This window comes from Triturus cristatus, chromosome 2_2, assembly GCF_964204655.1.
Source record: "Triturus cristatus chromosome 2_2, aTriCri1.1, whole genome shotgun sequence".
Taxonomy (NCBI): Eukaryota; Metazoa; Chordata; class Amphibia; order Caudata; family Salamandridae; genus Triturus; species Triturus cristatus.
The window spans coordinates 161,247,286-161,319,374 of NC_140582.1; positions in this window are offsets into that span (position 1 = coordinate 161,247,286).

The following is a 72,089-nucleotide window of genomic DNA, read 5'->3' on the forward strand; positions in this document are numbered from 1 at the left end:
TACGAAAGCTACATACAAATGACCTTTCCTAATATGCACGTACTTCCAGATCAAACAACAGAATCTGAATATTTGATCTATGGTACTAGTCTTGCTCCTAAAGCCAGCTTGAAATTTAGAGATTATTTTTGAGTCCTCCAGCCAATCATTAATCCGAAACAGTAAGTGTTTGGCATATAGTTTTTGCAGGGTGTCCATTAGACTAATTGGTCTATAGTTTGAGGGTACCAATCTGTTCCCCTTTTTAAAGATTAACACAACTTCCGCTGCACGCCAACTATCTGGAAAGCGACAGCTTGTAGACAGAACATTAAACAAACGATTTACATAAGGAGCCCATACTTCGATGTCGTGTTTATATAGATCCCCCGGTATTTTATCAGGGCCTGGTGCTTTACTATTTTTTAGTTCATTAATCGCCCTTGTTGTTTCCTCCAGTGTGAAGTCAAGGGGTTCAATAAGAGGGGGGGACCATGATATCTTGTTGTCATCACCATCATATTGTTTATAAAGGGATGTGAAATGGGTCACCCATGTCATTTCATCCAAAAACGTGTCTTTTACAGCTCTGCCTGCATGCCCCCCATTTGCCACCAACCTCCAAAACCCAACATTATCATTAGTTTTTGCAGCAACTAGCATTTCTGACCAAATCGACTCTTCCCATAGTTTTTTTGATGTTTTTTGGGCACACTTATATACCTCCCTTGCAAGTTTGACTCCTTCTTTTGATTTGCTTTTAATAGCAAGCAAGAGGTTTCTCTTGGCCAGCCTGCATGAATGATCGTACCATAGTTTTCCGTGACTTCCCACTCTTATATTTTGTTGCTTTTTCCTTGGCATTTTTGACAAGCAAGTTTTTAGTTCACTGAAGAAAACATTGTGTAGTTCGATAAAGTGATCAAAGTGGACAGGTAGAAAAGATTGTCCAGCTATAGGTCCGAACATTTCCCCAAAGAGAGAGTACACCGATGCTAGGGCCTTGCCATCAGACAAAATATAGGGCCATTTTACTGCACGTCTATTATTATTTATGTGTACATCCTCACACATTTTGCCATTGGTGGTCTCAGATGATAGAGTAACTAGGTTGGTAGTAATATCACTAAACATTTGCACATCAATGTAAAGTTCTAAAGGGTAGTGATCACTTTCCTCCCTACTTGTCACTTTTAAATCAATCAAATAATGCCAAAGGTTAAGTGAGACAAGTATGAAATCTAGATTACTATTGGATTTCGCAAAAGTTGGTTGTTTTGTCAAGTCCGAAGGGAGGCGGCCGTTACATGCTCTAAGACCATGATCTGCCGTTAGCCTAAGCAATTGAACGGCCAAAGTGGAGCACTTAACAAAGTTTGAGGTTTCAAGCTGGGGAATTTTGTACACCTGGTCCTCATCCTCAAAGACGTCATTAATACCAGAAACCGGTTCGAAATTACAGTTTAGGTCGCCTCCCAGAATTACCGGAGTATCTCCAACCACCTTTTTCAAAAAGAGATCCAGTGTTTCCAGAGTAGCTGAGACCTTGGAATGGGCAAGTGGTCTATTATAGACGTTGACAATGTAACATACATTTCCATTTGAGGGTACAATTTTTAGGGCCAGAATATCGGGTGTTCCTGTATCTATAATTTCACCCCTCATAACCAAGGTGATTTTAAGCCATATGATCAACCCCCCTGACGGTCTCCCCCTATCAGACTGAACTGCCTCAGTGCCATAGGTTTTGTATCCGACTCTATGCGGAACATCTAATGCCCATGTTTCTTGCAATAAACAAAGGTCACTAGTATCAACATAATCAGCCCATTCAGGATCCTTAAGATTTTTACCAACGCCAGCAATGTTCCAAGACAAAATGAGAAAACGTGGGGTCAGTCTATTACTGGAACAGGTTTGGTCATCAAAAGCCGGCATAAGTACCGGCTGGTGATGAACATTACCTAACTGTATATCGGCAGTTTGATTCTCTGTCTCAATGACCACATCTCTTACTATAGTATTGGTTCCCCCATCTAAACAGCCCACATCCAGATCGTGACATACTTTATCAGCTGCTAGAGACCTTTCCTTGCTCTGGTGGTGATAAGACGTATTACCTAGTATACAGTAAGTGTCATATAACTTGGGAATACAATCTGGCATAGTCCCAAGTCAATCGACAGCATCTAGACAACTGAACCTGTTAAAGGTGGGAATACCAGACCACATATTTCGATCTGCCTGTCTAGCCAAGTTGGGTACATAACCGTGATACTGTTTGACAGTGTTCCAATTGGACCCATAATATATGGGCCTAGGTGGGGGGTAAAAAAACGATAGGGGCCTAGCTTCAATGGGTGGTGTGTCTCCATATGATTTCCATTTGCAAATCTGTTCAGCACTATGGGGTTCCTCAAAAGAAATGACTATGCAGTCACCTATGATTGTTTACATACATACATACATTTAGCCATGGGTCCTACCCACGGCACCCTACGAACCATAAGGATTTTACTTTTCATGTGATTCGGAATGGGTTTATTCGAATTTAACCAATAGATCACTTTATTTTTTAGAGATTGAAAGTTCTCCTCATATTGGTTTTCTAATTCAGGTACCCCTGTAAGAACAATTACAAATGGGCTTGCGTCAGGTGGTAAATCTATATACCCTCCTTTAAAGTTGTTATAAGCATGGCCAGATTGATAGTTTGGCTTATTAGGAACATTGACAAAAGATCTATCAGTCAAGGGTTTATTACTAGCAGGTAGATTAGATGTGGATTTCTGTGGAACAGGGGTGTTGGGGATAGGAGAATGGGTAGTAGCAACATTTGGTAATTGAGGCGTTTTGCTTTGAACATGACCCTTCAGCAAAGATTTATTAGAGGTATTTACAGATGACGAGGTCGAGGGAATTGGATTTGATGTGGCTGATGTATTTGTTATCGATTTTATATTTGTACTTTTTACTATTCCCTCTTTTTGCTGCTGTATGCTAGTTGGATTTTTATTCAGAGGTATCACAGGAGCAGTAGCTGGTGCTTGCATAGACACTATGGGTACATCAGTGCAATTGAGACTTAAGCTAGATAGTGTAATAACACTTTTTTCTACCTCAAGCAACTGATTCTCAATGCCAGTTAACCTCACTTCTAGTGGCCTGAGTAGTTTCTTAAGCGTCTCCCATACCAGTTTTAAAAAGTCTTCCCTTCCCCCTTCCTGTTCTACCATGTTCAAAGAATTTCTCTGGCCCTCATTGACAGAGTGGTCAGCCATTATGACCGAGTTTTGCTCATCTGTGCTATCATTGACGCTTTGAACAATTAGAGGCGCTTGGTCAGACATATTATTAGCAATACTTACATTGGGTGATTGCGGGGCCCCCCCTATAATGTTTTGACTAAAGGCTACCTTCGCCTTTTTTCTAGCATACGCAGATATATGTTTCCGTTTTCTCTTATGTTTTAGTGATGTCTTAACAGGCACCTGGCTTTTGGTCGGGTCTGTTTCCACCAATACCTTTTGCTTCTCACCATTTTTACTACCCACGATATTCCCTATCAGTGGATCCGAAGATGGAAAACTTTCAGATACAACACTGACAGAGGGGCCCGAGGGAACAAAGTCTTGATTAATAGAGGGAGTTGTTTCCTCAGCAGTAGAGTGAACCTCGACCAAGGTGATAATTGGTGTGGGGCCAGTAGTGCGCTCAGGGGTTTTTGAGAAGGCAATACTACCTAGAGAGGATTTTTTCCTTAATACTAGTTCGGTAGAGAGCCTCCTTGCAGACTCCAGCTCCAAGGATACTCTGTGCTGGAGTTTAGTAATCTCATTATCAATTGAAAGGCTAGTCCTTGTGATAAAATCATCCAGGGTACCTGTAGCCTTTTTCACGAATTTGGTAGACTTACTCCTAGTTTCACGGACAGACATTATTTGAACTATAGGTTGTTTAGAATTAAAACACAAGCGCAACTAGACAACTCACGTAAAAAAATAAAATAATAAATAAATAAAAACCAAGAGGGATGTCCCGGTCCGGTCTTAATCGGTCTATAACGGCCTAAAACGGCCCTGTCTTTGCCCAGTCTTAGCCCCGGCCTTTGCCCCGCGCGCGTCCCGCGTGCGCGTTGCTGTCACTGATTATCAGGGAGAAGAACAGGTGGAGGGGGCGGGAAGAGGACCAGCTGCGGCCGATCAGCGCCGCTGAGCACGCTGGTCCTCGCAGTCCCGCCTCTGTCCTTGGTGTCAGCTGTAATGTCCCTGAAGGCGCGTTGGTGCTCCAATGCACGAGTGGAAACCCAAGGGCTGGATCCCCAACAAGGTCTCTTGCCTGCGAGCGGCTCCCGCGAAGCGGGGGCCGCGAGGCGTGGCGAAGTGGCCAGAAAACGGACAGGCAAACAGGAGCAGCACTCCCAGCAAGGTCAGTGAAGTAACCCAAGCAGCTCTTACTCCGCGGTGATTTTAACGGGTGGAGGGGGCGGGAAGAGGACCAGCTGCGGCCGATCAGCGCCGCTGAGCACGCTGGTCCTCGCAGTCCCGCCTCTGTCCTTGGTGTCAGCTGTAATGTCCCTGAAGGTGCGTTGGTGCTCCAATGCACGAGTGGAAACCCAAGGGCTGGATCCCCAACAAGGTCTCTTGCCTGCGAGCGGCTCCCGCGAAGCGGGGGCCGCGAGGCGTGGCGAAGTGGCCAGAAAACGGACAGGCAAACAGGAGCAGCACTCCCAGCAAGGTCAGTGAAGTAACCCAAGCAGCTCTTACTCCGCGGTGATTTTAACGGGTGGAGGGGGCGGGAAGAGGACCAGCTGCGGCCGATCAGCGCCGCTGAGCACGCTGGTCCTCGCAGTCCCGCCTCTGTCCTTGGTGTCAGCTGTAATGTCCCTGAAGGCGCGTTGGTGCTCCAATGCACGAGTGGAAACCCAAGGGCTGGATCCCCAACAAGGTCTCTTGGCTGCGAGCGGCTCCCGCGAAGCGGGGGCCGCGAGGCGTGGCGAAGTGGCTAGAAAACGGACAGGCAAACAGGAGCAGCACTCCCAGCAAGGTCAGTGAAGTAACACAAGCAGCTCTTACTCCGCGGTGATTTTAACGGGTGGAGGGGGCGGGAAGAGGACCAGCTGCGGCCGATCAGCGCCGCTGAGCACGCTGGTCCTCGCAGTCCTGCCTCTGTCCTTGGTGTCAGCTGTAATGTCCCTGAAGGCGCGTTGGTGCTCCAATGCACGAGTGGAAACCCAAGGGCTGGATCCCCAACAAGGTCTCTTGCCTGCGAGCGGCTCCCGCGAAGCGGGGGCCGCGAGGCATGGCGAAGTGGCCAGAAAACGGACAGGCAAACAGGAGCAGCACTCCCAGCAAGGTCAGTGAAGTAACCCAAGCAGCTCTTACTCCGCGGTGATTTTAACGGGTGGAGGGGGCGGGAAGAGGACCAGCTGCGGCCGATCAGCGCCGCTGAGCACGCTGGTCCTCGCAGTCCCGCCTCTGTCCTTGGTGTCAGCTGTAATGTCCCTGAAGGCGCGTTGGTGCTCCAATGCACGAGTGGAAACCCAAGGGCTGGATCCCCAACAAGGTATCTTGCCTGCGAGCGGCTCCCGCGAAGGGGGGGCCGCGAGGCGTGGCGAAGTGGCCAGAAAACGGACAGGCAAACAGGAGCAGCACTCCCAGCAAGGTCAGTGAAGTAACCCAAGCAGCTCTTACTCCGCGGTGATTTTAACGGGTGGAGGGGGCGGGAAGAGGACCAGCTGCGGCCGATCAGCGCCGCTGAGCACGCTGGTCCTCGCAGTCCCGCCTCTGTCCTTGGTGTCAGCTGTAATGTCCCTGAAGGCGCGTTGGTGCTCCAATGCACGAGTGGAAACCCAAGGGCTGGATCCCCAACAAGGTCTCTTGGCTGCGAGCGGCTCCCGCGAAGCGGGGGCCGCGAGGCGTGGCGAAGTGGCTAGAAAACGGACAGGCAAACAGGAGCAGCACTCCCAGCAAGGTCAGTGAAGTAACACAAGCAGCTCTTACTCCGCGGTGATTTTAACGGGTGGAGGGGGCGGGAAGAGGACCAGCTGCGGCCGATCAGCGCCGCTGAGCACGCTGGTCCTCGCAGTCCCGCCTCTGTCCTTGGTGTCAGCTGTAATGTCCCTGAAGGCGCGTTGGTGCTCCAATGTACGAGTGGAAACCCAAGGGCTGGATCCCCAACAAGGTCTCTTACCTGCGAGCGGCTCCCGCGAAGCGGGGGCCGCGAGGCGTGGCGAAGTGGCCAGAAAACGGACAGGCAAACAGGAGCAGCACTCCCAGCAAGGTCAGTGAAGTAACCCCAAGCAAGGTCAGTGATTTCTGATTAAGCTTTAAACATCTATATCTCTGGGTCCCATAATTAGATTTTAATTATTTTTATGTTATTCGTCTAACTTTTTTTTCTTAACTAATTGAAATTGGTTGTAGAATTTTTATTGCCTGGTGTTTCAACTTTTTGACTGTTTTAGTGTTGCTAACTACTTGACACAGTTTCATAATTTAAGCATGTCTGCTTTATCCCATAGCTACAAGGGTTGTACCCAGGTTTAAATTAATGAAACAATGTTATTGGCCTACATGATTTTATTGCTTATTATTGTAATAGGTCTCACATTCTTCCCAATTTATAATCCACATTCTAACTGAGAGAAAGTATATTATTAGTTGTGGTGGATGAGAGTCCACTCCAGGTAGTAAAGTCACTATTCTTGTTAGGTCAACTAAATATTTCAATATTACAGGCCTGAGGTTTCAATAATACAGACCTGAGCTCAACTCCTGGCACCTCTAGTATGGAACAGACAGGCTTAACTCAGGAAAATATATAAACCATTTAAAAGTGCCAGAACAGTTTAAAAGTTGAAAACACAATGCAATTAAAAAATCCACATCAATATATAACAATTTCTTTCAATAGAGAATATTTTAGTGAACAAAAAGAGACTAAAATGACAAGAATGTAATAAGGGAAAACAAAGCTTTTTTTAAATTTTATATTGAGCGTGAATAGCAAACATGATAACCAAGGTTAATTTCTTTATAATTATTCGAGAGAATGCATATAATCTGCCTGAAGCTTAACCAGAGATCACAGCTCTGGGGTTCGAATTGTGCTACAAAAGCTTCCCACGTTATCAAATTATTGCCATTGTAAAAGTCACCTAGCTTGCGAAAGCCTAGTATATTAGATGACTACTTCCCTGTTAGTGAGAGTTGAAGACCCCATAGCTCACAGTCTTGAAGAGAGGAATATACATGGCATGTTGGGAAATTGTAAATCTTATTGAACTGCTGTATGAGATTTAGAAATATATGCACAACCATGTATCTTGTCTTTTTTGGCAATTTTGAAGTGCGGCGGAATGCTGGTAACTAAGGGGGTCATTAGGATGGCCGAAGGACCACCACCGCCGGCCCGGTGGTGGTGGCTCTTCTGCCAACACACAGGATATTCCCACCACCGAATTAGGATGGCGATGGGAATCCCAATCTGTCCCCGGCGAACGGAAAGTCCTTCCGCCACAGTTCCGCAAGGCGGTCCTTTCCCGCCTACCTTGCAGAACCAAAACACAGGCCAGCATTGCAGCGGTGCCTTGCAGGCACCACCGTAGGGATTAGGAAATCCCTTTCCTCCTGTCTTTTTATGATGGTCATCCCACTGCGAAAACATAGGGAGAGGCTGGATTTGTGGGTCCGTTGTGGGCCCCTTCTTTGTTGGGGGTGCACTCATTTCCCTGCACTGCGTGGCAGGCACCACATGGTGCCTGTCATGTAGTGCAGGGAAATACACAGCATGGCATTTTAGCATTGCGTATGGTGCTGCAGTCAGCAGCACAGTCTGCAATATTAAATGCCCTGGATACGCTGATTAGTATGGCGGGTGCATCCTAATTGCAGTGGTGGGACCACCGCAAGTCTGTCAGGCGGTCCCAGCACCGCAACGATGGCGGGTGGACTGATGTCTGCCCGCCATCATAATGAGCCCCTTAGTTGTACTTTCAGTTAGCATGAGACTAAATAAAAAATTAGCGAAATTCGAGGAAGGGGTGGCTAGCTGCGCTCTTAAACTAAATAGCGCAGCTTGATAGTAGGTAGATAAATGAGGTAGTGCAAACCCTCCCTGCTCTACATCCAATTGTGGGCATGGTTGGAGGCTTCTTAGGAGGAATGATTACTCATTGCAGATGGTTGGGGGTTAGTCCCTCTGCAGACATCTTAGGGTGCAGGTCAGATTGGACTCCTCTGCAGAGCATTGCTAATAAAGCTTGTTTGTATTCTCTACTGTCTGACTGACTCTTCATTCTTGGAAAGGCATAGCAGGTGGTTGTAAGTAACCCGGGTGGACCCTAAAGGCCACTTCCTTCAGTCGGCACCTGAACAGGGACCCCGCAAGGTGATCCAACTTGCCCGGAATCGGGTTGCAGGGTCCAGGGTGTGTCTGATTGGTCAGGCGGATCTGGGTACACCACATGATTGAGCTTGGTTCTTGCAGCTGCCCCACCCGTCTGATCGGGCGTCTCCTTGTCTAGTGGTCACTGGCTGGGGTCCTGAGAAAGCGAAAGAGTCGGCAGTGGAGAATAACTTGACTCGACCTGTCTGCACCAGGTGTGTGAATTGACTCTTGGAAAAATGGCGTCATTCTTAAACGGCATGAGCCTACGGGCTGTGTCTTGGTATAGTCTCTGAACTGTCTTGGTGCAGTTTTCGGACTGCCTTGCTTGAACGGGCTGTGCCTTGGTACGGTCTTTGGGCTGTCTTGGTTTGAACTTGGTGGGTTTGCGGACCCTTTTAAAAGACACAAAGTGTTTGTGAACAGTCTTCCAGGACAACTGGAATTTTGGCCCACCCTTAAAAAGGTCTGGGACTGTTTGCGAACAATCTTCCAGGCCAACTGGAAATTTGGTCTGCGCTTGAAATGGTCTGGGATTAGAGCCTGTCTTCTTGAACTTGGTACAGTCTCCGGACTGTCTTCTTTAACTTGGCACAGTCTTCGGACTGTAGGGAGCGGTTTTTGGATCATATTGGTTTGCTTCTTGAACAATGTTTTATTATTTATCTTTTCTTGTCTTACTGTTGTTGATATTATACTTGTTCGTTGGGGACAGAGCGTGTGTCTTACATTAAGATGCCTTATCTAAGTATACTGGGGTGTTTTGGATGTCGGTGTTGTTCTACTGAGGCTCAACTGGAAGAGAGCCAGCCTGCACCTCTGGAGGGTACCCCACATTTTGATGTATATGTCAAGCATGGTATTGGCCCTATTATGTTTAGCACATTGTGGAATAAATATACGAGGACAATGCTGAGTGACAATGGCCACTTACTAGCTCATTTGATGAACAAAAATTGAATTTATTGCAGGACAAATTGTTCGCCAAAAAGAGCAGGCAGTCGATGTTTGATTCTCTAAGTGTATGGCAGAAGGAAGCAAAGCAATGGCATATTAGAGCATTGAAAGAGGCCCGAAAGAGACAGACGCAAACAATAACACAGAAAGCAGTGGCCTATGAAAGGGAAAAAATAGAGAAAGGCATAGAATGTGCAGATAGAAAGTTTTGATTGCAGACTGATAAATGCTATGTTAGTAGAGAGGAGGGAGATGTTTTTGTTGAAGAGCTATTAGATTCTCGCCCTCCTCCACCTTATGCTCCTGAGCGAATATACCCCTAGGCTCCAACATCTCAGACCCCGGCCCCTGGTGCCGCTCTCCCTAGTAAATATGCCTCTAGCCAAACTGCTTCGGCCTCAGCCCTGCCTGCTTCCTCTCTGCTCACGCCAGTAACAGGAGCGGGAGCCGTTAGCTTGCCTGTTCTGTCTACTGACTCCGATTCTTCCGCTACACCCCCTTTCACTCCTACAACACTGTCTCCTTTCATGATGATGCCAGTCTCCTCGTCTGCTCTTTCTCCGTCGAGTATGACATCCCAAGCCATGCGGAATGGCGAGACCCCTGTACGTGGGGTATATGAAGGGAATTGGGCGACAGCATGAGACTGCATGGAGAAAGTGTTGGTGCGTTCCGCTGTCGGTGATGAGGAAAAGAAAATGGTAGCGAATCAAGCAGCTCAGTGGGCACAGAATGTGATCTATTGTGTGGAGTGTGATGGAAGATTATGAGCCCTTCATAGAGCAGCATGCTCTTAAGCACATGTCGACCACGCTAATAGGACTGTGGCAGCAGTGTTTTCATGCTGTTGCACTGCAGATCATCTATGACATATGGGACAGGGTATATGCTACAGGTATGGCTCCCAATGAGGTTTTTAGCAATGTAACAACATTGGTGGGTTACCAGGAAGGATTGCTCCAAAAGGTTCCAACAATGGTGACCCAGTGCCCCTTGAGGGAGGTCCATCCCATTTACCATCCTGAAATACCAGAACTGCGCGACTCCATGAATACTGTAATTAGGCCACGAGTCAACGCTCGGTTTCAGGAACAGTGAATTTATACTCCTTGGAAGAGGAGTGAGGTAATATCCCTTACAGGCCAGTTGCCAGACCCTCGGAAAAACCTGACAGCATACTACAAAAAGTTGATAGAGGCGGCCTCCTCCACGGTGAGGACGTTAGCTGATATTGAGTTGTTCTTTGGTCTGTTGGTACCGGTGGATATATGGAGGCAAGTGCATACACAGTATCATGTAGTGAAATTGGGAGTAACATGGGATCAGGTCATGGGATAAGGAACGCATGCCCGGAGAAAAGCCGAAGGCCGAGTTATTGGCTATACCGGGTCGCTTTGTCACATTTATGCATTCCCTTATCCCGCCGAGACGGGTGGATTGGGACAAGTTGACTGCATGTCGTCAGAAGAAGGAAGAGAGTGTGTCTGATTTCTTTACTAGGTTTGAAGGGGTGTTTCTCGACTTTAGTGGTCAGGACCTGTTATTGGAAGGTGGTGTCAGGTTGTTTGTCAGCAGATCTGTTAATAACTTGCTTCCTGAGATTGTGACTAGGTTACAGGCTTCAGAAAGTACTTGGGGCACCTCCATCTCATCAGTAATACTGAGTATGGCACAGTACTACGAGCATAGAGAAAATGAAGAAAAGGAGAAAGTGGAAAAAAGTCAAAAGAGTTGAAAATGAGGGTGTTGATGCAGAAAGTTGCAAGGGGAAATGCAAGAGGAAGAGGAAGAGGTTTGGCCCAGCAGCTGCCCCGGTCTAGCAGAGGTGGTACTTTGAGTACACCCATTGGTCTTAACCAATGTGCTTATTGCAAGCTGGAGGGACATTGGTGGAATGAGTGTCTGGAATTATTGCAGGAAGGTGAGGCCCCGAGAGGTAGGGGGTTTAGAGGACGTGAAGAGGTGCAGGAGGCTGTGGGGAGATACAATCAGAGAATACATTGTCAAATAGACAGAGCGGAAACTATTTTGATGACCCCAGAGGGAGGCAATACTATCATGATGACTATGACATAGACGAAGTGACGGGGATGTCTCACAGCTAGAATAGCCAGGGACAGGGCAAAGGACCAGTTCCGGTGCCTGTAGATCAGTGTGGACCCTAAGTCACTGCGGATTTACAAGGTACGACCGAGAAATTTCTAGTTTCTTTTACAGGGGCTATGAATAGCTCTGTTTCCTGTTCACTGGTCCCGGGGGCAGCTCTGTCTGGCCATAACAATGCTTCGGTGGGTTTCTCAGGTGTGCCAGTTCTGAGCGCTTAATTTCCAAGCCCCCTGCTCTCACTATTGGCCCCTTTCCGGCTGATTCACCATTTTTATTATTGTCAAATTGTGGGGAGAATTTGTTGGGATTGGATTTGTTAAAAAGGTTAGATACAACAATTTTTTGTTCTCCAGACGGTGTTTACCTGACCATTGGACCACAAGTGGCCCATGCTAAACAATGCCACGCAAAGGATGCCCCCCTCCCTGCTGAGTTTAAAGATGTGTCACGCACACTGTGGGCTACAGGAGACACAGATGTGGGGTTTCTCCAGATCCTACTGGCCTCTATACATATTAAGGACAATGCTGTATTGCCACGTATTCCCCAGTACAAGATATCCCAGGCAGGAGAAAAGGCCTTATTGCAAATAATAAAGCATTTGATCAAGTCTAGTGTGGTTGAGGAGACAGTGGCGAATGTGTGTAATAGCCCTAGTATGCCCATTCTTAAAAAGACATCACTGGATTCTTCTGATGCTTACCCTGATGTTTACCGTTTCGTAATTGACCTTAGAGAAGTTAACGAAATAGTGCTTCTCCAGTTCCCTGTGGTTCCAGACATTACCATGATCTTGACAATGATTCCCCCGTCAGCAAAATTCTGTTCTGTGATCGATTTGAAGATTGCTTTCTTCGGCATTCCATTCTATACAGATAGCAGATATCTGTTTGGATTTGCAATTGCCGGAAGGAGCTTTAGATTCTGCCGTGCTCCACAAGGCTATACAGAAAATCCCAGTATCTATAGCCAAGCTTTGAAAGCTCAATTGGATTCTTTGGAACTTCCCCCTGGTAATGTGCTTTTGCAGTACGTTGACGTCCTCCTTGTTGCTTCGGACACTGAAGATGGTTGTTAAGAGGCCCAGCTTAGATTACTGTGGCATTTGGCACGACACAGACACAAGGTCTCACTTTCAAAATGTCAATATTGTTGACCGGGGGTCACCTATTTAGGTCATCTACTGTCGAAGGAGGGTCGCAGACTAAAACCTGAATGCAAACCTGCTATTACTAATATGCCTGTTGCTAAGACCTAGCACGAGGTGCATGCCTTCATTGATATAACTTTGTATTGTCGTCACTGGATCCCTAATTATTCCTTACTAACAAAACCCCTCCTTTACCTCACCACCAAAGAAGTGCATGAACCCTTGCCTTGGACATCTGCATCCCAGCAAGCTTTTGAGCAATTAAAGGTTGCACTTTGCTCCGTTCTTGTGCTTGGTACTCCTGATTACCAGAAGCCTTTTGTGCTCTACGTACACGAGGCGGATGGTTGCGCACTTTCTGTTCTGACACAGGGTTTCGGTGGTAAGCAGAGACCCTGCGCTTATTTCGCTGCTATTCTTGATAACGTCGCCAGAGCTCTCCCAAGCTACCAGAGAGCTGCCGCGGCGGTGGCAGTTTCTATCAGACAATTGGCAGGGCTCATCCTTTTTTTTTAAATTTGTTTATTCAGGTTAGCAAGTCAATGACATTACAGTTGTGTACATTCATATTTCCATCCAAAAAAAAAGTATAGTCTAATCAAACCAGACACTGTAAAACAGTATGTAGACGAATATTGATTTTCTTTTACACCCAAATCCACTTTTGTAAAAACATAAACAAAACGAACGATGGTACAAAAGGAAAGCATCAGACAAAAAACTCATTGCTCTAGTAATGGAGGAGCAAAACCTACGAAGGAAGCATCACGTATTTAGTATTAGTATACAGCAGCAAAAAATACACATATAGATCTGGCTGTGGTACGGTGCAATAGACGCAGGACTACACATTGTAATGTACGGACTCCGGGATAGGCATTTCGTGGCAATACACCCTCTAGACAACGAGGCTCGATCTCAATCCCACCACCCACAGAAGTCATCAATGAAATTTGAAAGTGCACAGAGCCCAGCAGTACAGGTGAACGCATTCTCCCGCCAGACAGTGTCAACCCATATCATCAGAGACCTCTCCAGACAGCGAATGTGTGGAATTAGGGGAGCTTGCTCTTTCTCGCGACCACTGTAGGAAAGGCTCCCAGATGTCTCTGGGCCGGGAAGCAGTCGGCATCGTTTCCCAATAGCGTTCGAGTTGCGTGTTACCATATGTCACATCCTTCACCCACTCAGTAAATTTTGGCAGTGATCTACGACCCCAGCGCACCGCCACCTGTCTCTTGGCATAAAGGAGCAATAGCGCATGTAGTTTCCTATTCTTTGGTATAGTATCTTGAACATATCCCAGCAACCCGCGGTGTGGAGATGGCGTATCGGCTCTGAGTAAGATTTGGTTAATAGCAATAAAAATGTTTGACCAGTATTCTTCTAGCCTCGGGCAGCTCCATGCCACGTGTATAAAAGAAGCATTTTCGGATCCGCATTTCCAGCACGTATCGTCCTCCCTAAGACCCATGCAGTGTAACGACTTTGGTGTACGATAGTACCTATGTAAAAACTTGAAATGCACCAGTCGCAACCTATAGTTAGGCGATATTTCCGTTAGCTATCTGCAGCAGAAGGCCCACTGGTCTTCGGACAAGGGATCTTCCAATTCCGCATTCCATGCATGCATGGAAGAAGGTACAATGACAGGGGACTGTTCCTGCATACAGTTGTATAACCTGGACACAAGTTTTTTAGAAGATGCTTTCGAGAGCAAGTTTTGTAGCGCCTGGAGCTGCGGGGGTTCTTCTGGAAATTGAGGCCACAGTGCCTTACAGGATTCTTTGAGCTTGTGGTAAGTGAAGAGGTCAGAGAAGGGCTCAGGTGGGTCAGCCTCTCCAGAACCGGGATCCCTGAAGGTGCCATTGGGGTAGATGTCGGCAAATGTATGCAGGGGTTCCCCCCTAATAGTGACGTCACCCCCTCTATCTTGTAGGCAGGGCATCATTGGATTGCCTCGCAGGGGAATGGCTGGCGCATAAAGAAGTGGGAGTTTTGCCCTCTTCTGTAATTCCCGCCATGTCCACCGGAGCATGTCCACTGTGTCCACGTCTTTTGATGGACAAGGCACCTTCCCGTATAGTGCTACGCTCAGTGGCGAGGGGGCAGCGACAGCCAATTCTACCGCAACATGTGGCTGACAAGGAGTGGGAAAAACCCAAAAGTGTAGAAATTGTGCTTGCGCACATAACGAGTATAGTTTCATATCAGGGGCCCCCAGTCCGCCCTGCCTCAATGGGAGTGTAAGTAGCGCCCAAGATGACCTTGCCTGACCACCAGCCCAGACCAGCGTCAACAGTAGTGATCTTACTCGAGCGTGAAAGTGTGCAGTCAGGGGTATTGGGAGGTTTACGAATAGATATAAGAATTTTGGAAGGACCACCATGTTTGCTAGGGCTATTCTCGCGACCAAAGACAGGGGGAGCTTGTTCCAGATTTCTATCTTCCCTTCCAGCCAGTCCACCGCTCTGCCAAAATTCAGAGTCCACAAATCTTTCAGGTTGCGACTGATCCAAACCCCCAAGTATTTGACTGAGTCAGTTTCCCAGCGTAGGGGATAATCAGATAACACTTCCGATGTGGTATCTGTCAAGGGGAATGCGACAGATTTGGACCAGTTGATGGATACCCCTGCCAGACCCTCGAAGCGGACGAACTCCCTCAACAGTGGGTTTAAGTTCTCAGCGGGGTTGGTGACATACAGCGTGACATCGTCCGCATATAGGGAAATCAGCATGCTGCGAGAGCTGAATCCTATACCTCTCGCTGTGTGATGTTGTCTGACTCTAGCCACAAGAGGCTCCATGGCTATAGCAAAGAGTAATGGAGATAGGGGGCACCCCTGCCTAGTCCCACGGGAGATGTCAAATGGCTGGGATACAAGTCCGTTTACACGCACTCTTGCCCTGGGAGCGTCGTATAACAATCTTATCAAGTTTATGAAGAGGGGGCTAAAACTCATCCTTCCGAGGATCCTAAAAAGGTAGGGCCATTCCAGCGAATCAAACGCTTTTGTAGCATCTAAGAAAATGACCGCCGCCTGTATGGAAGGATGTAAATAGTGTAAGACTGAAAATATCGTTCTGAGGTTGTGCGATGTGGCCCGGTCAGGGATAAACCCAGATTGATCAGGCAGTGCCACCATTGGTAACAAGGGCTGTAGCCTGTCCGCGATGATTTTAGCGTAGATTTTAACATCCACGTTAATTAGGGATAAGGGACGGTACGAGTCTAATACTTGGCAATCCTTGTCCGTCTTTAGCAGCGTTATTATTAATGCTTCGCGCATCGAGTCGGGCACGGATTCGGTCTCCAGGGCCTCGGCAAAGACAGAGTGGAGTCTGGGGGCCAATTCTCCGACATAGGCCTTGTAGAAGGCTGTCGTCAGACCATCTGGGCCCGGGGCCTTGTTTGCGGGCATACTTTTTATTACCTGAGCTATATCCTGGGCAGTAACTGGGACATCCATATACCGACGATGGAAGTCGTTAAACCATACGATGGCTATTGAGTCTAGGAATTCGTCTAGGGATGCCGGAGTAGTAGTCTGTCTGGAGGTATATAGGGTCGAGTAAAACTCTGCAAATGTGTTAAGAACTGCTTCCTGCCCTACAATGAGTGTCCCCTCGCTGTTTTTAATGGAGTGTATATAGTTGGACTGTGAGAGTGGAGATATGAGTCTCGCTAGGGTTCTGCTTGGTCTGTCCCCTTCCCCGTATGTACGTGCCTCCGCTTGTTTGCCTAGGAATTTTACCTCTCGTTGCGCCTCCTCATTGAATTCCAGCATCTTAGCCTTCATCTGTACCGCCAACTCGGGTGAAGGGTCATTGCAGAAGCGCATGTCTAACTCTTTTAATTCCCTCTCCAAATTGCTTAGAGTATTGCGGATTGCTTTTAGGACACCTGCCTGTCTAGAGATGCACTGGCCGCGGACCACCGCCTTAAATGCATCCCACAGGACGGCCTCGGTAGTGACCGACCCTGCATTGTCTTCAAAATACTTCACAATGTCTGCTCTTATTTCTTCAGTGAAAGCGGAGTCGGTAAGCGCATGAGGGGGTAAATGCCAGGAGAACGCACGAGTAGGGGCATCTGGTACTTTTAGCTCCAACAAGCAAGGGGCATGATCCGAGAGCGATCTGGCTTGAATGTCCACCCCCACCACCCAGGAAGCCACATCTGGTGACACCAGCCAGTAGTCCAGGTGAGACCAAGCCGCATGTTGACTTGTTATGCATGTCCCTACAGTGTCATTGGGGTGCCTAGATCTCCACACATCTGATAGTAGACCCTCTTCCATTATATCCAAGATAGCCTGACGGGCTCTAGTATGCGTAGGCCCCACTGCGCCTCTACGATCCAACGCATCAGTAAGCACAACATTGAAGTCTCCACCCAGGACAACTGTTGAACAATCTAGTAACATGATCTGTGCCCATACCGCTCTGAAGAATTCTGGGTCATCCACGTTAGGGCTGTAAATGGCCGCCAGCACCAGTGTTCTCCCCTGAAGTGTGCCAAGTGTAATAACGTATCTACCCTCTTTGTCTAATATAGTGTGGTGCTCTTTCCAGTCTAGCCCATTACGGATGAGGATCGCCACCCCTCTAGCATAATTAGAGTAAATGGCGGAGTACACCCGTGCCCATCTTGAGTGTTTCAGTCTGGGTGATGGAGTGGAGTTGATGTGTGTTTCCTGTATAAAACATATATCCACATTATGCCTAGAGAGGAACCCATGCATTAATGTAGCCTTTTTGTAGTCCCCGAGTGCTCTAATGTTCCATGTCAATATCCTAGCGCCTACCATCCCACTTCGCACTCTGCGTAATATTTACAGTGCTGCTGCATAGCTTAGTATATACCAACCAGGATGCACATCTTGAGCAAGGATAGAGCATAACCATATCATTTTGTGTAAAAACATTTCCATCGTACCAGTACTTAAGTAGCTTTAAACTTCCCAACTCCCCCCGCCACCCCCCACCCGCACCAACCCCCAATCAGGTTGTGGCAAATCCCCTCTGTATACACGCATAGCGTGTTGGCAAACTAAAAACAAAAACAGTGGGAGACACCCCATGGGGGCGTGGTGCTCCAAGCGTACACCCCTGTTTGCACAGGGTGGCTGCACTATATCAGTCCATCCACGTCACCAGTGATGACCACCTCACATAGTTCACAACTTTCACCCTGGCGGAGCATTATAATGTTAGCTTATTCCAGCAACAAATCACCAACAACAGGGGCAATATCTCCGCGCCCTCTCATAATCCAAAACAGGCTCACCAGAGCAACTTTAGGTGTAGGGGAGCTTCTATCTGAACATCAAAGTAAGACAACCTATGCATATATTACACTCTACATATTCGCAATGTGATCAGTCATTGTCACTCAGATGTCCGTCTTCCTCCCCTAATCTCGGTGACTTCTTTCTCGCCCCAGAACCACAGATATGTTTGGCAAATTTCAGTGCCGATTGGGCATCTGTGAAATGATGTGCGGTGCCCTCATGCATCAACCTTAATTTTGCTGGATATAGCAGTGAGTACTGGACGCCAGCTTGAAGTAGCAGTTTTTTAGCCGGCAAAAATTCTTTCCGGGCGGCCTGCACCAAAGGGGTAAAGTCAGGGTAGAAGGAGATGTTGTTGCCTTTGTGCGTGATTTTACCCTTCTCTCGAGCCAGGCGTAAGATAAGGTCTCTGTCCTGAAAATTCAGAATCTTAGCAAGAATGGGGCGCGGTGCCGATCCCACCGGCGGTTTTTTCCCAAGCGATCTGTGCACCCTTTCGACCGTAAATACCGGTGAGAGAGCTGGGTCAAAGATTTCGTGGAGCAGGTCTGACACGTACACCTCCATTCTGCCAGTGTTCGTCGTCTCCGGAATGCCCGTGATGCGAATGTTAGATCTTCGAGAGCGTGCTTCCAAATCATCAGTTTTAACCCAGAGGAACTCCAGCTCTTTTTCTATAGAGGTAAGATGTTGTTTGGTGTCTTGTCGGAACTCGCAGCACTCTGTGTGCCTGTTTTCTAGGCAGTCCAGCCTGTTTTCGTGAGTGTCTACCTGTTTTTTCACCGATTCCAGCTGTGAGGACATGGCGTCAAGTTTGGTATCTATGCTTTTGAGGCTCGATCTAACCTCCATCATCAGTGCCCTGAAATCAATGTCCGAATCAGCTCCCTGTGAGGAAGACTCCGCCGATTCCAGGTCTACCGCGTTTTGTTTGGCCTGGCGCTTTTGTTCGAAAGTAAGTTTGGGCTGTCTTGCATCATTTTTCCCCCCCATTGCGACGCTTCAGGCGTGTTCACTTTCAGGGTTTCACTTCAGGCGTAGCTATACACCAATGCCTGTTAGCTGCTTATCTATACGGCAGTGTCAAAGGCCGCACCTGGCACCCCAGATGCACACCTCCTACTCCTCACGTACACTGCCTAGCCGCAACAGGGCCACCAAGTGCGCAGGGTTTGGTCTCGGGCTCCACTAGATTTCTCGGTGGGTTGTATGTCAGCGGTGGAGCACCCCTTCTCTCGGACACCAGGCTAGGGCAGGACAGTCGCAGATGCCTTAGTGCCCAGTCTTACAGATTTGGCTTTGCACACAACGGTATTCCCGCAGTGTCCACACCCCTGCAGGACCCAGGATTAGTGTACAGTACTGCAGCGCTGCCTCTGGTGTGTCATCACACAAGTGCCCCGTGAGGCCTATGTCCTGACCCTGTTGTGCCTTAGTTATTTAACTCACACTGGTGCCTGCCACTTCTCTCAGCCTGCAGCTAGTGAATGTGTCCGCCACTCCGCCCGCGCTTGGTAGAATGACTCTGCACAGCGCAGCACTCACGTTATGTGTCTGAGGTGTCATCCACAGGAAGGAGCCAGGAGTGCTGCCACTCCGTCCACGCTATGTTGGGCGTCCACAAGGCTCTACCTTAAGCCAATGTACATTAGGTGCAAGGGTTCTGTGTCTTTCAGGGCATTTTCACCGGTGATAGCTCCAGTTACAGTTCAGGTGGAGCACAATCAGCAGATTTCCCCCTCATGCGCAGCTTTGGTTTCACCTTGGTGCGTGTTCCATGAATGTCGCATGCACATATGCGGTGGGGCAGGGTCGGGTGCAGTGCGGTCTCCCCAGAAGTGGCACCGCATCCCAGGGCCAGTCTCCGACCAAGGGGGAGTGCCGTGCCTGCGCTCCCCGTTCTAGTCTACAGGTCGCAGATCGTGTGAGGGTACCCTCCGGCGGCAACCGTGTGTGTGAGCCTTTAACAGTAATTTACCGGCTCTCTCCGCAGTGTTTTCGCTTCAATGCGGGGCAGCTCCTAGGCCAGACCGGGGAAATCTCTACCGCGGCCAGCCTCTAGCCGAGCGCTGAACCCCCACACAAAATGGCGGTCCCGCCTTCAGGGCTCTCCCAAGTTAGGCTCGGGGGAGACATCCGCGACTACGCTCTTATCAGCCGGATATATATAGACTGGTGTTGCAGCCCCAGCGTATCAGTGTCCCACCGGTGCTGCTCAGAGGTGTTCCGCTCGCGTACCTTGGCTTGTACTTCGCGACACGGGGGTTACCTTCAGGCCCTACGATCCCCGGACCGCAGTAGCTGTCCTCGCCCACCCCAGGCTCCAGGGCAGCAGGCTTCCGACTCTATGTCGACTCGGACAGGACGCCCAGGTTCACAGCTTGGCTTCCTCCCATCCGGCAGCCTCCAAAGTTCAATCGGTGAGGCACCAGGGCTTCCGCTGTCAACTGGTGTGCAAATCGGGACGCTGTGTGTGTCCGGAACAGGATTGTTGCAGGATTAATGAGTGCAGCCGGCGGAGCTCACTCACAGAGCCGCCATCTCGCTGCCCGGTTGGCCACGCCCCCTGGCAGGGCTCATCCTTGATACTGATCTCACAGTAATGGTACCTCATGCTGTGGATACGCGATTGAATAAGACAAAGATGCAGCACCTTCTAGTGCACGTCTGACTGGATATGAATTAAGCCAGTTTGCTCCACATATTACCATCAAACGATGTGCTACTCTGAACCCAGCCACGTGACTACCCCTCCCTTTGGAAGAAAAGGACAATAATGTCCATGATTGTTTATTTCGTACTGAGAAAGTAATGAAAGGACGGGTAGACCTGACTGATGACCCCTTATCTGACCCCCAAAGGGGAACTATATGTTGATGGCTCTTGTTTCAAACTCAAACTACCAGATGGCACTACCACTGCAGTTTATGCAATCACAATGTTACACACTGTAGTTGAGACATCCCGTATCCCATATCAATCGGCCCAAGCTACAGAGTTGGTTGCCCTCCTTAGGGTTTGTGAGTTGAGTGATGGACTGACTGTTAATGTCTGCACCATAATTTCAGGCGCCTCTGGGCGGAGAGAGGGTTCTTGACCTCGCATGGGTTGCTACTACAATATGATCCATTCATACATAGACTGTTGTCAGCATTGACACTTCCTGATAAGTTGGCAATAATAAAATGTAGCTCTCATAAAGCAGTGACAGATGACGTTGGATGGGGAAATGCGTTTGCAGATCAGACAGCTAAGGAGACAGCTAGACCAAAGATGAAAAAAATGTTCATGGCAGGTATCGCTAGGTGGTCCCAGATAATGGAATGTTCAAGGACACATTAGAGAATGTCAGGGAAATACAATGTGAGGCGACCTTAGATGAACTGGCAATATGTGAAGAGAGCACAGGGTGTTTGGACGAGGATGGGTGCTGGACTGACTGGTCTGGGAAACAGATATGGTTGCTCCCCAATGCATACGTGCTCCCTGTTGTTACCATTGCCCATGGTCCAGCACACATTAGTGCCAAAGGAATATGTGAGCTATTGGACCCAGTATTGCAGAACACTAATATCTCTATGGTAGCCACACACCTAGTAAAACACTGCATTATTTGTTTGAAACATAATCCTGGGAAAGGTACTCCTACACCCGCAGGTAAATGTGCACTGCTTTCCTTCCCTATTGAGGTTCTCCGGATGGATTTCATCGAAATGGAACAAGTTAACGATTTGAAGTATGTTCTAGTAGTGATTTGTGCATTCAGTAAATGGATTGAGGCATACCCCACTAAGGAGAATACGGCTATGGCGACGGCACTCTTAAAAGAGTTCTTCCCGCGCTATGGATTGCCACGTGTGATCTTGAGTGACAACGGAAGTCACTTCAATTCAAAAGTCATTGAATTGGTGTGCAGGGCTTGCATCTTAAGCAGAAGTTTCATGCAGCGAACCACCCCGAGTCAGCAAACTCTCTCAAACAGAAGTTAGCGAAGATTCAAGAAAGCACAGGTTTGTGATTGCCCGATGCTCTACCTTTGGCTCTGTTATCTTCCAGAGCGACAGCGCATTTTAGAACAGGTTTGTCCCTGTTTGAGGTGGTCTTTGACCCAAGCGCTTCTCTGAGATAGAGTACCCCCTGCTTGTGGACTATCTGTATGAGTTAACTAAAGATCTCCATTTTATCCACGAACAGATTCATGCCATGCTGCAACCAGTACCAGACGGGCCCGGGCATCAGCTACAGCCCGGGGACTTCATTTTGGTCAAGAATTATCAGCGAAAGAGCTACCTGGAGCCTCATTGGAAGGGGCCACTTCTGGTCCTGCTCACCACCTAAACTGCGGTCAAGCTTGAAGGCAGGAAGCACTGGGTGCATGGATCGCACGTCAAAAGGGTCCCTCTCCCACTTTCGTATGATCGGTGGGTCCTCAACGGCATTGCTGACCAGGAAGGGGAGAGAGTGCCCCGTTTCGTTTATTTCTCTGATCCCCGATTGAGGTGGGCGCAGACAGACGGAGAAAGTGGCGCGGCCTTGCTTGAGGCAGTTCCCCCAAAAATAAGGGCCGCCCTGGATACTCCCGCATCTGGTGCAGAAGAGTCTGAGTCTCAATGCCCACCTGACCCTGTGATGAGACACTGCCTGGAGTCAACAGGTATAACTTGCGGCCCGAAAGAAGGACTGTGAATCAGTAGGACAGTCCAGGAGTTAGGGAAGGACTCAAGCCTAGGGCATAGGTGCCGTGCCTAAGGTGCCTGCATTAGATTAGAGTGAGCTACACTGGTGCAATGCGCTGCACACTCGACAGGATCGTTAAGGGTACTTGCCCAGGAGATGTGGTACCCTATCTTTAAAGTAGAGGATTTTTTTTCCTGCAAGGGCTGCGATTGCGCAGCTCCCCTGTGGGAGTGCTTTATAGCACCATCATTGATGAACAACAGGAGTCGACCAGTGAGGCTCTGAAGGACACTGGGTGACTTCTGTCCCACTGGTGGGTTGTATTTTGTGGCTCCAATCCCTAAGGTTTCTTTCTATGTACCCATTTGACCGTGCAGTCATGAAGGAGGAACAACCCCTGGTGGCCCCTCCATTACAGCAGAATGGTCCTGTGTGGTCTAGTTGGTCTACTGGGAGTAGGGTAGTAGTTATAGTGGTCCTTCTCATAGTAACTATAACACTATTCAGGGTGTTGTGTTATTTAGAAGAACATCATCCTGTACACAATTTGATAGGGACTACCCCGGCTCCACCTGAGCATTTGTTTGTTGAATTGGCCCCGCATGAAGAGAGACATAGGCACACCTATGTAGAGAAAGCTTTCCTGCAGATGCTTCATCAGGTACACAGTACCACCACCACCAATGCCACAAATTGTTGGGTGTTTGGGTTAATCCCCTCAGTTATGCACAAGAACGATTAACTGGTTTCATTAACCCTATCATATTTAGGTAGTTGTGCGGCCTGGTTCTAGTTGCTTTCTATGGTATACATGCACTATCATGCTGACGCTATGAAAATGGTACAGACTGATTACGAATAAGGGTGGGCGTAATGTGCGTAAGGGACCTACGCGGAGAGGCACAGAGATGGAACCAATCTCCGCACTCTCCGCATAGTTCCGTTACGCACATCCCGCCTCCCGCCTGCCTCCCGCCTGCCTCCCGCCCTCAGTATTGAATACTTTAAAAAAGCAATTTTTAAATAACCTCACCTTATCAGCGGCGTCCCCGGGCTTCCATCCTTCTCCAGCGCGTCTTCTTCTGGGAACTGCGCATGCGCGGGAGCCCGCGCATGCGCATTCCTGCCGAGGAATGCGTATGCGCGGGCTCCCGTGCATGCGCTGCTCCCAGAAGAAGACGCGCTGGAGAAGGATGGAAGCCCGGGGACGCAGGCGAAAGTCGAAGCAGGCACGACAGCGATAATTTGCAGTAGAATTTAATTTCAGTCATGTATGAAAGCGGAAGAAGTTTGAGCTATTTAATCTTGCTGGTCTTTGGCATCAACTTAGTCCTTGTCAATGGCGGGGGCAGTGTGAAGTTGCAGAATGGAGTCAAAGTGGCCTTGTCGTCAACAGATTTCAGGGTTGAGCAGAGAACATATCAGGAGCTGCGTTGAAGCTAGGACCACTGGTGATACACCTGCAGCAGATTGGCCGGGAGGCTAGTCCCAGTCCCCGACGATCCTTTAGGCAGAATTTCTCCAAAACAGTTTAAAGTCCCACATTTTAGGGTTAGGCAGGAGGAGTACAATAGCCAAGGGTTTAAGGACTTCAGGAACAGTACTTAGGTGTCAGGACTCAATCCAATTGAAGCCACCAGCAGTGTCTATGACAAGTCCATTTGTCACTGGTTAGCTGGCTCTTCTAGCAATGTACAGTTTTGTAGCCTTTGCATCAATGCAAGTTAACAGAAGGTCAAACAACTGACCCTTGGAGTCCACTTCTGAATCACAGGTACAAGTGGAGCAGGTTCAACCCTTAAGGTTTTTCCTACAGGTTGCAACAACATGTGTAGTCCTTGTTCTGTCTTCCACTGGTCTAGCGGTGTTCTGACAAGGGTACTGGGGATGCTATATTTATGCCCAGTGTGAGCCTATGAGTGGGGAAACTCCTGGCTACTCTTTAACCAGTGGGGTATAAGTTCCCAGGGAATACCCTACCCTTGTTTGAAGCACGTCCTGTGTGTTCTACTTCAAACTATCTCACACTACCCCTCTTTACTAGAACCACAATGGTAGAACTTTTTCTTCCCTCTGTTCAGAGCTCACTGTACCCACCCAGAGGAATGGTTATGAAAATGGGAAACCTACTCTTGTGGTCACACCAAACCAATTCTGGTGGCAGCCCTTCTCTCACTGGGAGTGATGCCAAGTTGGCTATGAAGTAAAAAGGAAGGTATGTGTAGGTGTGAGCTTCATCTGCCAGTGACAGGTTAGACATGGTCACTTTGAGCCTCACAGCCTCTTGTCAAGCCCACTTCCGATGGGGAGTTGACCTACATTAACAGTGTTAGGCCTACCTTCGATGTTTTGTGCTTAACAGTACTGGTACTCTGTCCAGCTCAGTTCCAGCCACTGTTCTGGTCCATGGGGAACCATTCTTATCCACAGAGGCCACCGTGGATAAGCTGCCCACAAAGGCAACCCAGATGGTGAACAGCACCTGCATGGTCAACAGTTATGGGGCCCATATTTCCTCCCAGGCCAAGTGCCTGTCCCCATGTAAAGGCCAGTGCTTCCCCAAAGGCAACTAACCAGCAGAGGCCACTGGTAGCTGTCAATGTCAAGAACCAGGCCCCTAGCTGTCCACTGACAGCTAGCAGTTCCAATCTGGTCCCTGGCGTTGGTCTCACTTCCAGCTTCTGGGCTGGAAAGCAGCCACCCCATTGCTCTTGATATCCCTTTGTTTTGTTAGGTTTCTCAGAGTTGGGTGCTACAACCTCAGGTTGCAGACACCTTCCTTCCACTTTCACTTTCACACTCTTAGGATCTGTAACCTGAAAATGAGAAGGTGCCTGAAAGTCCAGAGGTTCTAGGGGGGGCAAACATTCCTCCTAAAGGGTGACATACTATGGAGGTGTTTTGGGCGAGTCTGCGAGCCGAGGTCTCCCGTCTCCTGTTGCTGTGACAGTGCCGTCAGGACCAATTAGTCATATGTAGCCTCACCAGTTCCAGTCTTGGAGTCCTCTCCTATCAGAGCAGGTAACCCCTGGCTCTCATGTCCTCCCACTATGGGTCACCATCTCCCACTACCCTTTACTCTTCTCTAGGGCTTCTGAACATTTTGCTTAGGGAAAGTATCCCCATAAGTCAGGGCTTTTTGGGCACCTTGGGAGCTGCCCTTCCCAGTGAATTTTTTACCTGTGGGAGCTCACTGCAAAGGATGCAGTCCTGGGGTATATCAAGACTGCTAACTTCCCTCTCCGAGGTAGTACCCCACTCCCATAGGGATACAAAGGCCACAGGGTGGACAGATTCCCACCCATAGGCAACACTCTTCTGGCAGATACTGTTCAAGGAAAACCAGCCTTTTCAACACCATGGTCTGGCTGGCACCTGTATTCCTGAGAGCAGGGACCTCATTCACTGTGATGTTGTTAAAATGATTCCTACCACCCTCACGGATCATCACCTTACCTCCTAGGGCCACTTCCAAAGTAAAGACTATTAAGATAACCCTCCCTCAAAGCTATATTAGTCACTCCTCTGGAGTGCCCACCAGTGTTAGCTTTTGATCTGGGGAATATCGAATCTCTGCTTTGGTGCCATAGCTGCTAGCATTTAAATTTAAAGTACCTACCCCTGTCAACAGGTTTCTTACCCTGTGGTTCCCAATTTCCTTTTTGTTAGGAGTGGGGTGGGACTCTCTCACCTTCTCAGACATTCGGGGTCCTTATTTGTTTTATTTTTTAGGCTTGTTGCTCCCTTTCTTTCCCATGTGCGGGTCTGCCTGCTTACTTACCTGGGGTCTTATTTGGCACCCTAGTGTCTACCCACTCATCAGCTGTCCATCCAAGCTTTCTGAAGTCAATTAGCTTGGAATCCAGTAGATGCTGGTGTAACTCTGAAGAGCAATTACTCAAGATATGTTCTGAAATTGTATAACCTAGGGGTCAACTGCATTGGCCTTCACCCATCCCTCCAGTGCTTTCATTGAGATGTCCATTAAATCTACCCAAGTTTCTTGTGACTCTTTGCATGTGTCCTGGAATGTATTCCCATACTATTTAGATGTTAGATCAAACTTGTACACTAGTGCATAGATCACATGGGTGTCTGAGTAAGCTACCACTTCATCTGGAGTCAGGAGAGTTGCCCTCCCTAGTGTACATACTAATTCCCACAATTATGCTCCACACTACATCTGGCCCAAACTGCGTATTCTTAATTAATGCTCTTTCACAGTAGGCAAACCATTTATCACTGTCATCCCACCATAAGAGTTAGGCAATTCATTTTAAGGCAAGCAAGGGGTGTTTGCCCCTTGTAAATACCTTGCCATTGTTTCTATCATCTTCACTGGATGTCACGCTCAGTGTGGCCTTCTTCTCTTTTAAGGCCAGTTTTTGATCCTCTAAAATCTTCTTCTCTTCCAGGGCTAGGTTGCTTTGAAGGCCGCACTCTGTCTGCTTGCCCTGGAACTTCTTCTATCTGGCTGCCAGTTTTGAGGGGCTAAGACTGTGAGCACCTTCACATCCCACCATGGAAAGTGCCCTTGACAAGCTTCTTTGAGATGGAGGATTCTGTGGCTCCACCTCTTCAACACTGTCCTCTGAGGTGGCCTGTAATTGTTGGATTTCCTTTCTTCTATGTCCGGTGGGCCTTCACATATTCCTTTCTCCTGGGATACAGGCCCAATTTCAATTGCCTGTCACAGCATAGATCTTTCATCTCCACCATTGTGAGAGTTTCCAGCTCATCCAGATCTGCCAACATGTTCCCTTAGATTTTTAAGGTGCAGTAAAAAATCATTTGAAATTTGTTTTAAAATTACCTAATCTATGACCTTATGATAATTAAAACATCCAAAATCATTTTTTAGTTTCTGTTCAATTTAGGGATTTTTAATTTCCAACTTACTAGCTGAGTGGTACTGTTAAACACAAGTTCTGGATCCCACCACTGTACACCAATGCGAGAAAGAGGATTATTGGTTGGGGTGCCCGGTAGTCTGCCACAAGGATTAAGGTCCATATTCTTTTTAGGTCCAGTAAAGGTACACCCTGAGAAGAAGTGCCACAGTTTGCTCTAGTTCCCCCGATGGTTCTCTGAGTAGAATTTCAGCAAAAACTTCCAACTTTCTGGGTTAAGCAGAAGTGTACACTCTGACACCAGCTCCAGGACCTCAGGAACAAGTACTTGGGGTCAGAACGCGCTCCAACAGACATCACCAGCATAGTCCCGTACAGGTCCTATGGTAACAGGTCAGCTGGGCTCTTTCAGCAAAGTATGTCACAGCAGCTGCAAAGTATGCCTTTGCATCTGTTGTGAAGGTCAACCAATTGACCTTTGGACTCTACTTCTGAGACCTGGGTACAAGTGAGAGCAAGTTCAGCTCTTTGGGTTCCCTTCACAGGTCACATCATCAGGTGCAGTTTATCTTTATCTTCCACAGGTCCAACAGTGTCCGTAAGAGGGTACTGGGGTGCCACATTTATGACCAGTGTCAGCCTGTGCATTTTGGAAATTCCTGGTCACTCCCTAACCAATTGGGTAACAGTACTCTAGTGAGAGTCTACCCATGTTGCAAGAGCTTCCTATTTGTTTACTGTAAACTATCCCTCTCTACCCAAAACCAACAATGGAGAACCTTTTTTCCCCTGCCAGAACTCCCTGTGGCCACCCTGAGGTGTGGATATGATAATGGCAAACCTTCCCTTGTGGTAATTCCAGACCTGTTCTGGGTCAGCCCCTCTTCCACTGGCAGTGGTGCCAAATTGTTTATGAAGACAGAAGGGAGGCAGGCCTAGGTATGAGCCTCTGCCAGTGACAGAGTAGGCATCATTTCAAGTTAATTAAGTTCCTATGCACAGCCTGGATAGCCCTCTTGTTAGGAGAAGGTCAACCCCTCTTCATTTGTCTCAGCTCTAGAAGCTACTCCATACCTAATCAAGGAGTCACTGAGCTCCGTGGTGACAATGGACACTGGCAGAAAGAACATTTGCCTCAGGAAGAAAAATGACAACTTCTAAAAGTGTATTTTTCAAAATATTAATATAAACTCCATCGTGACCATTAAGTTGGATTTAAAATTACTATTACAATGAGTCCTATTTACTCCCAAACTGAATTTCAGAATTAAAAGGCGGTATGACGTAACCCAGTGATTGCTATGGAAGAGCCAGTCCCGTAAAACGACTATGGAGGTTTTTCATGTAAAACATAGAATATACATGTCTTACTTTTTAAACACTATTCACCCATATATATATATATATATATATATATATATATATATATATATATATATATTTTGCCAGGTCCAATTAGCAGTCTAAAAATTGCATACCAAGGCTGCAGCGGCAGTTGTGGAGATATGATTTTCAGCATCACATTCGTGGGTATACAATATGTGCTGTAGTCTACTGCTTACATAGCTTAAAGTCACTGGGTACTCTTTTGTACTATATGCTAGGGACTTAACTGTAAGATAAATATGTCAATCGGGAGTTTAGCCAATTTCAATATGTTTTAGGGGTCATAGTACATGCACTGGTGTCTGGTTAGCAGTGTCCCAGTGCACAGTCACAAAAACAGCAGCGTCAATCCAGAAAAATGTGGCTGACCACACAACAAAAGGCTTTTCCCTACATTTACATTCAGCCGTATGTTTCACAACTCTTTCCCCTCACAAACTGCAAGTAGGTTGAAACAAAGAAAAATAGGAAAAGTAGGCAACCACTTTAAAAATACAAAAATTGTGTTACAAAATATAATTTTGAATAACACTGCTTGATCCTAGCATAGCATAACTTTTGTTGAGGAGATTCTTAGCAAAAAAAGCATACTGCTATCTAAAGTTTTGCAATATTCCAGCTGGTTTCTTGCTTCCCTCCAGGGTAATCTACAAACCCTGGGGACCTTGAGAATCCCCAATGATTTGGGAAAGAACATGCAAATTTTGTCTTGATATCTTTTCTGCAACAACTTGAAATGGGGTGTCATCTCACCTCAGTCAGACGCACAGCTATGTTCCACCTCTGTGGCGCTATTTCATGTCTTGCTCCATTTTTTTCACCTTATTCACTCACACTTCACATTTATCTCATACATCCACTCCACTATCAACAGAAACTCCCATGTGACTCATTTAACCTTCAACTACCATAAAACATCCCAACCTTTCACATACATGCCACGAGTGTTAAAACTGAACCGTCCTCAACTTCATTGCAGACAATGATTATACACCTCGTCCTCCCGCCCAAATTTAAACACATCACCCTACCTCCTTCTTTCCAATTGGCCCGATTACGATTACCAACATTTCCCACCTATGAACGACTGCCTATTTGTTGTCAATTCAATTCAATTTCAAGCTTTATTTCGACTTATTTTGTCATAAAAGCAACAAACATAGATATAAAAATGACATATATAATACACAATCCAAGTTCCAAATAATACATGTGACGATCAAACCACAATAAGTTCTATCCCAGCTATGCTAAAAACATTATAAATTAATTAAAAAGCCAGATAATATTTTATAATAATTCTTAAAATATATATAAAAAGGGGGAACAGATAAAGTTCATAGTGACTGATCAAGCTAGGAAATGGTATAACCAGCATATAATTTTTACAGTTTACAGCCTATCTGTTTCCTTATAAGGTACACATTAAATAGAAATCTACTTATGCTGAACACTATAAGTTGCAAAGTATTTGACTTAAATGTGCGTTCTGCCTCTTTAAAAAACCTAAACCCCATGTTTTTGCATAAGGGTTTAATCCATCGCTCCCTTGGTTTTTTATAAACTGGACAAAAAAACAGTAGATGGGCATCATCTTCTTTTGCTTCCTGGGAACAAAGGGTGCACAATCCTCTGTCATCATTGTCCCTCCAGCTACTAGTATTTGCAGAAATCTGCAGGACCCCATATCTAAATTGTAAATATAGCGTTTTTGCTAGAGGGGGTCTTATCTCATCCATAAATTTTTCAAATACAGGGGTATCCTTAATGGACAGAAATCTCTGTGTCAATTTACCTAGTAAGGAACAAGAAGATACTTCATTCTTAATATATACCCAGTAAGCAGATTTCAAGAGTTTGTTTGAAGATGGTGACATATTCTGAGGATTTTCCCAAAAATGGGAGAACCCAAGCCTTATGAGCCACTGAGAAATATGTTTTAGCCATGTAATATTTTTGTACTCATCAATCCTAATTATTTCCATCAATCCATTCTTATAGTCACTCAGTTCAGGGGTTGTCCATAATCTAACCCAGTAAAGTAATGGCCTTAATGTGGCATGATGATCAGTCCTTTTAAAATTGACATCCATAAACACTGGGATTATCGGGGTTCTTGTTGGTATTTTGAGTAACCTGCGTATGAAGATATTTTCTTCCTTCTTAAAAGTGTTATTGCAGGAATAGCCCCATACCTCAGCGCCATATAATGCTGCCGATTGAGCCTTTGCTTTAAATAATTCTAGTGCCGGCGTAATTGCTTTAGATTGACTGCTGCCATGCACCTTAAGAATAGGCAATAGATTTTGTTTCAGAATTAGTTTGCTTTTTTCCAATTGCCCCTTCCAAAAAAGCATACTATCCAGCGTGATACCCAGATAGTTAAAACTCTCCACATACTCCAATTTTTGATTATTTAAGGCCAAATTCTTTCTAAAAGATTTCTGAGGGTTTATGGACATATATTTTGTTTTAGATGAATTTATTTCTAGCCCCTTCTCCACACCGTAGTTATTAAAAGTATTTACAAGGTTTTGTAGGCCCTGTGGGGTTTGAGAGATGAGGATTGTGTCATCAGCAAAAAGTAATGCGGTGATCACCTCATCTCCTAGTTTCGGGGAGTCATGTTTGCAATCTCTTAAAAAGGTGGGTATGTTGTTAACATATAAAGAAAAGAGTGTGGGCGCCAGCACACAACCTTGCCGTACACCCCGACCCACAGGGATAGCCTTTGAAATTTCTCCTCCCTTACCCCATCTAACTCTAGCATAATTACCTGTGTGGAGTCTAATTATTTCCTTGAGTAACTCACTAGGAACTGCCATATCTTTAAGAGTGGACCATAATAGTTTGCGGGGTACAAGGTCAAAAGCGGCCCTTAGGTCGATAAATGCTACATACAAACTGCCCTTCCTTATGTTAATATATTTCCAGCAAATGCACATAAATCTAAAGACCTGATCAACCGTGCTGGTTTTTAACCTAAATCCTGCTTGGTATTTAGACAAAATCTGTGCCCCCTCTATCCATATTAAAAGTCTGTTTAAAATGTGCCTGGCAAATTTTTTTTGTAAAAGATCTATTAAACTTATAGGGCGGTAGTTGGCTGGGTCATAGCGATCCCCTTTCTTAAAAATTGTAACAATTTCAGCCCCTTTCCAGGATTCGGGAATTGGTGTCCCAGCCACTATAGAATTGCATAAAAAATTAATATAAGGTCCCCCTATTTGTTGTCAAATTCAACAAACTATATCATAGTATGTACATAGAAAGGGATGATGATTGACCCCCAACAAAGGGCGCTTGTAGCCCGAAATGCATTGGGTTTAACAATAAACACTGTCTTGGATGCATCTTGCATCAGTCGTATTTTTATAAGAGGCCCGGATGGGCACAATTTGAATATGAGAAGCCTGGAAAATTGCACATCATTCTGCGTGTGGACTAAATTCTCGAGCTGTTTAAAAATAGAGAAAAAATGTGGATTAAATGGAATAAGGTGAAAAAAATGGAGGAAGACATGAAATAGCGCCAAAGAGGTGGAACATAGCTGTGCGTCTGGCTGGGGTGAGATGAAGCCCCATTTCAAGTTGTTGTAGTTTAAAGGTGCCATTTGGGTATGGCATTCAACCAGTTCGCACGCAATCTTGGAATATTACGATAAAGATGAATAAGTACGTTTTAAAAGAGGTGTTCATCCCTTCATCAGTATTGATGTTGATATCTTTTCTGGACACATATGTTCAATGGCTAAAGCACAAAGTGCAAAAAGGGGCTGACTTCCAGGCGGGTGTCCCTTTTAAGGAAGGTTTCCCTCATCCACCACTGGTGGCATGCTTCATCATTGGGAATCCTCCTCGCACCACGAAGCCTAGTCATAGTGTGTTGGCTACAACCCCTACGCTGCAAGGGAGGAGCTCAGGGATGTTTTATATTAGAGGGGTTGTTTAACAAAAGGGACTACCCCCTTTCTGTCAGCCCCTTTTTGAATTCTCTTGCTGTACTAGACCCGAGGGCTCTGTGTGTATTGAGTTATTGGACCTGGGGAGTTTGCCCTTGCTGGTGTTTAAAATCTCCTCAGGCCCCTTCTGTGTATATATGAAGCACAAAGTGCCCTAATATCAAAACATGGGTGCAGCACTGGGGCAGAAAAAGCCATGGCAACCAAGGGGTTAAATGTGCTTTTATGAACGCAATGCTGTGTTCAGTAATTGAGCTGTATCAGCCAGAGGCCCTAGCCTGCTGTCTGTGGAGCAAACAGTGTTGCCCAATTCACTAAAGATTTTAAGAAAAAAGGCAACCATTTTGTAGTTTTTTATTCGTGGGATAAAACAAATTAAAGTTTTCGGGTGACTTCTGGTGTTCCAAGCTAGACTGTGTGTTGGTTCTATAGTTTTCTCGTTCTACAGAAAGTTGTTAATACAGCTTTTAACCTTTGAATCATTTGAGCCACCTCCTGAGTAACTGTCCAAACCATGTATACTCTTTACAAGAACTGATTCTTTTTTAAATACGCATGAAGGGGGTACCACATGGGTCTAGCTTTGGCATCATATCCATTCAAAACATTGAGAGCCACCACTTTTCTGTGGTAATAATGATGTTATATTGGTGAGAAAAACAAGAACATTAAAAACAAATTACAGCCTGGGGGGGTAAAAATTCTGGGCTTTTTGAAATAACTTCTTTGTTGCTCAGTGCCACATTAAAAAAGCATAGACAGAACAACTAATGACAATATTTGGGAGGAGTTCGGGTTACAAGTTACATTTGGCCAAGACACAGGTTATATGCACAGATCAAGCATTGTTTAATGATCCTAGAGTTAAGAAGGAGGCAACGTACTTAGGGGTGCGTCCTAATGCATGTCTAGACACAATTGTTTTCCAATTGGGATTCCATGTTGCGCAAGATCAAAAAGGAACCAGACAGAATGGAAGCCCTACACCTGTCAATGCTGGGAAGATGTAATGTCCTAAAAATGAATGTTTTGCCACAGTTTCTATACTTAAGCAGGGCAGTCCCATTAGATCTTACAGGGAAAGAAATCCAGACATTACAATCCATATGTAGCAGTTTTTTGTGGGCCCAGGGCAAAACCTGCCGGGCTATGAAATATATGACCCTTCCACGATCACGAGGGGGCTGGGCAGTTCCCAACCTCCGGTTCTACTACTGGGCATATCTACTACAACATATGGGAATCCTATTAGTTGGGGAAGGTGAGGTCAAGGCAGATGAATTCCCGCATATTTTTTAGATATTACTGGGCGCCAAAGCAGAGATGAGTTTGTTCAGATTCTTGAGCCCAGCTACTACAAGAAAACTCTCTTCAAGGTGGTCCAAGCTGCCCATAAGGCTTGGCTTCAGATTCTGAGATATCTGCAGATTGGTAGGGTCAATTTTTATGCCCCTACCGATTCTTCAGCACTACTTCCCTCCATCTACTCTGATACTATTATGGACAGATGGAGACTCAAGTGTATTCAGACTCTGGGAGACTTAGTCGACAGTAGTAGTGTCAGGGCATACTCTTCGCTGATGTCGAAGTACGACCTTCCTAAAGCCGACTTTTTAAAATATCTGCAGATTTGTGACTATTTGCTTAAAAGAGGGGATATATCACGCGTGGCCCAGAAAAATAACCTACTAGAAGTAGTGAGGGGTCGGGGAAGGATTGCTAATTTATATCAAAGACTCATCGCAATACATAATGATGATCTTGAGGCATGGAATGCTAAATGGAACACCAGACTGTCTCATGGAGGAAATATTCTGCAAGAGTCTGTCATATTGGCAGATCAACTTTTAATTTCCTCCAGCCTCAAAACACAACAATACAAAACCATGTTCAACTTATATTATACTCCCGCAAAAATTGCACAATAGTGTGGGTTAAATGAAGATAAATGCACTCGGTGTGGGATGGATCAGGTGGATATAGTCCACTTGTTTTTTACTTTTCCAGAGTTGAAACAATTAATTAATATGATGCAGGCCTTTTTGACAGAGATCATAGCGACACAGATTGTGATAACCCCTACAGTTATGCTTTTGGGTGTTTTGGAACAAGACATGCTCGCACAGGAAATGTAAGCATTTAGGTATCTATTATATATCGCAGTGGCAGTGGCCAGATTGTGTATAGCATCACTGTGGCATCAGAAAGAACCCCCTACCTTCGAAATGTGGAGAGGAAGTTTATACGCTATATGTAAGCTGGAAACTAGTCTGTATGCCATTAAAGGGCTATAGAAACGGAGACTGGGCATCAAGATCTGGGGGGCTCTCATAATCAATCAATCAATCAAAGACATTTATAGAGCGCACTACTTACCCGTAGGGTCTCAAGGCGCTAAGGGGGGGGGGGGGTGCCGTTACTGCTCGAACAGCCAGGTCTTGAGCTTCTTCCTGAAGGAGAGGTGGTCTTGGGTCAGGCGCAGGTCGGCCGGGAGGGAGTTCCAGGTCTTGGCGGCCAGGTAGGAGAAGGACCTTCCTCCTGTTGTCGCTCTACGGATGCGTGGGACGGCGGCGAGGGCGTGGCTGGCTGATCGGAGGTGGCGTTTGGGAGCGTAGAAGTTGATTCGGTTGTTGAGGTAGCTCGGGCCTTGATCGTGTAGGGCTTTGTGTGCGTGGGTGAGGAGCCGGAAGGTGATTCTTTTGTTGACGGGGAGCCAGTGTAGGTCTCTCAGGTGTCCGGAGATGTGGCTGTTTTGTGGGATGTCGAGGATGAGTCTGGCTGAGGTGTTCTGGATCCGCTGGAGTCTCTTCTGGAGCTTGGCGGTGGTTCCGGCGTAGAGGGCGTTGCCGTAGTCCAGTCGGCTGGTGACGAGGGCCTGGGTGACGGTCTTCCTGGTCTCCGTGGGGATCCACCAGAAGATCTTCCGAAGCATGCGCAAGATGTTGAAGCAAGACGAGGAGACGGCGTTGACTTGCCTGGTCATGGAGAGGGAGGAGTCCAGGATGAAGCCCAGGTTGCGTGCGTGGCTCGTCGGTTTGGGTGCGGTGCCCAGGGCGGGGGGCCACCAGGAGTCGTCCCAGGCGGAGGGCGAGGAGCCCAGGATGAGGACCTCCGTCTTGTCTGAGTTCAGCTTCAGGCGGCTGGTCGTCATCCACTCGGCTACCTCTTTCATCCCTTCGTGCAGGTTGGCTCTGGCGGCGGCGGGGTCGTTGGTCAGGGAGAGGATCAGCTGGGTGTCGTCGGCTTAGGAGATAATGTTGAGGTTGTGTTGGCGTGCGATGGCCGCGAGGGGGCTCATGTAGACGTTGAAGAGGGTAGGGCTCAGCGAGGATCCTTGAGGGACGCCGCAGATGACTTCGGTGGCCTCTGACTTGTACGGAGGTAGGCGGACTCTCTGCATTCTTCCGTCGAGGAAGGAGACGATCCATTCCAATGCCTTCTCCTGGATTCCGACGTTGCTGAGGCGCTGCACTAGGGTGTGGTGGCAGACCGTGTCGAAAGCCGCGGAGAGGTCTAGGAGGATGAGGGCCGCTGTTTCTCCGTTGTCCATCAGGGCTCGGATGTCGTCGGTGGCGGCGATGAGGGCGGTCTCGGTGCTGTGGTTGGCTCGGAAGCCGGACTGTGAGGGGTCGAGGGATCCGTTCGTCTCGAGGAAGGCGGCCAGCTGTTTGTTGACGGTCTTCTCAATGACTTTGGCTGGAAACGGGAGTAGCGAGATGGGGCGGTAATTCTTGAGTTCGGTGGGGTCTGCTGTAGGTTTCTTGAGTAGAGCGCTGAGTTCGGCGTGCTTCCAGCTCTCGGGGAAGGTGGCGGTGTCGAAGGAGGTCTTGATAATGTCCCGCAGGTGGGGTGCGATGACAGCGTCAGCTTTGTTGAAGACGTGGTGAGGGCAGGGGTCGGTCGGAGATCCGGAGTGGACGGAGTTCATCATGCGGACGGTGTCTTCGGTGCTGATCGGAGTCCAGGCTCGGAGGGTGGTGGTGGGCGGTGTTGTTGTGGTCGTGGCGTGCGTCGGTTGGATGCTGAAGCTGTTGTGTATGTCCGCGATCTTGTTGTGGAAGTAGGAGGCGAGGGAGTTGCAGAGGTCTTGCGATGGGGTGATGTCGTTGTTTCCGGCGTTGGGGTTGGAGAGCTCTTTCACGATGTTGAAGAGTTCCTTGCAGTTGTGTGCGTTGTTGTCCAGTCGGTTTTTGAAGGCTGTTTTCTTGGCTGTGCGGATCAGTTGGTGGTGCTTCCGGGTGGCGAGCTTGAGGGTGGTCCTGTTGTCCGGTGTGGGTTCCTTTCTCCAGACTTTCTCGAGGGCTCGGCAGTTCTTCTTGGAGCTCTTGAGTTCGTCGGTAAACCATGGGGCTTTCTTGCTGCCGGGTCTGCTGGGCGGGGCCCTCAGAGGGGCGAGTTCGTCTGCGCAGTTGCTGATCCACTTCGTGAGGTTGTCGGCAGCCTGGCTGGGGTTCGCTGAGCTGGCAGGAGGGTGCTGGCTCAGGGAGGCGGCGAGCTGGTCGGCGGTGATCTTGTTCCAGCTTCTACGGGCAACCTGTTGCTGGTGGTGGTGGATCGTCGTTCTTTCGAAGGTGAAGTGGACACAGCTGTGGTCCGTCCAGTGGAGTTCTGTGGCGTGGCTGATGGCGATGTCTTTGCTGGATGAGAAGACGGCGTCGAGTGTGTGTCCGGCGAGGTGTGTAGGGGTGCTCACCAGTTGCTGGAGTCCAAGGTTGGCGAGGTTGTCCAGCAGGGTGCTGGTGTTGCGGTCGTTGTTATTCTCCAGGTGGAAGTTGAGGTCCCCCAGGAGGATGTAGTCAGCGGAGGGGAGGGCGTGCGGACTGATGAACTAGGCGATGTCCTCGCTGAATTGAGTGCGTGGTCCCGGGGTTCGGTAGATCAGGGTGCCTCTGAGGGTGGTCTTCGGGTCGGTGTGGATCTGGAAATGCAGGTGTTTGGCGGTGGTTAGGGTGTTGTCGGTGCTGGTCGTGATACGGATGGTGTTCCTGTGGACGATGTGGTAAATAAAAATTCCTTTACCGGGACTGAATTTGATACAGAAACATTATAAAATAGCTCAGTAAAATGAGAGGCAGAATCCGTGATATTAGAGTTTCGGAATGGGCTTTATTCCGGTGATCGATTATAATCGGATGCTTCAAGTTCCATCACCACGGGGGTTCAGGAAGTGAAGTACATACTTTATTGACAAGAAGTAACTTTTATAGTACATACATTATAATGAAGTGAATACAGTAGGCGTAACAATTGATAAGGACATTGACGTTTGGTCTGCGTAACCGAAAATGGGTGTAATAATGAGTAAAAAGGAACATGATTGGTTATGATGTAATACATAGGTGTATCTATAAGATAATACTTGGCATAGATGCGCGCGCAGCAGTATGACGTGTAATTGACGTGTAACTAGGGGGTGACGGGGACTTGACATTTAGCTCTATATGTGGAGACGAGAAGTCTGGGGGGTCAAGTCAACCTAATCCCAAATCATATCTAACATCCTATGTTTAAAGAACTATGTTATCCATAAAAGAGGGACTCTCGGACAGAATCTATTCTATACTGACTGTGCGTGCGTGTACAAGCGTCTAAGTGTCTACACTGAATGCGAGGGGGTAGGAATATTCCATGGTAACAGGGCTATGAATTACTTGCATGAGGACAGAGAAGATGGGCCTTTTTGCTTGGTAACTGGAAGAATGTTTACTTAAACTACTAGGCAGGAATGCATCGGCTGAGGGGGAGGCAGATAATTCGAAGGTGAAATACAGTTCTTGGCAGAGAGTAGGCTGATGTCAGGCTTCGTGAGCCGCGCAGAGAATGAGACAAAGTTCATGGTCACAGATGCAGGCTCGGACTGGAGCTTTCAGAGGCAGAAGGCAAGAGGAGTTTTGATGACAGAATCAGGGCCTACTTGCCTGGACTGTAAAGTGGCATAAGTGAACCATATAAAGCCGGTGGCCTTTCATATTTAGGAATGGAATATCCGGCCTATTCATGGCGGATCTGTCAAAGGACATGTTGACGGTGGACGCACATGTATTTGCGTCTTCATAACTGGAACTGGAGGGAACATACATGTACTTGTGACATGCACATGGAACCGTTGGGGTCCAAGATAGGGGACATAACTGACCAGAAAAATCCATATTTCCACATTCCCTCCTTGTCCCCTACTTGCCCTTCAAGAGATATCAATCTTCATCAATCCATTGATCTGTTCATATAGCATCATTTGTTCTTCTTTCTTCTTCCGGGATCTTGAATGAAAATCTTGATGTGGAATGCACGATGTGGCACATAGACCACAAATCGCTGGTCCACATTGTAGACATAGACAGCAACTGAATAGTATGAGAAGGCCAATACCTAGGAAGGATAAAACTCTCCATCCCCAGGCTGATACCGCATTCCAAAACCAACTGGACCAAGTCCAAGTGCCTGGGTTCTGGTGTATCTGGCTTACAATCTTATGAAGGCGAGTGATGGCTTTATATACAGATGGCGAATTTTCTGGTATAAATACGCAGCAGCTTGATCCGATGACCCTACAAGCTCCGCCCCTATCAGCCAGGATGACGTCAAGGACAAGACGATTTTGAAGCACAACAATCCGCATAGCAGACTGCTCTTCCGTTAAATTGCCTAAGGCGGAAATAGTCTCATTCACTACTGCTTCAAGGGTTCTAGTTAATCTACGTATCAGCTTACTATTAGTAACAGTACCTATATAGGGAAAGATGCCTTTATTAAAATCTACATACTTGTCCCATGCCGTCTCAGTGTAATCGACAATGGGGAGATCTCTCCGTTCTCTGTTGTGTACTAAATGAATATTTCTGTAATAATCAGGAGGAGCTAGGAAAACAGGTGGCAAAAGGAATGCAATGTAGCAGGTACCATCCCAATCTAGAGGTAGACGCATATATGCAGTCTGACCACATATAAAGTAGGAGTGGCGAGAAGCTCTAAATGAAGATTTTCCTTGATCACTGAATTCTACTATAGTAGTGCATTTACTATGGCCCATATGTATGGAACCAACCTTTCTTACACATAATTCACCCTTCGCTGGGAATACTGACATGGTGGGTAAGACTAGTTCAATTTCAGATACGACATTTAGAATCATGAGATTAGGTGTAAAATTACCTAATCCATATACTTCATTTTCTAGATCAGTTCCTGTTCTTTTGGGGCGACCCTCCTTGTCAGGGTAACAGACCTTGAGTAAAGCTAGGTTCAGATTTCCCCATACCCAATGATCTTGGTAAACTGCTGTGTCTGAGTCTATGGAATTAATTAAGCTAAACCATGCTCCACAGGAGCCATTATGTGTAAATGGATGTGGAAAGAAAGGCAGGACTCCTTCATAATTCTGATAGGGAGGGAGTCGGCCACACACCCAACAATTGGTGGCATTACTAGTCTGATGGGAATGATGTAACATACTAATGAAAGTGTTATTGCGCAGCGCAAGTCTATAAGACAATTCATGCGGAGGTAAGTCACTAAAAGAATGTTCAGCAGCAACATTATAAACATGTCTAGAAATAGGGTAATATATGTGCAACAACATACTTGTAATAATTATTAAAAGACTCAATAAAAACAAAATTAATAATGTCACTATGCAGTGGCTATGCAGTGATTTACAATACGCCTGTCGTTTCAACATTTTTCGGGTATTTTGTCTACTCAGGTCCAAGGGATACATGTCAGAGACAATTCAACCGCTTCACCTTGGAGAGGACTTAAACAATCAAATTGCTCGACTTGGTGGGCCTAAGCTTTAGTTTGTAATTTTCAGATTTGTTCGGTTCAACAAAAGGGAGTTTTGTATCAATCTGTGAGGGAGTGCAGGGCACAATGTCTATATCCGAAGATAGTCCATGAAATTTCTTGATGTGGCTTGAATGAATCCAGCCCTTGCGGCCCTCGATCTTCACGGCTGTTCTTGTGGTCAACAGGACCAACTTGGGTGCTTTCCACCTGGGCTCCAGCTGAGTCTTTCGGTCGAAATTCCTCACAAAGACAAGATTACCCGGAACAACGTCATGGGGTTTCACCTCAGTGTTGTCGGGAAAGGCTGCAGCTACCTGTGAACGAGAAGATTGTAGTGCAGACATCAAGGAAGCCAAGTAATCTGTCAGCATATTACAGTCAATATCAGTTATTTTGCGTGGTATGGGCGTCCCCCACATATTCGGTGGTCTACCGAAGATCACCTCATACGGGGATAGCCCTGTTCGAGAGTGTGCTACCATTCTCATGTAAAAGAGTGCAACTGGTAACGCTACTACCCAGTCGACACCTTTCTCTCGGCATATTTTGGACATTCTAATTTTCAGTATCTGGTTATGTCTTTCTACGAGACCTGCTGCCTCGGGATGTCGGACACAGTGGAATTTCCACTGATATCCTAACAGAAGTGAAACGTGTTTCATTAATTCGGATGAGAACGGCTGGCCGTTATCTGAGTAAACAGCACGTGGTAAACCGTATCGTGGGAAGAATTCTCGAACCAACTGTTTGGCAGTAGTCGGGGCAGTGTAATCTGAAACCGGGTATGCCTCCGTCCAACGGGACAGAGCACAAACAACTACGAGAACATATTTGAATTCTCGACATCGTTCCATCTGGATATAATCCATCTGGAGTACTTCAAAAGGATGATTAGGGGTATGAAATCCACCCTGTTCTACGGGAACGCTTTTTCCTGGGTTGAACTGACAACAGATCATACAGGTACGGACCTTTTGTTTTGCTGCTGCTCGTAAATGTTTATTGAACCAAATGTGTTGAATGCTGTCTAGCATAGCTTTTTCTCCTAGATGTGCCGGACTATGTATAGTGTTAATTATAACTTGGACCATTGAATCAGGAAGGAACCATACAGACTTTTCCTTCATCATCCATCCTTGGTCCGTTTGGATCCCTCCTAATTCAGTCCATTTCTTTATTTCGTCTGGTGTAGCATGTGTCTGTATGTCAATTACGTCAAGAGTAGGATCTTTAACTGTCATACAATGTGTCGGTGTCGGGACTATTGTCTTTGTCATATCGGGGGTTTGAGTTTGAGCAGTCAGTTTAGCTGTTCTGTCGGCTAGATCATTGCCTTGGGAAATGATATCAGTAACCTTTGTATGGGCCTTACATTTCATAATTGATATTTCAGTGGGTAGATGTATTGCATCTAATAATGCATGAATGAGGGGTCCGTGCTGAATGTGGGCACCGTGGGAAGTTAAATAACCTCTCTCTCGCCACAGCACGCCGAAGTCATGTACAACTCCGAATGCATAACGTGAATCAGTGTATATGTTGACTTTTTTATTCATGGCTTGAATACAGGCTTGTGTCAGAGCGATAAGTTCTGCGGCTTGAGCTGACAAAGTATTTATACGATTAGTTTCAATGACCTCAGTATCTGTTGTGACTGCGTAGGCGGCTACTAACTCTCCTGTACTTGTTCTCATGCATGAACCATCTACATACAAGGTCAGGTCTGGATCTGACAATGGGACATCGGTTAAGTCTTGTCTGGGTTTTGTTGTTATTGTAATAACTTCAATACAGTCATGGGCTAGTGGGTCTGTTCCGACTACTGGTAAAAGTGTGGCAGGATTCAATGTGTTACAGCGTCTGATTTCTATATGTGGCTGAAACAATGTAAGCTCGTATCCTGTAAGTCGCGCTATAGTCAAGTGTTGTGTTTGCGTTCTATTTACAAGAACCTCTACTGCGTGTGGTACTTGAACTGTCAATGGATGTCCTAACACTATGGCGTCGCTTTGTCTGATTGCTAAAGCTGTTGCTGCTACTGATTTTAGGCATGCAGGCAAAGCCTGAGCTACGGGATCTAATGTACTAGAAAAATAAGCACATGGTTTGTGTGCTCCTGCTTGTTCCTGTGTGAGTACTGACAAGGCAGTACCTTCGCGTTCTGTAACAAAGAGTGTAAACTGTTTTCTGTAACATGGCGTTGCTAAAACGGGTGCTTGACATAAAGCTTTCTTTAAGCTTTCAAAAGCTTGTGTGTGTTCCTGAGTCCAAGGGAGAACAGTCGGTGTGGCTGCCTCCTGTGTTGTCAATTGAATGAGTGGTTTTGCTAGAAATGCATACTGAGGGATCCACTGTCTACAATATGAAGTGAGGCCTATGAAAGCCCGCACCTCCTTTTGTGTCTTGGGTATTGACATGTTAGCTATCAACTGAATGCGGTCGGGTGTAAGCTGCCTTCCCTCCTTGTCCAGCGAGTGTCCAAGATAAACAACTCGCTGGACACAGAATTGCAGCTTAGAAGGGGACACCTTGTGCCCCTTTTCGGCTAGAAATTGTAAAACTGTCAGTGATGCTTTTTCACATTTGAGTTCGCTTCGAGCGGTGATCAGCAGATCATCGACGTATTGAAGCAGAGCAGTGTTAACTGGCATGTGGATACTGTCAAGTTCTCGTTTCAGTGCTTGGCTATAGATGCTGGGGCTTTCTGTAAATCCTTGAGGTGCGCGGGTGAATTTAAAGCTACGCCCATTTAAACTAAATCCGAACAAATATTGGCTTTCCGGATCTATTGGGACGCTGAAAAAGGCATTTTTGAGATCAATTACAGTAAAGAATGTTGCTTCGGAATCAATAGCTGTCAATAATGACGAGATATCTGGGACCACAGGAAATTGTGGCACAATGCATTTGTTTAACTCGCGCAGATCAATAACCAATCGATATACTGGCGGCGCTGTAGGATCTGTTCGTTTAAGAATCGGAATTATCGGTGAATTACATACATTGGAGTCTGTTTCTACAACTACTCCTTGGGCAATAAGCTCGTCAATGATTTGTAGTGAAGCCGTTACAGCATCTGGTGGTAGCTTGTATTGTCGCATTCGTGGTAGCACCACTCCTGCCTTTAGGGTGACTCGATATGGTGTAATATTCATGCAACCAACATCAGTAGGGCCTTGTGCCCATAGATGTGTAGGTAAAGTCTGCAGTCGGGGATCCATGTCTCTAGATACATAGTGACCTTTAAAATCACGTAAAAACAACCTTACTCCTTCCGGAGAACAACATATTATGGCTCCTAGGGCTTTCAACGTTTTTATTCCTAACAAGTTTTCTGGACATGATTTAGTAAGCAATAAATCTGTAGTTCGGGTCAGAGGTCCTATCGTAAGTGGAAGAGGCTGTGACACTTCATTAACAATAGGTTTTCCTGAAAAACCAAGGGAAATATTCTGTGAGCCTGAGAGGGGTGCCCCTGGGACTTCACTTCGTTTTATAGTTGTTCGACTTGCCCCTGTATCGAGTAAAAATTTTCTATCTTGACCTAATAATTCACTATGTACATAAGGTCCTTCTTGATCTACAGGAATCTCGATAAGGGGTAAGTCAACTTCCCTCTCTAGGCTAGTTCATGCGTAACGTTGATACTCCGGATATTCATACTGTGCAGTCTGATACATTTGTCGTGTTGTTGTCTGTGTGGCAGCAGCAGGCAACGGTGGTGCAGCTGGCACAAACTGTATTGGCTGTTGTGCGGCTGGCATGGCCTGGGCATGCTGCGTAGCTCCTTGTTCATTCTGATCTTGTCTTAGTGGCCGTGATCTTTCTTGTGTTTTACCTATGGCGATATTATGTTTTAAAACTGGACAGTCGTGTACGTAATGACCTGGCTTTTTACAATAATTGCATGTCCCTTTTACAGGTCCTGCTGAATCGGAATGTGTCATACCCTTTTTATGTCCTTCAGCTGGAACTGTCTGGGAAACTAGCATTTTCATTTTCGTGTCTCTCATGCGTCTGTGTTCATGTTCTTGTTCCTCTTTAATTCTATTGTGGTGGTACTGTAACATTTGTAACATTTGTGTTGGAGTGTTACCTTGCCAGGTACTCTCGAATTTTAATACTCTATTCTTTACTGGGGGCAGGGCATTTTCAACTAATTTTGTTACAAACAGATGCGGGTATGATTCGCTACTTGCTCTTATGCCACTATTTATACCAAAACATTTCTCGAATCGGGCATAGTAATCGCTAGTGTCTTCATCTTGCTTCTGTTTACAGGCTGAAATTGTACCCCAATCTTCCTTTTTCGTAGTTAATAAACGTGGCAGTACCTGTACTAGTAGACCTGGTAGTGCTTTAGTTTTGTCCCCAAGCCCCGAACCTGGACCTCGGGCCCTTTCTTCTGCTTCTAATGCTGACCATTCTATCTTTTGATCACCTACCTCCCACTCTTTTTCCTTGAGTTTCTCATAAATGCCAGCAGGCATCAACACCTTTAATATTGTCATGATGTCGGGGTAGGTATACTCTCCCATGAGTAACATGTCTTTAATTTCTCGGTGAAAACCCGCTGGGTCCTTGTCATGACTGGGTACTACTTTCTTCATTTCTAACAATTCTATTTTCGATATAGGCGTATATACAAATACACGTTTAAACTGATTGTCCTCGCCTTTTATTGGGTGTACTTCTCGTAAGGGATTCTGTCTATCCAGGTGATACGTCGTTCTTTCCTTGACAGGCAATGAGACATGCTCTGAGCATACAAAAAGAATATACTGTTTTCTAGATACTAGAATTTCTTTAATTAATTTGGTACCTGGACCTCTCCATTTATTCATAAGCAATTCAGTCAATATGTCAGGTAAGGGACCAGGGTCCGAATGCTGACTCTGATATAGTATAATGAGTTGTTGAATCATATAAATCCCAGCTAACCTCTGCTCATCTGGGGTGAGATTCAAAAATGTGCGTACTACTGTCTCATCACTATATTTTCCGGGACTGTCCACCCAATGAACAGCTGCCCTCGCTAAATCTTGTTCATCCATAGAATCGAGAAAATGATAACCCCTTCGTTCTCGGAGTAGTTTGTCGGCGGTTTGGAACGAATGCTCGTTAGACCTTATGTTAATTATAGGTATTTGGAAATTCCTGTCATTATCTGGACATATTGGACGTATTGGGTCAGTATGCCATCTAGTCTGATTCCTATTACAAGATCTTCCTCTACCTACATAGGCTATGGTGTCTGACTGTCCGGCGGGCAGTCCTGACCCTTCTTCCTCGCTTTGCTCGAACTCGTCTGTCTCTAATCTCTCTTCGTGTAGGCGTTCTATTTCTTTACGGATCTTTCGGCACATGGCTATTATACAATTTTGCTTATCGTGTCTCCCTTCTGATATATTCTGGCTCCATTTTGTAAGAATTTTCATTGCTTCCGGATCTACCCCCGGTCGGTCTTGATTTCTGATCACACAGTTTATGAGGAAACGCAACAGTTCCCCCTGTATCTCTACTTTCTGGTATTCCATAGCTCTGTTAATACATTCTGGATCTCGCCCTGTTTGAACAAAATGATATATTTTATCTAGATACGCAGTCATTCCTGGTAGCTTCGCTAAATACCCTGCGGCTCGTCTGATACGTAATGATGCCAGGATCATTTCGTCCTCTTTACCGAGCACCGGGTCATTTCTACAATCTATAAGAAGTTCCTTAAGCGTACGATCACTTACGAATTTGGGTGTACGTGAATGCGCTGATTCTTGAAAAATAAGTTTATTTATTCTAGGTGGCATAGAAAAAATATTGGTAGCACCTCCCGTGGCCCCGTCTGGGGCGTCGGGTGTGAAAGGATTCGTCGAACGTGACACAGCAACTATAGGTGTGGACTCAGCTATAGAAGTACCTGTAGGAACAGATGCAGAAACAGATGTGCTTGCCGGAACTTGTGACTCGATTTGTTGCTGTAGGGATACGGGTGCTGGATCTTGGCGTTGGACCTCCCTGGTATGCGGTCTACGTGGGACGGAATTAGCATACTCGGGAGCTGCGTCATCTAAATATGAGGAAAGAAAAACATCCTCTGCGGTTCTAGGATGCCCCTTAGGATGTACCTTGATTGGGAATAATGGGGGTGGCAAGTCTTTCGGTATCTCTGGAGTAGCCTTAGGTAATCCTTCGGCCAGAAGGGGATACATACCATTCATAAGGGCATTTCTTTGTCTGTCTACTTGTTCTGATTTCACTCGGATACCTTCCTCAATTAATAGATTTTCTTGAATTTTGTTTGAACTCTCTTTACTCTTCTCTTCCTGTCTACGTGCTTTTTCTGTACGTCTATGAGATTCTTTACGCCATAACTCAACGGCGTCTTTCTGTGACTGTCTGACTTTCCTTTTCCATAACTCTTCCTCGACTTTCATGATGCACTCTGCATCCCAGGTTCCCGCTGCGGGCCATCTCTGACTTTCTGGTAATCCCTTGGTGTAGTCTACCCATAAATCAAGAAATAATATAGCGTCTAAGCCATGTTTGTGATACATGAAGTGCCCTGGAGTATCCCTAGGAGGAATAGGGACGGCTTCTTCAAGTACCCCCTTTCTAGTAGTGATCTGTCTTAATTTCGAGAAGAGCGGCATATTGACAATCTGATCTGATACTTAATCTTGAACACACTAAATACAAAAGCACAATAATGGACAACCATTCATACCACAATATGCAGGACGTTTAACACATTAAACATTAAAACATTAAACCTTTAACTGAAACAACAATGATGATCGTCTGCATAACTAAATCACCATGCTTAATTCTTGACACTTACTAGATACTTCGGAATACTTGATATACTGCTAAACAGTACAGATACACTGCTAAAACAGTGCAGACCGGATTTGTGTACCCAAACCCGTCTTGACCGGCACAACCTATGTGCACGTCAGAAATGCCTCCCCAGTAATGGTACTCACCGGGTAGCTTCGGAAACGGAAGGCCTCGGTAACTTGAACTTGAACCGGACTGGACTCGACTCGCCTCGTCGGAAACTGGGCTTGACTTCGAACTGGTGGGTCTCTGTGTACCTCGGATCTTGCTCTCTCAGCTAGGCTCTGGTCGGGATACTTCGCACTTCTCACCGCCTCGTCTGGGTGTTGATCGCAGTCTCAGTCGCCCCCGCTTGACCGGAGGGAGATACAGGAAATCCTGTTGGTACGCGTTTATTGTCCGTCCAGCTGTGGCAGGAGACCGGGCCTGCTACTCACCGCCGGCGCGTGAGATGAGAAAGTGTCCCTGTTCGGGCGCCATCATGTGGTAAATAAAAATTCCTTTACCGGGACTGAATTTGATACAGAAACATTATAAAATAGCTCAGTAAAATGAGAGGCAGAATCCGTGATATTAGAGTTTCGGAATGGGCTTTATTCCGGTGATCGATTATAATCGGATGCTTCAAGTTCCATCACCACGGGGGTTCAGGGAGTGAAGTACATACTTTATTGACAAGAAGTAACTTTTATAGTACATACATTATAATGAAGTGAATACAGTAGGCGTAACAATTGATAAGGACATTGACGTTTGGTCTGCGTAACCGAAAATGGGTGTAATAATGAGTAAAAAGGAACATGATTGGTTATGATGTAATACATAGGTGGATCTATAAGATAATACTTGGCATAGATGCGCGCGCAGCAGTATGACGTGTAATTGACGTGTAACTAGGGGGTGACGGGGACTTGACATTTAGCTCTATATGTGGAGACGAGAAGTCTGGGGGGTCAAGTCAACCTAATCCCAAATCATATCTAACATCCTATGTTTAAAGAACTATGTTATCCATAAAAGAGGGACTCTCGGACAGAATCTATTCTATACTGACTGTGCGTGCGTGTACAAGCGTCTAAGTGTCTACACTGAATGCGAGGGGGTAGGAATATTCCATGGTAACAGGGCTATGAATTACTTGCATGAGGACAGAGAAGATGGGCCTTTTTGCTTGGTAACTGGAAGAATGTTTACTTAAACTACTAGGCAGGAATGCATCGGCTGAGGGGGAGGCAGATAATTCGAAGGTGAAATACAGTTCTTGGCAGAGAGTAGGCTGATGTCAGGCTTCGTGAGCCGCGCAGAGAATGAGACAAAGTTCATGGTCACAGATGCAGGCTCGGACTGGAGCTTTCAGAGGCAGAAGGCAAGAGGAGTTTTGATGACAGAATCAGGGCCTACTTGCCTGGACTGTAAAGTGGCATAAGTGAACCATATAAAGCCGGTGGCCTTTCATATTTAGGAATGGAATATCCGGCCTATTCATGGCGGATCTGTCAAAGGACATGTTGACGGTGGACGCACATGTATTTGCGTCTTCATAACTGGAACTGGAGGGAACATACATGTACTTGTGACATGCACATGGAACCGTTGGGGTCCAAGATAGGGGACATAACTGACCAGAAAAATCCATATTTCCACAACGATGGCGATGCCTCCTCCAGTCTGGTTGTCGCGGTCCCTCCGGGTGATCTTGTAGCCCTCTGGGATGGCGATGGAGATGTCGGGCGCTGAAGAGGCGTTCATCCAGGTCTCCGTGAGGAAGGCAACGTCCGGGGCTGTGGTGTCTAGGAGGTTCCAGAGTTTGATGGCGTGTCGGTGGACGGAGCGGGTGTTGAGGAGGATGCACTTGAGGTGGTTGCTGCTGGTGTTCGGCTTGGCGGGCGCTGGTGTGGGGCAGGTCCGGGTGCAGGTGAACTTGCAGGCGTGACAGCTGAAGGGTCCGTGGGTGCGTCTCGGGGTGGCTTGGTGGCATCCTGGGAATCGGCCGGTGTTGAGTGCGATGAGGGTGGCGGCGGTGTACGTCAGGCGGGTTGGCCGGGGTCCTCGTAGGCCAGGGGTCCTGGCACTGGGCGCGGTCCAGGCACGGACGGGCGTAGACGGGCTTACCTTTGGCGCACCTTCGGCGCTCAATCGGCGCGCCCGCTGCGCGTGACCGCTGCGCGTTCGCACAGTCGCCATATATGGCGAAGTGCGCGGGGGGGGCGGAGCAGCTGGGAGGCGGGAGCGGGGAGGGTACAGAAGAAAAAAAGGGGTGGGGTCAGCGGTGGTGGCGGGAAGCGGGGAGCGGGGAGCGGGGAGCGGAGAGGGATGAGACGGGGGCGGCTGAAAAGGAAGGCAAAACAGGCAAAAATGGGGGAGAGAAAATCAGATACACAGCAAAGTTACTAATCTAAAGCAGAAATACAGAAGAGACAGTGACACCAGGCAGGAAGCGAGCACAGACCACGCCGCTCGATGGCAGGGGGCGTGGTCACGCGGCGGAGCCGGGGCAGCGAGTCAGAAGGCGGGGAGGCACACGCAGCAGCTGGTGGCCGTGTGGCGCGGGGGTGTCCTAGAACTAGGTCACACTCACCTGCGTCGCACGGTCACCATATATGGCCAAGTGCGCGGGGGCGGAGCAGCTGGGAGGCGGGAGCGGGGAGGGTACAGAAGAAAAAGGGGCGGGGTCAGCGGTGGTGGCGGGAAGCGGGGAGCGGGGAGGGATGAGACGGGGGCGGCTGAAAAGGAAGGCAAAACAGGCAAAAATGGGGGAGAGAAAATCAGATACACAGCAAAGTTACTAATCTAAAGCACAAATACAGAAGAGACAGTGACACCAGGCAGGAAGCGAGCACAGACCACGCCGCTCGATGGCAGGGGGCGTGGTCATGCGGCGGAGCCGGGGCAGCGAGTCAGAAGGCGGGGAGGCACACGCAGCAGCTGGTGGCCGTGCGGCGCGGGGGTGTCCTAGAACTAGGTCACGAAATAGGTAACCAACAACTGTTTAAAGAAGATCTCCGGGATCATGGTATGTGATACTATTAACATACCTATTTCGTTTTTTAAACAATCTGTATGTATTTATCTTCAATATAGATTGGAGGAAGCATCCAACCTTTATGTTTCTATTATTTTTTATATTTATGTGTTTGGATTGTTCAAACTGGCTTATGTCCTACTATCATGCATCTTTATTTATGGATATGCGTGTGCAATGGCTATTGGCTTAAATAAAAAAAAATAGCATAGAACATTTTAACATTCCAAAACTCTATAAAATTTCAGAAAACATCACCATCTTCCTTCATATGCAAGCTGTGACCAAACAGTAAAACTTAAAATCCTATAAAAGTTCTTTGGATCCTTCATGTACATCTTCACTAGTTTCCAACTCTACAACCCTCATCTGATAAATCAGCCAATTTTGTGGTTAAAATTTAAAAAGAAACAAAACAATAAAACAAATGTGTAAAGGACTGGGCAAGTCACCGGAGCAATAATATTAGCCTCTGTTTCATTAATAAAATCTAGATTTCCGGTCCATTACGAAGTGGAACATTTTACATTTCATTGCAAGGCATGGAGACTAACATTATGCAGATTTAAAGCTTTGCTATCTATAACACTCAGGTGCATTTTCCACAGTCTTACAGTAAAACTGTCCAAACTTAGAAACACTCAAACAATCTGTAGACCTCACAACTTCTGGCAATCTACCTCACACCATTTTGATGCAGATGCTCCTCTAACTGTATGAGCTGTAAACAAACTCACATCCACTCCTGCTCTTCCCATTACCTCTTTCAATTACCTAGCCAAAGTAGGAGCGAGCTGAAGCTGTGCTCCATGATTAATTAAAAGATATTAAAATTGAGTCCGACCCATTGGTCTCACTTCTCTTTTTCGATCCCCATATTCCATCTTACATTTCCACCACACGTACCATTGAATATTCCTCAAAATATGGATATAAATGGAATATTCATAGAAAACATCTTTGTACTTCTTGCCAAACAGAAAAACAACTTCTCAAGGCTAAAATTTCTACTGGATATATCAAAATCCCTCAAATTGAAAGCATTCTAAACAACGCTAAGCACAACAGCCTGGATATTTTCATTGGAGATTCCTTCAATTATTTTTTTCATTCAAATCCCAACTCTATAGGAAAATTTGAAACCTTAATCACAGATCATACTGAGTTACACGTCGAAACAGGAGGTTTCAAGACATGGATATTAAGAAAATTGACAACAAAACCTCCTGAGCAAAAGCAATTTCATTTAGTTAACCACAACGTACTTATAGAAGGCCTGTGAACATTAATTAGCCTGTATATCAATTGTCTCTCAAACATTTCCAACAAACAAGCCAACAATGACCATGCATCAACTGAAAATCTGACCGAAATCCATCTCCACACACCAGCAAACCAGTTTTTGGCATACCAGCCTTTATGCCTTGCTAGTGCTTGGTGCTCAGTATTCCTCAATTAGATTAGAAGCCTGTCTCTTAAGGCCTGCCACCCACAATACTCTCTGGAATTTCGCCATGCCATTAACATCAGAAGACTTGACCCCACTAACTTGTGACACTTGCTCGACAGTTCCAACAATATCCCTTAGAATACCAGAAGCAAAATTGCAAAATCCGTCAACATTTCTAACAAAATGCAATACCAAGCCACTGACTTCCACAGTACAGTCACCACCACCACCATCTCCTTCAACCTTTGGAACATCATCACCCTATTCAACATTGCAAAAGGTGGTACCCAGGGTTTTGAAAGTAGTTGGTACCGGGTGACTGCTGCTAGTTCAACAGTATAGAAAATGCTGCATAATGTTAGCCTCCCTGCTTGCCATAAAATTAAAGGCCTTTCAAATTTGAATGAAATTCCGGGCAAGAGAGGTTTTTTCCATTAGAAATCTGGGGACATATTATCAAGAACGGCGATAACATTATCGCAAATTTAGCGGCAGGAAACTGCCGCTAAAGCGGCGATAAGGGACTTGACAATATGCCCTAGAGAACTCCAATAGAAGGCCAGGTTCTGGTGTGAAGGACCACAAACCTGGGCTTCTATTGGAATTCTCTAAGGCATATTATCAAGACCCTTATCGCCGCTTTAGCAGCAGTTTCACGTCGCTACAGCGGCGATAATGTTAATGCCGATCTTGATGATATGACCCCTAGGGCTGTAAAAACATGACATGGCACAACACAACAGTCAGGAAAAAACTAGCACAAAAACCTTAGTACATACAATATAGCAATATCACATTGCAATAATGCAACACAAAATAACTAGCACTTGTCAGAACGTCACCACCGAAACAAAATGGCTGTCAGAAATATGCTCAAACATTCTTGTCACGCATTACCATCCGCAGAAGCTTACTTTCATAACACGGTGGTAAATGATGTTTCCATCAAGTTTTGCCTTAACTTATCACCAAGAACATGAAATAGTGCCAGTCAAAACATTTCTAATCTGGTTTCTGATCCGTATAGACACTGAATTTTATAAGAAAATAAAATAGGTGTCAGCCTGTAAAGATTTTGGAAAGGAAAGGAAGAAAACATAATAGGTGTTAGGCTGTCAACAGTATCAAAAGGCGTATAGGAACACTGCCAATCCTTTTATCCGTGTATAGCTGCAGAAAATCTTATTAAAGTGTTGTAGCTTTGAAAGCGGAGTGCCCAAGACTATGCCCGGAACGGAGGCACCAAGGAAGATGGGTCTGTGCCAACATGATTACTCACAATAAAATCTCTTCCCGCTGATTGGAAGCTAAGGCTAATGTGTGGGCGTCAAAAATACGTGTCATTTAACGCGCCCACCTAGAAATGTACTCTAATTGACAGCAGCATTCAGAAACGTAAATGACTGTTACAGCACTCTTCATGCCCACTGCATTCATCCAGAGAGAAATCAGTTAATTTGAAATAAATCAACGCAATACAGTTTCTTTTATTATACTGTTCAACCGATGGTTTTGCCAACGTTTAGAGTAATTTACGCAACGCCAGAAAAAACGCAACACTTTTGACGCGCTTTTTTTTAATCTCAAATATTGTTGATTTGTAGCCAGCCGTTCATCTGCATCTGGCGAATATTACATCTGTAATGTATCAGAAGGTAAAGACAAACCTGTTTCTCTCTTTACATTGTGTACATGGGTCTATAAAACGAATTTTAAAGTGATTAAGCCATATGTTGAGAGCGGAAGAGAACATTAAAGGCACATCCATATGCTGGTTTATAGCATATATGAGATGAAATAATTGACAAGCACTGGGATCATAAGTGGCACAATTCAAGAGTGACGACAATGAGTCTATAATGAGGCCAATAAAACTGTAATGTACAGTGAACAGGAAAACATGAAAATATCCAAAGACAAAAAATATATTTACACGTTAAACATGTATTTCTTCAAATCTTTTGCATTTTACATGTACGTTCTTTGTATTTCTCTCCGCTGTACAATTTAGCTCAAAGTAAAGGTTTTGTTTAGAATTGTGATAGGAAATGTGCAACCTACAGCAATTTGAAGCACAATTTATAAATATCTATTGCTGTGCTATTTGCTAACAATCAGCTTTTTGTAATAGTCGCTTAAGTGGCAGAAGTCGTGTAATAATAGAACAATAAAAGGCTTGGCATGAGCTGGAGACGAGAGGAGACTCAAACTATGGGATTAAGAGCATTTTTTCCTAGCAATGCAAAGAGTGAAGCAAGGGAGAAAATTAAATGGAAAATCATTTTATCTAAACCACTTTATAGTCTTAAAATTGACTGGAAATCAACTTTAGGCACTGCAATTCCGAGGCAAATTGTAACACATCTTCCACAACTACAACACCGGCTTTCTCAGCTTTCTGATGCTGGAGGGGTGAGCACTGCTTTGTTCAATAGTGTTGGGTTTCCTATTTCTGCTTTGTACCCTAACAATTTCTTAAAGTGAAATAAAAATTTAAAAGACAGCATAGTAGTGCAACACATAAATCACATAAATCATTAAAAATACGCGAGAAGTTGAGGGGTGCAAGTAACATATTTCCCATCTAGGCCACACTATTAGTGCTGGTGATCTATGCCCAAACTGTTGTTTTTAAAGTTGTGCGCAATCTGCACAATTTCCCCACCTGAAACTGGGCTAGTTTAGGAAAAGTATGCAAAATTACTCGAGGTGCCTAAAAATGTTTTGGTTATCTCACTTGACGTTTCTAGGTGTGGTTATGCCTCACATAGAAATGCTACTTGGGAGTCCACAAGTGGCTGGTTCGATCACAAAATGTCTCTCGCAAAACATTTTCAGCTTACACAAGTCTCTTGCGGGCAAAAAACACACAAAATGAGTGCTACGCAAAATATGAAAAATGTCAGTATGTGGAGTAATACAAAATTTGGTAAATTTGCTGCATAACACCAGTGTAATGAAAACTATGCATAGGCACAGTTGTTTGATGAAATAAAGTGGCAACTATGATAGGGAAAAAACTTAATGAAGCACAGGGATACTATTTCATTTAGAAGAGACAGAGGAAGTGTCTTTCTGATCTACAAAATGAGGATGTATGACGTAACAACGCGAGTCATTACAACGCGTGCAGTTACATCGCATTCGTTACAACGACTGCGATGTTACTACGCTATGCCATTACAACGCAAGTCTTTACATCGACTTGCGCTAGATGGCGTGCTAATATTAGAAAAGCGTAATTTACTATTCCAACTCCAGTCCACTTAACAGTAGGGAAGGTGTTGGGATAGTAAACTACACTATTTGTAATGTTAGCACGCCATCTAGCGCAAGTCGATGTAAAGACTTGCGTTGTAAAGGCATGGCGTGGTTACATCGCGTTCGTTGTAACGACCGCGATGTAACAGCATCGCGTTGTAAAAGTTGCGTTGTAAAGGTTATTTACCACAAAATGACATTACAGCTTGTGAAATAGTATGTAGATTCTGTTCACATCACCCCATTAATTACTATGACTATTTTTATTTCAATATTCTGGTGTAAATAGCAAATATGCATCAATCCATTGCCCCCTCCCCTCACATATCCATTCACTCACTCTCCCTTACTGACTTACCAACTCACACACTCCTTACTTCCATGGCTATTATGTAGTGCCCATATAAGGGTATCCCATACTGACAAAACGTTTTTACATTACTGCTGGAAACCTTGCCTGAGGCACTGAGGTGATCGTTGCTGGTATTCTTGAATATAGTGGCCACTAATGTAATCGTGTCTGATATGGTTACTATTACAACACTAATAATATGTGTAGCTTTCAATAAGTTTCCTTGAACTTAAGTAGCTCTTATTACAAAAAAGATTGGAGTCCCCTGCTGTAGAATGTATTAGTAGGCGCATACACTGTGGACAACATCAATTGTCTAAAAAAGGTGCAAACGGCCCCAGTCACCTATGCACAGGTTCCGAATAGGTTTATTATATGCTGCTAGGCTTTGAAACAAACACAAATTGATTTCGGTCCTGAATTTCCAATTGTCTCATTTAGTGGGACAGGACTACTTCACAATGAAGTTAGGACAATACAACTGTTTAATGCAAATCAAGTCATACCAGCATAATTCCGATCAGAGAAGTAACTCAACTTGCACTGAGCTAGAGCTCCCCATCAAGATCTCCAGCACTGTTATAAATATATCAAAAACTATTATGATCTGTTCTTTTCGTCAACGAGTCACAGATTGAAGCCACCCTCTTTTAGGAATGCATCAATTTATACAGCAAGCAACTCTCCCACCACCTGGTAATTCATGGATTTGATGGTTAGTTAGTTTTTGGTATATATTAATCCTTTCTATGCAAGGCCAGGGCCTTTCACCTACTGGAACAGACGTGGTGCAAATATTGGGAAAGAATACTCTGACATTTCCTATGACAACCTGGTTTCTTTCAGGGCTCAATCATAAAAGTAACAAGGGGCCAACTATTAGATCCTAGGAGTGAAGACTCTGGATCCCTGCGAAAGTCAGGATTCCTTGATCCTTCTTCTTCCAGCAGTCAAAGACTTCTGAGGTTGTCATTCCAGGTACTGTAATGTTCTGAGGAAGTGGTGTTGCAGTGTCAGCCTTATCCAGTGCGTTAGATAGTGATTGGAGAATTCACTGCACTAAATCCTGACTACTTTTTTGCAAACAACTCTCCTCCTTTTGCACCACTTAGTTTTGCAGCTTACAGCAAATCCTTCCATACTCCCTCAACTGTCAGGCTCTGCTAGTCTCCATCATGTCCTGGCCTGTTGTTCCTTCCATAGCGCCCAAACTCTCAGTACCGCTGGTCCCTATCTTCTCTCATATGCTAGCAGCCAAGCCACATATCCTGGAACACACACAAACCAGGCACATGATTCCAGCCACTTTTTATTCTATACCCTTCATGCCCATAATGTGGGAGAAGGCTGCTGAGCACTGAGAGTAAAGAGGCACCCAGGAGACCTCTGTAGTGCACTGTCATCTCTGGTTAAAATAATGTGCTACCATAGGAGGTCTATACTGCTGGTCTCATGGGGATAGCCACAACTCTTGTGGGATCTCCTATTCTCGCAAGACCAACAGCCACCTTGGGCAATGCTGCCTCTTTAAGCTGCACCCATGCTTTGGACTGTTGCTTGTCTTTAGTCATATCCAGAGCAGAAGAACAAGCACTTCCTCATCCCATCCTCCCGGATTTGGAGTTGTTGCTTCATCAAAGTGATTTCCTGCAGTAAATACCCTCATGGGACTTTTAGAAGGCAAAGAAAGACTGTAAAGGCATTCATATACTGCAGATGCATCTACCTTACCTTCATTATTTACCTTAGACTAGAACCATGCAAAAGGGAATGCCTGTGATGTTGGGCCTTTTTCCACTGGTGTTTATGAGCAAGGTATTTGTAGATCACTTTGAAACAAATGTTTCAAGAGGCGCATCGAAATCTAGTGAACCAACCCTGTGGAATAGCAGACGAAGATACCTGATTTGATTATTGTTATGAAAGACTGAGCTGTAGTCCAGTGTCTGCACACTGTGAATTAGTGACATTTAAAACTACTAACTGATGAAGAGGAAATCAACACTGATCAGCACATAGAGTAATGTGACGAGGCACTGTGATGTTATTTTGAAAACGAGAGCACGAGTGTAGGTGAATCAGGGAACTGAATGATAGGACTGTTACAGATGTAAATGATGTATAAAAGTTTCCTGATCTATCTGTATGTTCACAGGGAAGGTATGATGACAAATGCTGTGTAGAAAAATGAGCTTGGCTCCAACACCCACAAAACAATCTAGTAAGCAGCTAAGGGTAGAGCTGTCATGATTATAGAGACTGAAACCTAACAAACAGATTGCCTCAGACAATCGCATGACACCAGGTATTGCCAACTCACGCAACAAGATCCCATAATTAGACTACAAAGGACCATTACAAGATTAGTATAAAGTGGCAAAGTTTCAGAGAGGATCACTGCTAAAGAAGGCCATTTTCTGACATCAGAAAATCCAAAAACTCCATATTTTTATTGGAAGAAATTGGGTTACAGATTGAGAGGGGCAAAACCCTACTCACTCAGAAACCACAATCCTTGTCAAAGGGAAACCTTCTCAGGGTGAAATGACCAGAACACCCCAAATTAAATTGTGCCCAACTTTCTGGTAGCTTGGCACAGAGTAATCAAGCTTAACTTAGAGGCAATGTGTAAAGTATTAATTCAACATTTCAAAAAGTAATAAAGTGAAAACAAAACACAAGAAAAATCCAAATTTAGAAAAATAGACTATATTTTATTAAATAAATCAAGACCAAATCCAGTATCAATCAGTAGACTTGCAGATATGCAAATTTAAGGATTTCAGTGAAAATAGTGTCAACTGTGGTAATCTGTTCACGTCGGATTGGGACAAAGTCACAAGTTCAGGCTGACTATGCTGGAGCAACGGTCAGCTACAGGGGCTCAGTTAGGCCAAGCAGCAAAGGTGATGTGTCGGTTCTGCAGGAGATGCACTGAGTCGCAAAGGAGATGAGTTGGTTCTGTTGGATTCACAGATTGTCAGAGCTCACCTTCAGCTTCTCGCTGGTTACTGTTGTCTTGCACAGGAACAGAAGTCGCTAGCTTCCCGACTCCCACTACTAATCACTCAGCCCCAAGAAATGTCTTTGGCTCTAACTGATCAGCAAGGGGGAAGGGGGAAATTGTATAAAATAACAAACGATAGAAGAGACAGGTTCTGGACCTTCTGGTTTTCCTATCAGGAATTCTTCTTCAGCTATCACTCTGCCTTCTGAAGACTCCTAAGGGGAACTAAGCAAACAACAAATTATTATTCCTTTCCTACTCTATTCTGTCTCTTTTCTTCTCTTCTCTTATGAATTTTTTACCTACCAGAATCCTGAACTCTGTGCCTCTCTTCCTGTTCAACTCTGTCTTTTCTTCTTTCTTGTTATTGGCGTCACTAATTATCTGTAAAACATATATCTTTTATTATACCTATTTATTCTCTGTTTTTAAACATCTTCTAACTCTTTCTCTTTTTAACGTACCATGAATGTTTCTGTGTGTGGCCTTCTCTTTCTTCTCGTGATTGCTCTTCTTTCTTTTCTTGCCTCTTGCTATTCTAAAAACTGTTGTCTTCTAAATTAAGCCTTTTGTGCTTTTAACTTTTCCTGTTTGCTTCCTCTCCTTAGGATACTGCGGAGCTGCTAAAACTCTGGTAAGTCTTTCACCTTACTTTCCTAGTTAACTGATGGTTTTGTCAATTAATTTTTCTTAGGAACCATTTCTCAGTAAATCCCATAATATTCTTCACTCTCTGTTACAGGACTCTGTATGCTGATCTCCGCTGACCTTGGTAATTATTATACTTATTGCGTCATCAAACACTGCTTACATTTTATGTGAACGAATAATCTATCAGTAATTCACTTAGCTTTCTTTCGGTTTTCTTTTCAGGTGCGGCTGAAGTCTTCACCCATCTTTTCCCTGTAGCGACGAGGTGACTCCGTACTCGACTCCCGCTTAATAGCCCACTACGGACTCTAATGGCTTTTCTGACCTCTTCGGTGGTTTTCGGTTTCTTGACTCGGAACTACTCTCAAGCGTTACTCTGGAAAGCTTCTTACTCAAAAATTTACTTCAGAACTGGGAACACACTCGAACACGTCTTCTCTGAGGAAATGTCTTGGTGAAGTGCGCATTACTTCAGGCGTGCACGCGTCACATCGTCTCTCTGAATTTGTAAACAACTAGACTGCAGACTCCAGCACCTGAGCGGCCATCTTAGAATTGCGGGCATGCCACAAACTCGACCACTGAAGCCCATTTGAAACTGAAACGCCTATTGAACCAAGTTCCTTGCGCTTCGCTTTGGGACACTACATTAGTGGTCCTGACAGTACCCCCCACCAAGGGTAGTCCTTCCACTCTGGGCTTGGTTGGATTGTGCTGATAAAAAAGTTTTATTAGCCTAGGAGCATGAACATATGAATCTAATTCCCAAGACTGCTCCTCAGGACCGTAGCCTTTCCAATCTACCAAATAATACAGTTTACCTCTGACTAATTTTGAGTCTAGAATTTCTTTCACCTCAAACTCCACTCCTGTATCTAACTGAATTGGGTTTGGAATCGATTATTTTCTCAAATTAGGAACTGCCTTCTTCAAAAGGGAAACGTGAAACACTGGGTGAATTTTGAATTGGGAGGGTAAAGTCAATTTATAGGTCACTGGACCGATCTGCTCTGCAATTGGGTAAGGGCCGATAAATCGTGGCTGAAATTTTCGGTTCCCTTTTAGCCTTAAATTCTTTGTATTCAACCAGACTTTATCTCCTATTCCTAGTGGAGGAGGTTTCTTTCTTTTCTTATCTGCGTACTTCTTATACTTTTCCTTAGCCTGTACTAGATTCTGTGATGCTTTTTCATGTACTGAATTTAAATGAGCTACCAAATCCTTGACTGCTGGGACTGTGAGCTCTACATCTTGTACTACTGAATTTGGATGTCTACCATAGTTTAAGTAGAATGGGGAATATCCAGTGGACACATTCTTCGCGTTATTATGAGCGAATTCTGCTGTCCACAAGTAGTCCGGCCATTCTCCCTCTTGTTTCAACAAGAACAAACGTAAATATTGTTCCAATTCCTGGTTCACCCTTTCTGTTTGTCCATCCGTCTCCGGATGGAAACTGGTGGAAAAACGAGTTTCTACTCCTAACCCTTTCATAAAAGCCTTCCAGAAATGCGAAACAAATTGGGTTCCCCGGTCTGATATTACAATCTTGGGTATTTCATGTAATCTGACAATCTGGGTCCTAAAGTGCCTTGCTAACTGTTTTGCTGTAGGGATTCCCTTTTACGGCCAAGAAGTATGTCATTTTCGTGTATGCATCTTCTATTACTAGTATCGTATTTGTCCCTTGACAGGATGGTAAATCTGTAATTAAGTCTAGGGTGATTGTATGCCAAGGATGAGGAGGAATGGGCAGGGGTTGCAAAAGCCCTTGAGGAGCGTGCCGTTCTGATTTTCCCTGAGCGCATATCTCACAAGTCTTTACATATTGTTCTATGTCTCTGCTCATCTGTGGCCACCAATATTTTCTTTTGATTAGATCTGCTGTCTTGGACTCTCCTTTGTGGCCAGCCAACAGGTGATCATGGCATTCCTGCAAGGCTTGCTTCTGCAAGGCTGTAGTCGGCAAATACAATGCACCTTCTTTAAATGGTAATTCATCACGAATTTCTCTTCCAGGTTCTTGTTGCGCCCATTTCTGCATTTCTTCTGGGGTTAGAGCTTGGATCACTTTTTCCTTAAAATTCAATATATCTGTAGCGCCTATAATCTTGGTATCCGGTATGATCACTTGAGCGCTTAGTGGACTTCTTTCTTCTCCAGTTCCCAACCTAGACAAAGCATCCACCTTTCCATTCTGTGCACCCGGCCGATAAGTTATCACGAAATCGTAATCGGCAAAGTACAGTGACCAACGGAGTTGGCGAGGTGTCAAGGTTCTGGCTGACTTCAGGAACTTTGAGTTTCGATGGTCCGTGTAGACTGTTACCACGTGGTGGGCCCCCATTAGATAATGTCTCCATTCCTTGAAGGCGTCTTTTATTGCCAGCAACTCTTTTTCCGTAATCGTATAATTGATTTCCGCTGGAGTCAATTTCCTGGATCGATAAGCCACCGGGTGTAACTGGCCCGTCACCTTATTCCTTTGAGAAAGAACTCCACCAATCGCAAGATCCAAGGCATCTGTCTCGACATAAAAGGGCTCCATTGGATCAGCATGAAGGAGGATAGGCGCAGTGGTGAACTCTATCTTCAAATCATAAAAGGCTTGCTCTGCTTCTTCCAACCATTTGAATCGTGTCCCTTTCTTCAGTAGTCGGGTCAAGGGTAGTATTCGTCGGGAAAATTCTCCAATAAATCTCCGATAGAAATTTGCGAACCCAATAAACGCTTGGACTTCTTTCACACAAGTGGGGGACTTCCATTCTTGTACGGCTTGAATCTTCCGTTTGTCCATATGAATTCCTGCTGGTGAGATTACAAAGCCCAAGAATTCTACCTGTGAAACTCCAAAAGCACATTTCTCCAACTTGACAAATAGCTTGTTCTCTCGCAGTTTTTGTAAAACTCCTCGAACCTGTGTTTGATGCTCCTGCGTATCCTTTGAGTAGATTAGTATATCATCAATATACACAATTGCACATTGATCTATGAATTCACTGAGCACATCATTTATGAAGTGTTGAAACGCTGCAGGCGCATTACACAACCCATAGGGCATCACCTAATATTCAAATAGGCCCAAGCGTGTCCTGAAGGCCGTCTTCCACTCGTCTCCCTCTCTCACTCCAATAAGGTGATAAGCTCCCCTTAAATCCAACTTCGTGAACATCTGTGCTCCTTTGATCTGGTCTAACAAGACGGAGATAAGGGGAAGAGGATACCTGTTCTTCTTTGTTATTCGATTTATGGCTCTATAATCAATGCACGTTCTCAACTCGCCCTGCTCCTTCTTAGGCACAAAAAACAGTGGCGAGGACACTGGTGATTGGGAAGGACGTATAAATCCATTGGCTAGATACTTGTCAATATACTCCCTCAGGTGATGATTCTCTTGTTCCGTCAAGGCGTACACTCGACTGCAAGGCAGATTCGCCCCTGGCTCTAAGTCTATTTTGCAATCGTAAACTCGATGAGGTGGCAGTTGCTCGGCTTCCTGTTCGTTGAAAACGTCCTCAAAGTCTTGATATTCTGGTGGAATTGTTTGCGTGTTTATTACGCACACGGAAACTCCAGCTGAACATAAGGCGTGAGCCGGGTTCTGTTTACTCATTGCCTCGTAAGCCCCAAAACAGTTCTCTCTACAATATGCTGAGTTCATTTCAATTGTTCTGTTGTTCCAATTGATTGAAGGTTTGTGCTCTGTGAGCCAAGGAAGTCCCAATATGAGTTGGAATTGTGGGGCATCAATTAAATTAAAGTGTATAGCTTCTCTATGCCCATCTTCTTGAATCAGCTCTACTAACTCTGTATGACTCGTGATTGGCCCTGAGGATAGATTGGTACCATCGATTGCTCGAACTGGTTCATTTCTAGCCTTGGCAATTGCTCTCAGCCCAACCTTAGCCGCAAACTTCATATCGCAGAAATTACCCATGGCTCCTGAGTCCACCATCACAGCCACTCCTTTCATTATCTTTTCACGAAATCGGATTGTCAAGGATAAAATCAAATGGGGCGAAGACGACTGTAATGTATTCGCCAGCCGATGTTCCTGAGGAGTTGATTTCTGATTCGCATCCACCTGCACAACTCCTTCTACAGGTGGTGCTGCGAGTTTTCCTTCGGCTTAAATGGACCCTTTGGTTTTCTTGGACAATTCCGCACAAAATGTCCATTAGATCCACAATACATACATAAGTTGTTGGCTCGTCTTTTTTCCTTCTCCTCCTTTGTGAGCGGTCCCCGAATCGTTCCTATTTGCATAGGTTCAGATCCTGTGGTTCCTTCTGTACTCCTTCCTGTTTCAGCCTTAGCTCGGTCGAATCGCGGAACCGTACTTCTGTACTCTCGTCTTCTCTCTCCCCTTCTCTCTCTCTGCCGGAAATCCAGTTCTAGTACTAGGTCTATCAGGGCGGAAATTTCAGTTGGTCAATTCGGTATTTGAGCCAAACCATCTTTTAGTTCATCTCGCAGGCCTCAATAAAATATTGCTGTCCTCTTGTTCTCTGGCCAATCAGTCTCCATTACAAGTTTGTTGAACTGAGCTAGATAAGCCACTAAGTCTCTATTTCCCTGCTTCAATTCCAAGAGTTCGTTATCTACTGCTTGAGAGATCCGTCTTGGGTCAAAGATTCTCAGAAATGATTTCTTGAACTCATCGAAATTCTGCAATAATGGATCATCTCGTGAGACCATCGGCATCGACCATGCCGCTGCATCTCCACTCAAATATGACAAAATGAAGGCTACCTTAGATTGCGCATCAGGAAAGATAGAAGGGCGACACAAGAAATGAAGTGAACATTGTGTAATAAACACCTGCGCCTTTTGTGGGTCCCCACTAAACCTCTCTGGCGCTGCCAACGGTATCACTGGCGATAGGGAATGGATTACTTGTGTTGTTAGCTTATTTGTGTCTCCCATTGATGTGGTGGGACCCTCCCTTCCAGTTGAATACGGTTGTCTTATCCTCTGTGCTAATTCTGCCGTCTCTTTCCTAGAATTCATGACCTCCTGCCTTAGACTTTGATTCTCTTCCTTAACTCCAACCAATTCCTTTTGTATCGCCTCTAGGACTGACCCTAAGGTCTGTAAATTTATTCCCTCAACCATTTCTTTTCTGTTCGGGTGCAAGATTAATAAGTGGGCACTTCACTCTGTCAGAGCTCACCTTCAGCTTCTCGCTGGTTACTGTTGTCTTGCACAGGAACAGAAGTCGCTAGCTTCCCGACTCCCACTACTAATCACTCAGCCCCAAGAAATGTCTTTGGCTCTAACTGATCAGCAAGGGGGAAGGGGGAAATTGGATAAAATAACAAACGATAGAAGAGACTGGTTCTGGACCTTCTGGTTTTCCTATAAGGAATTCTTCTTCAGCTATCACTCTGCCTTCTGAAGACTCCTAAGGGTAACTAAGCACACAACAAATTATTATTCATTTCCTACTCTATTCTGTCTCTTTTCTTCTCTTCTCTAATGATTTTTCTACCTACCCAGAATCCTGAACTCTGTGCCTCTCTTCCTGTTCAACTCTGTCTTTTCTTCTTTATTGGCGTCACTAATTATCTGTAAAGCATATATCTTTTATTATACCTATTTATTCTCTGTTTTTAAACATCTTCTAACTCTTTCTCTTTTTAACCTACCATGAATGTTTCTGTGTGTGGCCTTCTCTTTCTTCTCGTGATTGCTCTTCTTTCTTTTCTTGCCTCTTGCTATTCTAAAAACTGTTGTCTTCTAAATTAAGCCTTTTGTGCTTTTAACTTTTCCTGTTTTCTTCCTCTCCTTAGGATACTGCGGAGCTGCTATAACTCTGGTAAGTCTTTCACCTTACTTTCGTAGTTAACTGATGGTTTTGTCAATTAATTTTTCTTAGGAACCTTTTCTCAGTAAATCCCATAATATTCTTCACTCTCTGTTACAGGACTCTGTATGCTGATCTCGGATGACCTTGGTAAGTATTATTCTTATTGCGTCATCAAACACTGCTTACATTTTATGTGAACGAATAATCTATCAGTAATTCACTTAGCTTTCTTTCGGTTTTCTTTTCAGGTGCGGCTGAAGTCTTCACCCGTCTTTTCCCTGTAGCGACGAGGTGACTCCGTACTCGACTCCCGCTTAATAGCCCACTACGGACTCTAATGGCTTTTCTGACCTCTTCGGTGGTTTTCGGTTTCTTGACTCGGAACTACTCTCAAGCGTTCCTCTGGAAAGCTTCTTACTCAAATATTTACTTCAGAACTGGGAACACACTCAAACACGTCTTCTCTGAGGAAATGTCTTGGTGAAGTACGCATTACTTCAGGCGTGCGCGCGTCACATCGTCTCTCTGAATTTGTAAACAACTAGACCGCAGACCCCAGCACCTGAGCGGCCATCTTAGAATTGCGGGCGTGCCACAAACTCGACCACTGAAGCCCATTTGAAACTGAAACGCCTATTGAACCAAGTTCCTTGCACTTCGCTTTGGGACTTACATTAGGGGTCCTGACACAGATACGCTGGCAGAGCACTTTCAGTACCACTTCTAAGGGTCCAGGATTGAGTTGAAACTACTTGGGAAAGCAGAACTTAGAAATGGAAGAATCCAGGTGCTGGGTTCAAGGTTGTTGGAAGCATATTATATCCTCAGGGCTTCTGAACAAGAGGCTTGCCTACTATTCATTATAGAGGTTTCCACCACCATAATGTGTCAGGCATCCCCTTCCTCTCAGTCCTGCCGCAGCTTGTCTAGGTCCGGAAAAGACTAGTGAACCAGTCTTTGTGAGAGTGCTCAGGCAGAGCCTTTATGATGTGCAGGGGTGGTAGGTGATGGCTCACCTCCTCTTGAACTCAGAGTGGCTCATCCTGCCAACACTTATCTTCCCTTTGTCTCACTGTCTGACTTCAATACACAGGAATCAACTGCCAGCCACACCTAGTCATGTGACTCAGGATCAGGCTGCAGGCACCAAATTGTTAAGAAAAGAAAATGACATCTTTGTTAAAGTCATGTTGAATCGTGTATGTATATTATGTTTAATGTGATATGAATGTAATTAACCATTTCTATCTGTGTTACATATGTTTATTGCACAAAGCATAAGAATTTGCACATGTTTGTTCGAAGTAAAACAACTCAAATCAGAGAAAATTAATCTTTCTTTCTATATATGCCATGTTTTTTAACTCTTGTAAAATGATGGTGCAGAGATCTAGATGAAAAAGGGATGGGTGGAAACCCAGTGGTCAAAGAAACGTATAATTTAAATAAAAAAACATGAAGTCTTAATTGATAATCACAAATATGATTGATAGGCATATCACGTTAAAAATTACACCAAGATTTATGGTATAGGTGTACACTTTCCTCCAGTATAGTATTACCTGATCCAAGCACCCTACCACCTCAATAGGATCACTCCCTGTCGTAATGGAAACTTTGAAAAATTGCATTTCCAGAGTTGTGATTAAAAATCAGACTTTACCTTTAAAGGGGGGTTATAATTACAATTCTTTAGACACCAAACTCAAACTGTCTACCTGTTTTCAATTTTCTAATTAACTTTAAAAAGTAACTCCAATGTTATCTTATGGAAAAGGTAGTACTTGCATTATTGAAAAAAACATTTAGGAGTTTTCTTCTAGCAGGACATGTAAAACATGCAGTACATTTCCTACGTTTTAAATACACCGTACCCTGCCATCTGTGCTGTCCAGGGCCTACCTTAGGGCTGATGTATATTTTTTGAAAAGGTAGGTTTGGGCCCAGCAAAATGTTTATTTTGCCAGGTAGAAATGGAAGTTTAAATCTGCACCCAGAGACTGCAGTGGCAGACCTAAGACATATTTAAAGGGCTACTTAAGTGGGTGGCATAATCAGTGCTGCAGGCCCACTAGAAGCATTTAATTTACAGGCCCTGTGTGCACGTAGTACTACTTTACTAGGGGCTACAAGTAAATTAAATAGGCCAATTGGGTGTACGTTAATGTCACAATGTTTTAAGTAGAGGGCATAAGCAAGATAGAACTGGTTAGCAGTGGTAAAGTGTACATAGTCCTAAAGCCAGCAAAAACAAGGTCAACAGAACAGGAGAGTTAAGGCAAAAAGTTAAGCCAGAACCATGCCAAGGATGCCAGGTCCATACTTGCACCTCTCTCCCAGTCTACCGACTTCTTTTTGAGACCTGTAGCTGTCAAGATGCCATTGAATCTACACGATACTAAACATGCTCTAAATACTCTGAAAGAATTGCTATTTGCTGTAGAAGGAAATTATCTAGTGGATTTAGATGTCAAATCCCTTTAAACCCATATATCTCAGGATGGAACACTCAAGACTGAAGATGTCTTGTTATGGTATAACCCACCGAACCACATGACGATGACCACCTTCATAAAGGAGCGTGCCATCTTGACAATTAAGGAAAACTCATTTTCAATTTCAGAATCAACTCTGTTTGCAAACATTCCATGGGCAGTACCTTTGTGCCAAGCATGGCAAACCGTTGCATGCACCATTTTGAACAAGCGCACATCTCCCTTGGTCTTAATAACCATACCAGAATCATCTTAAATTATGGAAACAACACATTGTTAATATGCTGGTGATTTGGGGAGGAGGAGAAAATTAGATTATGGAATTCCTACAATGACTGAACACCATAAATAATCACTTAATACTCACCTGTAAATATAGAATGGATAAACCTCCTCTTCTGGACCTGCTGTTATACCCTAAAGAAGGTAGTATTCAGTCAGAATTGTACAGAAATAATATGGCAGTGGTATCATCTCTCTCATTATAATCCCATGTGGCTTACACTATGTAGGCATGCTCATCTGGACGTTGAAGACAAGAGCAATAGAACAAAGTACCATTCAATGTAAATTAAGGAACACAAACATGATGAGAATAGACAAACCTGACCATCCCGCTCAGACATAAGACCTAGATAACTTTCTGTTCTAAAGGGAACAACCATGGGTATTTAGATGAAAACCCCACATCTTAAGATTCAATGATGATACCTCTTAGATGAGTTTATCATACACCAGATTCTCAATCATTAGGTTTACCCTTACAAATTTGTTCCGAATGAACAATTCTCATAGATAATATGTTCATACAGCCATCCATAGGTGTTCATCTACAAAGTAAAGATTTGCTTGTCACTTATGCGGAGTGATCTGAAATCTGCTGGGATTTTACTATGCATCTTTTCTATGATGCCAGCTTAAACAAAGCCAACGCCATTTTGAAAATGTTGTTACCCAGTGTGCTCTTGGTCCGCTTTCAGCATGTCATTATCTTTCGGACAACTTGTGAAAGTGTCATTCCATCTATGCAGTGATTTGTTATAATATAAAGTGATACAAGTGTGCCACAAAATACTTGATATTTTCATTTCAAAGTTTAACAGTCGATGTGTAAGATAATCAGGTGGTCTGCATTGATGTATTTTTGTCTTGCTGGTTTAGTCCGGTTGCATCTTGGATTTTGAAAAATCCTCACTTGATTTTGCAATGGAGTCTAACGATCAATTGACAATATCCTATTTAAAATCCTTGAATTGGTCACTGAGTTGGAGAGGCCTTCACGCCAGGTCATCACAAGAGATTCTGTCAGTATTCACTTTTATGCTAAGAGTCTATCCAGTCATGACAGGAGCTGGGCTCAGTTTATCGTGTGTTTTCCTTCCAAAGGAACTGACTGAAGTCTGATAAACACAGCTAATTGGCTGTGAACAGTTATGCAGTACAGATGGCCCCAAAAAAAACTCTAGAGACAAGTTTTCAATTCCATGCTTTCATAGTGTAGCACATACAAGTAGGATAATAGGCTACTATTATATTATGAATTGGTAGATAGATGTTTTCACTGCCAGCAAATGAGAAGAGGCGATTGGCTCCATACTTTTTTCACCTGTCCAATGCTGATGAATAAAAAAAAAGTGTTACTCTTTGATGTGGAATTACCAATAATAATGTGATTATGCCTGCTTGTGTAACTAAGAGCTATATGCGGGAAAAAATCCTACTGTCAGAGCATATTTAGCAAGCAACTGCTCACACTGCTGTTAATGATCTGTTGCATTTAGCACTACTTTCGTTGTTCAAAATGTATCCTCACATCTATTTTGGATGCAAGGAGACATTTTTCTGCTAAAAAAAAATAGCACTAAATGCAAAATTACTCTTCTTGAGTAATTTTATGCAATCTTGCAGAATTTCTATGTAATTCATTGCGATTACATTACACAGAATTGCAGTAGTTTTGCCCACCCACCTGCACTCCCCTACCCAGTTATCATGCACTGAACCAAGGGGCATATTTATAAGATACTACGCATCTCTGCACCAAGGCAGAAATGTTTCAAAATTTCTTGCGCCTTGGGACAGCAGAATTTTACGGCATGGAAGCATCAAATTCACAATACGGTGCACCTTGATGTAAGAGGCTAGCCTATGTAAAACAAATTATGCTTCCTGTGTGCCACGTCATAGGAAAATCTGACGCTTCTGCTGCAAAAGTGACGTTGGCCTGGTTTACATCATGTAAAGAAACACAAGCTGCTCTAGCGTCCTTTTGAGTGCCTAAAGTGGCAAAAACGTTTTAAAAACGCCTCATCGCAAAAATAGAAAAGAACATTTACCAGCAGCAGCTATGGAGGAAAGAGCAGAGAGAAGAACCCAGGACAACAATCAAAGCAGTCCCACTACAGTCCAGGATGACCAGACAGACTCCCAGGGGAAGAGGAAGCACAACATCAGTGATGAGGTGAAGGACATCCTTATCACTGAGGTGGCGGAGCACCAACATCAGTTCTTCATCACCTCAAATTTGCCGTTAGGGAGGAAAGAGGCAGTCCATTGTAGACAAAGTCAACAGCGTGGAACAAGCAAATAGGACAGTGACTGATTGCAAAAAGCACTGGCATGATTGCAAGCAGAGGGCAAAGGAGAAACTGGCCAACAGCCTCAAGGCATCATTTTAGACCGGACATGGAGTCCGGCAGACCAGGAGGCACTGAATCCAATGGAGGAGTGGATGGCAGCCGTCATTTCATCTGAGCTGGTTGCAGGAGTCCGGGTATACAACAGTGCAGGCTATGATGAACCACAGGGTAAGTTGTAACCAGGAGAAATGTGAGCAACTGTGTTATATTATAAGTTGCAGGTAGCTATGTCCTAGTGCTCCACTGCACTTTCTGCAGGCAAAAGGGTAGTATGCTGGCTCATCTACAGTTAAACATCAAATAAATGTACATCTCACTGCCCAGTTACATGTTGCACAGCTCAGTCCAGCTCTGTCACCTTTCTCCCTTTCACCTTTCTTTGTATACTGGCACTTGCAGTGGAATGCACAACATCAGTCAGCAGAACTATAATTCCCAGAATATAAAGCAAAAAACATGGACTGGAACAACACATCATGCATGCACACTTTACCCCTGCAAAACCTGACTTTGAGAATGCAGGCCACATTGGACCATAAGCCTACTCAGTCTCACTTGGGCTCATGCACACTATTCTAGACAATAAATCCATGGAATGGAATGGGTTTGTCAGAGGAAAAACCACTCACCTGAGGGTGGGACAGGTGTGGGCACTGGGGGGTAGTGACACATAGGGACATGCCAAGAGCCATGTCTATAGTAGCCTGTATGAAACTACATTGCACCCATTTGCCCTGGCTTGCAGGGTGAGAGCACACAGGTGTCAGCTGCAACGGTAGGGACGATCTGAACTCCTTCCGTCTAATAATTCTGACTGTGTGTGGGGTTGAATGCAAGAGATGCACACCAGAGGACCATGTGTGTACAAACTAATGATGATGTGTGAGCTGGGTGGGCCCCTCCTAGTGCAGTTGCATGTAGGTGCTGGCTGTGCATGTAAAACGGCCAATGTGTCTGAATCGGGAGACTTTGCATAGCAAGGAGGTGTGAACGGACATATGTACTGAAATGTAATCTCACTAATACACATGCACTGCTGTGTCTGACTGTGCAACACTTGTGTTACAGCTCAATAGGGATGACAGAGAACATCCCATTGGGGCACTACATCCTAAATATCATGGGGAGCTCAGGGAAGAAGTAGCACATGCCAGGAGGGAGTCTGATGCAATATTATCCCACTGTGCCACATGTATAGGTTGGAGGATGCCAAACAGGAATCTGTCTAGGGATCGGAAGAACTACTTAGACACCACAAATGACAGGAGTCAGGGAAGGTTGGAGACTGAGGTGGATGAGCCTAGCTGTGTGGGAAATATCGGTAGGTACATGTCACCGTTTCCAGCACAACTGCCATGTGGGGTGCTGCCTGATCCATAGCCCTCATTAACAGCCTAATATGTCATGGTCACGCATATCCTAGGTTTTGTAGGCACACGAGAGTCAATATATGATCTGGGTATCACCATTGTGTGGCAGTAACCTGTGTGTCCTATGACCAAATTGTGGGTAGCTAGAGGAGGCATGCACACTTAGGTCTGAGTCAAATAATGTGTGAAACTGCAGATAACCTACTCTGTTCATGATGACATTGGGTGAAGGTCAGTGATAGTAATTTACCTTGGATGACTGGGCCCATCCCATAAGCGCTGGTACACAGTGGTTGTGGGAACAATGCAGAGACCAAGCCATCTAAATCGCAACTACAGTGCCATTTGCCCTCAATACCCATGTGTAACAGATGTCGTACGCATCACTGATGGACTGAAAGGAATTACCTGGAAGATTTGGGCCCTCATTTACAATATTGTGCCGTAGAGCAGCACAGCAAGACCTCCTGCTGTGCTGCCCTACAGCAGAATAAAAGGGCAGAAATGCACCATATCTATCAGATATGACACATTCCTGTCGTTTCTCCCAGTGCTGGTGTACAAATGGCTGTAATGCACCAATGCAGGCACCCTTGTGTCATGGAGCAAGTGTGTTTGCGTTATCGATGTGGTTGTTTTTGAGTAGGAAGGGATACCTTCCTGC